Raw genomic sequence first — 72,089 nt, 5'->3', positions numbered from 1 at the left:
GGTTAATTTATATAGAGCAAGCCTGGATTTTTGTCATCCACGTAACCTGTATTAACCTTTTGAAAGTATTGGCAAATTGGTTGGTGGAATTCTTTGGTAATCAAATTTTTAGCTTACGCAAGGTTCAACCTTGTAATCTCTGCACTTCTTAAGCTCCTCGAAATTATGGAAAGATTTAAATGAAATTCCTTAGGTGATTTTAGTGAAATTTTTTATTAGAAACAGTTAAATAAAAATGCAAGTTAAAAATCAAATTGATAGATTAAGTGATCTCATTATATAAATAAAGTGTGTAAAATTTGAAAAAAATTTGATATATATTTTTGGATAGACATTTTAAAAAAAATATTGATAAAATTTTTATTGTTAAATAAATATCAATCAAATTTAAATTATAAATAACCTTTTTAATTTTTTTTTTTACATATTATTGATATCTACATTAAACTCTATTAATATATTGGTTTCGATTTGTTATTAAATCATTTAAAAAAAATTCCATAAATTTTTCTAAAAAATTTCATATAAAATTTGTCGATCCGAATAAAGCTAAGTTCACTTATCAAAGGTTGGCTTAAAAGTCCAAAATTGAGGCATCGTACTAAATTCGTAAGAAGCATGTTACTTTAACAAAGTTTTCATAATCGAATAACAGGATGATTGTATCTCTAGATTGGAGATTACCTTTCAAACATTAATGTGAGAAATTGTTTTTATGATTTATGATTGAGAAATTTAAATACAAATATGGACCGACAAATTAATGTAACTAATGTCTAAAATTATCTTTAAATTGATGTTTTGAAAATCAAAATAATTTTTTTTTGTATATAAAAAATTAAAGATTTAAAAGAAATTAAAAAAAAAATTTACAAGTATTGAGTGTTAGATATCAATTTTATTAAAAATCATTTAAAAAAATAATGAATCAATATGACATCTTAGTTTGTTAAATTTAAATTAGGAGAGCTGAAAATTATGGCAGTTAAGTAGTTATACTTAAAGAAAAATAAATCAAGCAAACATAGAGATATTTTATTACTGAACATTTTTTAATTAATTTTTATTTGATTAGATTTATTCGTAAAATTTGATAACCTTAACCCTTTTTAAATGGGTCAACTTTGGAATTATACATTAAAAAAAAAAACATATCTAAACTTCAAATTACAATACCTGTAATCACTTCTTATATTCTCATGTAAGGGTCTCTTTTGTAATATATATATATATATATATATATATATATATATATCATCTATCATTTATATATAAAAGTATTAACTCTAAAAATATTAAAAGTAAATGACATAATACCTTTATGAATTTTAAGAAATAACAAATTTACTTTTAAATTTATAGTATTTTTATTTATTTAATAAAGATTATTTGTCATTAAATATATAACTTTTATTAGTTAGTTATATAAATTTAAATCTAAAAGTGTTAAAAATGAATAACATAAATACCTTTATAAATTTTAAAAAATAACAAATTTATATTTCATTTTCTAGCATTATTTATTTATTTATTTAGTAATTATTATTTGTCATTAAATATATAGCTTTTTATTCGTTAGTTATTTAAATTTAAATCAATTAAAAATTTACAAATAAAAATTATATCAAATTAAACTACATTAAAAATTTATTTGTCGGATATGGTGGATCTGTTGTCCAAAATTAGCTCAAATTTACTCTCATCTTTATTTAAATTTTTTTTTTGTTAAATTTCATAAGTAATAATTCAATCAAATTCATACAAAATATTTTTCTCATCCTATGGCTGTGGCATACTATGAGTTCATGCTATTGAACAAAACATAGACAAAGTCTTTTCTTTGTTTCTCAATTACTAATTGTTTTAGTCTAAATTATTAGATCATAATGTGTATGCCCTCAAAACATTTAACTTTATCTTAAATAAATTAAAGCATATAATTTTTTATTTTCAAGATACAATCTAATTTACTCTTTATATTCTTTAATGGTACATATCATGAGTCCTTAAATATATTTATATTTTTTATTTATTTATTTAGATTAATTAAAATTAAAGTTCATATAAAATTATAAATTAAATTATAAAAAATTGTTAAAAAAGAGTAATACACGTATTGTGGTAAGTTTATTTGTTTGATTTTTTTTATTTTTATGATAAATATACATTTATTTGTTTAATGATTACAATGGTTGATTATAATATTTATAATCACTCTATGCAATTACAACTTAACCTTACAATGCCTAAATGAATTTTTACTTTATGAACATAATCTCATGTACCCTTGAATGTTACTAAACTTAGTTTGTATTTTATCTTCTATAGATTGATTCTATACTACACAAAAATTAATTTCAGTCTATCCTTATTTTTTTATATTTAATTTCAAATATTTAGTGCTTAAGATATTTTTATGAAACAAAAGACAATATTGTTAAGAAACATTAATCTTGAAGAAAAGAAATTATTTAATATACTGTTAGTTGAGTTTTTTTATCTCCACAAGTGAGTTAAGAAATTAACACATCATTCACTTTTTTTTTGAAATAGCCTTTTTTACTATACTCTAAAGCTTAAAGGGTATATATCACGCTACTAACTTTCTGATGCCTTAAAGATTCTTGAATATTTATTTTCGAAAAGATTCAACTTTTTGGATATCTATTTTTGATAAGCCTTGAGTCTTCTCAAAAATGAATATGCAAGAAGCTTTGAGTCTTCTCGGATATCTATCTTCAATAAGCTCAATTTTGCTTTTAATAATTGAAAACCTTAATCATGCGCTTATGAACCAATTTACTTGATCATGTGTACAAATTGAACTGAAATGAATGTTCTCAACATGTATGACATAAACTTATTCTTTTTCTTGAGCCTCCAAAAAACTAAGAATACCATTTTCTGGTTTTGTATGGGTAAAAATATGTTCTTGGTCTTCTAGTCTTAAGAGAAAAACACCTTTATGCCTATGCATGCTTGAAAATTAACATATCTTTTCCATTCGCACGTATGACCAAGTAAGAATGGGCACATCGATGACTCATATGTGTGCATACATCTTAGTCCGAGCTTGAACACCCTATAGAACATTGACTCTAACAATGTCATCAACAAATTAACATATTTGACAATAAAAACTTTTAATATTTCGATCACCAAGATACTGGTGGCCTAAAGATTAAAGATCCTTATTATCAAGATTAAGCCATACCTCAGAGAAATCATTAAAGACGTTTGGAGATTCTAGCACATCAAATTTATTTATTTTAAAATTAAATGTATTTATTTTATTTAAATTTAAATTAAATGTTATTAAAGGTTTATAACTAAATATATATTTAAACAAAATTTTATATATTTTCAAAAATAGATTTTTGAGAATGAAATATAATTATTAAAAAATATAATTCTCGAAAATTGATTTTCAAGAATTATATTGCATTCTAGAAAATTCATTTCTGAGAATTATATTGCTTTCTCAGAATTGGATTACCAAGAATACAATATAACTCTCAAAAATCTATTTCTGATGTTTACGAAGGTGGTTTTAAGGTGTGTAAGCTATTGAAAATATTTTTATCATTTACTAAAGATTAGAATTGGTATTTGCTATATGGTTATTTTTGGAAGAAAATTTTAAGGATGTATAGAGAAAATTTTAGAAAGTATTTAGAAGGCCTTTTTAGAGAAAGATTTAGTTTCTTTTACTTCCCAAATTTACTCTTCAAGTTACTTTTAGGGGGCATTTGGTTTGTGAAATCGTAGATTTCATGAGATAATATGATCTCCTAGAAATGCGATACCTAGGGTTTTCTTCCATTTTCAAGGCATCCCGTATTCAGATTCACTTGTTTGATTAAGAAGAATCCACATATATTAAATCCTAGATAATTACTACAATATCCTTGGAATAATTACTATAATATCTGATTTTTATGAGGGGAACGCCTTTAATAATCACCTTCAATAATTTCCTCCCATTTTTATGAAGGGATTATTCAAGGTGTTTTTGATAAAAAAATGCCTTCAATAATCATTTTCAATTTTATAGAGGGGATTATTAATGGTGTTTTGGCCAAAAACGCCTTCAATATTTCCTTTTCATTTTTATGAAAGGATGATTTAAGGTGTTTTTTACCAAAAACACCTTGAATAATCCTCTTCAGTTTTTTAGAAGGGAATATTAAAGGTGTTTTTTTTTTTTTTTGCTAAAAACACATTCATTAATTATCTCATAAAAATGGGAGGTGATTATTGATGGCGTTTTTAGCTAAAAATCCTTCAATAATCCTCTCCCCTTTTTTTTGGATTATTCAAGGTATTTTTGATCAGAAAATATCTTAAATATTTTCTTACAAAAAATTGAATGAGGTTATTCAAGGCATTTCTAGCCAAAAACACTTTCAATAATCCCCTTCAATATTTTTACTAAGGGATTATTCAAGGAGTTTTTGACCAATAACGCCTTGAATAACCTCATTCATTTTTTTATAAAGGAATATTCAAGGCATTTTTGCCTAGAAAATACCTTGAATAATCCTTTACAAAAAATTGATTGGGGTTATTGAAGGCGTTGTTGGTTAAAAACACCTTAAATATTCCCTTACAAAAAATTGAATAGGGTTATTCAAGGTATTTCTGGCCAAAAACACCTTAAATAATCCCCTCTCAATTATTTTATGGATTATTTGAGACGTTTTTTGCCAGAAAATGTCTTGAATATTTCTTTACAAAAAATTGAATTAGGTTATTTAAGGCATTTCTAGCCAAAAATATCTTTAATAATCCCTTCAATTTTTTAACTAGGGGATTTTTCAAGGCATGTTTTGACAAAAAATGCCTTCAATAATCCATTCCAATTTTTTTGGGCATTATTCAAGGCATTGTTACCTAGAAAATGCCTTGAATAATCCTCCCCATTTTTTTTAGGATTATTCAAAGCGTATTTAGCTAAAAATGCTATGAATAATTCCCTTCAAATTTTTTTATAGGATTATTCAAGATATTTTTACATTTTTACCCAGCAAACACCTTGAATAATCCCTTACAATAAATTTAATGGGATTACTCAAGGTATTTTTTTTGGGTAAAATGCCTTGAGTGATCATTTTTAAAATTCATTCTCCTTTTTTGAACTTTGAAAACCTAAACAGCTAATACAATGAACGATAAACCCAAAGCTGCATTGCAACCAACCCTTAAACCATCAACCCATTTAGTTTGCATTTTGGTTTCTTTAACTCTCTCGTTGCTATCAACCATCAATAACTCAATGTTGTCACACCTTTTTTTATACCGATATGTGCATATTTTATCTTTGTGATGTATTATTTATATTCTTTAATATAGGTATGTTGTGTATTTGCTCCTTACTATATATATATATATAAATTTTTCTTTGCTTTTTATTCATTCAACCATCAATTTAGTCGCCCAACCTCCTTTCATTGCATGTATGATGTTTCTTTGTAGTTTGGCTTAAATATTGTGGTTTGCTGAATGGTATTGTGAAAATTTTGTGTATATTTTTTACTCATCATTTGTTTTGCATGAAACTTTTATTTAAGGTAGGATTCACAGTATGGCTTGTACTCATAAAATATTATTGGTTTAAGGATGTTTTACGTATATTGGTTTAGTAATTGTAGTATGATATTGGTTGTATTTTATTACTGTGTGAAATTTAGAGAGATAGTTTAGTGTATTTCGTATAATTATGATCAAAATCATAGGTATTATGAAATCTGAAGAACATATGTCTCCTACTACTGAACATGAAAAAGACACACTTGTAGTGAAAAAAAGAAAAGCAAGGGAATGAAATAAATAAATTCAAGCGACCGACACAAAAATTCACTTCGACTTCAATCAAAGTAGGCAGCCTGTATATAATGGAGCTACCAAGTTGGCTAATCACATTAGGGCGGTCATCCATGATAGCATTTCTATTACATACCATAATTGGTGATGAGTTTCTGATAATCCAAAAGATCGTACATGAGAGTCTATTGTGGTATGTTTATTCAAGTATTTCATAAAATTTGTTAAATGATCATTTAATTAAAAGTCAATGTATTCATAGTAATTGCTTTAAATTTACTAAGAACGGTTTGACGTCCCAAATGAGCATAAAAAGCTTGTGTTGTAATTGGTTGGGAAAGTATTTAGAGACTTTAAAAGAAGATTGACAACCTAATATTTTACCATTTGTTGATAATAGTGATATGTTAGCTGATCCTCTTCCTTCATATATAGATGTTATTAGTTATTAAGAATGGACCCATTTTGTTTGAGATTGACTATCAAAAGAATTCTTGGTATGCATACCCATTATGTTAATTGTTTATAAGATTTTATGTAATATATTCAATATCTTAATATATGATTTACCTTATTTCTTTCTTTTCTAGAAAATCAAAAAACAACAAAAGAACATTTGGACCAAATAAGTATATCACCATCGGACATCGAGAAAGAGTTATGTAAATGTCAAGTATGATCTTATAATTATTCACACACTTGTTTTATACTCATAAATGAATATTTATGAACATTCATTTAATAGATTTTGATTCTTATATACCAACCCTTTTATTTGGAATCATCTAGCTCTGCCACCGAAGTTTCTAAATAAGATGTGTGCAAATAAGGATATATGCGGAAAGATAGATCGTTTGCAAATAAAGTAACCAAAAAAAATGGCTAAAAAGATTGTATGTATAACTATTCATTTTATCACGTATAATTGGCTTTGAGCTATATGTCTGACTATATACTTGTATAAATTTGTTGTCATGCCTCATCTTATTATTGTCTTTCAGGATGATTTTGCTACTAAATTTAAATTCGGTGAACTACTAATCGGTTATGGTGAAGATTTTTTGTCTTTAGCATTATGAGTGAAAGAAAGATATGGTCAAGTTCATGGGGTTGGTAGATTTATGTTGCCATCAAAGTTCTTCAGTAATCAACCCAAAACTCCTTAAATGACAAATGCACAATATAAAGCAATCATTCAGCAATAATAGCAAAGATTTGATGACCAAGAGCAACAATTGAATAATCAACAGCAACAACTCATAGCTTTGGAGGTGATGTTGGTGTAATGCAGCCAATATGCCTGGAGAGAACTCGAATAGCAACATCCAGCAAAGCCAAGCTTCTATTTCAATTCAGCTAGCAAATTTTTCCTCTGGTATCAGCTATGGAGTATAATTTTATTTATTCACTTAATATTTATTTGTATATTATATTTATTGATTTGGTTTTAATACTTATATTTCATTATATATTATAGCAAAATGTTGGGACTCAAAGGATGACCCTTGCTAAAGTTGCCATTGATGCATTATCTAATTATGCTTTTGATCATTTATCTGGAGGAAACATCATTACCATTGAGTTCAAGGATGGATTATTTGATCATCCATCAGTTTCTTACATTCGGGGGGCCTGAGATTGAGGCATTTTGTACCCTTGATAAAATATTAGCTTTTGATATTGTTGGCTATATGAGGTTAGCTTACAAATTTAAATATACAAAGTCAATATCTATTAATCTATATTAGGGTATATTACTTGCTAGTAATGTTCATTATTATCTTGTAGCTTCCTTTACAGAAATCAAGGTAAGACAAATGACCCATAGATTCAGATTTGTTAACTCGAATCTGATTAGTGAGCATAGTGGCATTGCCATTATTTTTGGTCATCATATGGGTCAATGCAAGCAAAAATGGGCCGACTGTTTTTTAGAGCTTTTATAATACTACGTAAGTTATATTCATACAACTTCAATAAGCCAACCTTACATGAATCTAAGATGATACCTAATTTGAGTATATCATTTTTATTATTTTATAGTCGTCATTGGCAACTTATTGTGATTAGTACCAATTCCTTTATGCCATACTTATTTAACTCCGTTCAACCAATGGTGAAGCTTAACCCTGATATTCATAATTTTATAAAGAGGTATTACATGTTATTATATTATATTGTGTTTCTTCATAATTACTTTTATTTTTGTATTAACAACTTTTTTTCTGTTCAATTTAGGGGAATGTCTACAGTTGATAAGAAAGTAAAGATAAAATGGGTGTCATTACTAGTAAATGTGAAATTTATTCTTTTATGCTGAGTTTGTTTAGATAAATGTTTCCTAAACTTACTAAATTTATTTTTCAAGTACTTCGTCAACCAGGATATACTAAATGTGGATATTATGTCCTTCGTTTTATGAAGGAGATAGTTTTATATGATTTTATGATCACACCATGCAAGGTTAGTATTAAGTCCATACAATACTAATATCTTCCAATAAAAAAAGTTAAATTATGTTATCGTTTATTAACATTTACTTTTGATTTTTTTTTTATAGTGGGAGTGTAAATGAAGCTTCATAAAAGTCAAACTTGATGATGTCCATAAAGAGTGGTTTGATTATGTATTATCGTTCGCTATACCTTGAGGTTGGAGAATGTTGATTAGGTGTAAATATATGCATTATATTATTTATAATGTTTTTAACATGTCATGTTGAATGAATAATTTTTAATTTTTGATTGAGGTATTGGTTTAATATTATTGGTATATCTTTGTTTATATCAATTCGTAGCTTATACGAATAGACATATATTGAGTATGATTATTTAAAAAATTTATTTTTATATGGTAGCGCTATCAATTATAAATCCGGATGTGTGGCGTAATATTGAAATACTACAATGTTCAGAATTTAAATTTCAAAATGTAATTCATAGTATTACAAATATGTATTTGATTCACACAAGTATAAATCTGATATAAATAAACCCATGTTTAATAATGAAGTAGTGATTTGCATATTTACAACCTTCTATTTCTTGCCTTAATTAAATAAAAAGGTTTTGCAAAATTATACAACAAATTTGTAAACAACATGTAGTGTGATCTACATGTGTCCAAGAAAAGGAAAGTCAAATGATAGGCGATATGTATTACATTTGTTTAATTGCTTTCTAATGTAATTACTTTTAAATGCAGTTGGCATCGTAAAGGAAAACTCAACTTTGTGATTTTCTTTCATCATATACTCACCAACGGCTAGTATTTCATCAGGTGTGAATTTGTTGAGTTGCATTATTTCATTGAAAGTGACTTTTTTCTATTTGTATGCACTACTTCTAACTTAAAGTAAACTAAAATGTCCTCTATAACATTCACAGGCCAATCATATAAAGCATCAATATTGCCAATCTGATGCACCAACCCAACTACTACTCCATCATTGCTCCTAGCATGCTTTTTACCTAACAACGTCATCCTAACGTTGCTCTGAGCAGCAGATACAATGTCATCTTCATCATCTCCTCTCTCATCATTTCTTTCAACATTGATATCAAACTCAGGAGAGTAGTAAGCATCTTCATTAGCATTTAATGATTCAATTGCATTAGCTGCCATTTTAGCTTGTTGACTAGTTAGTTGCTCTATCAGATCTGAATATAAATCATTAAAAAATGGGAAAGATTTGTTCCATAACCCTCTAGCATGTGGGTGTGATTGGCAAAGTTCAAAAAAAGATGAATCGAATAAAAACCATTGAAAAAAAAACGTAAAAAAGATATATAAGCCATAATATCATCTAAAAAAACTTACCCAAACCCACTCATCAAATATTTTCTCAGCTATGATACATTTTTCTTGATCATTCCACCCAAATTCATTAGAAATTTTCATATAACAAATTGCATGATATTGTCTCTTAAGCAGCTTAACCTTGGATTCAATGTGGGGGTTGGCTTTAAGTTATGAAGTAAGAATAACTTGCTCTAGCATTTGTTCAATATAACCTAGATATCTTACATGAATGTCCCATTATCCATTTTTCATCAAGGATCATCAGTCAAAAAATGTAGGCATTGAACTAAATACGAATCCTCTTCTCTAGTTTATGAATGGTTACCAAAGCCAAAACTATCCAATCATCTTTTGGATACACATCAAATAGATTGCAATGGATTGTTACGCAATGAAAACATTTCAATTCCTAATCACATGGTTAGACATTTTGAAACAATATCAATATAGTAAATTAAAAACAATCAAAAGAACAAAATAAATGAATATACATGGAAAAAAAAATGTGTTCTCCAAATTGTACTATTCATTGGACAATATCAACCATCTGGTACATAAAATAAAAATCATTTGGGCAAACAAATAATAAAATACAAAACATAACTATAATGTTATTATCCCCTAGATTGCAACTAATGGGTGAACATATCATTAGCCAGATTATCTCTAAACTGATCCGATAATCAGATGGCTCAACATGCGTAATCAAATGTGATGATCAGATTCATCTAGTTGAGAAATATTTCATTTGGCAACATCCTTTTCAATATAATAAAAAACAATCTTAGACCTAATAAAATTACGAAGAAAGTAACAAGCAAAAATGATTCTACACTATGTCTTAATTGAATAAAATAACTTTTCCTTTAAAATTGCCCATTTAGCTTTCAAAATAACAAAACATCTCTCGATACAATTTCTTGCTTAAGAGTGTTTCGTGTTGAAGTATCCTGTGGGGTCATTAGTTAGAGTCCTATCCTCCAATCACAAATCGTTGACCTTTATAAGGTGCCAAGAATCATTTCCCATTTGTATATCTGGCATCATACAAATAGTAATTACCTATGAAAACAATGAACAACATTACTAATATGGAAATATGCAACGTCGTTGTTAACATTACATGAACATAATACAAATAATATCTTGTAAGATCTTCAACCCATTCTTATATGTAATGGCATCCCTTAACATTTTACCATCTGCTGCAGAACCTTTCGATCCAAGTAGAACATATTGAATTGCATATTTAGGGTGCAAACACCAAGGAAATTAGTAGTAATTTCATTTTTCCTTATCTTGTATCTAGGCCAATCAATTGCGTCAACATTGACTTTAATGTATGTCTCATCTAAGGCACTCAAACAACCCTTGAACCATTTTCATCCATTATCTATTGAATTTTTTAGTATGGGTTGGGGTTTTTAAACAATAGCGTATGCAATCTTAATATAAAATTCAACACAGAATGAAATTGTCTACTAATTGTCTCTTCAAATATGGATATTTGATACTTAATAATCCTATTTTTTTGTATGATGGGTAATAATGTATAAGAAGATAATTACTAGTTCTTCTATTTTAAGCAAATGACATAATTTTGCAAAAGCTCTCCTGTCCATCCTAATATGATCTGCACACTGTATATCGCTCTAAAAAACCATTGCGTTTAACTCTTTAATATGTAAGTTATCATAAGATGTTCCACCATAAAATAGTCTACGTTGCTTTCTTACATTAATATTTAATAAAGTTACTACAACAAAGTCTTAATTTGGTTCAATTACATCATAAGCAATGTAGTTAATTGCATTTTCCTTAGTGAAAAACCAGCCATAACTATTTAGAATAAAGAATTTTGTTAAAGTTGAAAACACAATGGAAAGCAAATCTTAGCATATAGTGGATGGAATCCCCCCACATCATCAAATAAAATATAAATCACAAACAAAATATTGAAATATTGGAAGGAGCTAAAATAATTTAACCACAAAACATATTGGCCAAAAATTTGAGGGGATTATTCAAGGCATTTTTGGCCAAAAATTTGAGGGGATTATTCAAGGTGTTTCTGGGCAAAAATACCTCGAATAATCTCCAAAAAAAAATGGCAATGGATTATTGAAGGCATTTTTGGCAAAAAATACCTTGAATAATCCCTTACAAAAAAATTTAATGGAGCTTATTCAATGCATTTTTGACAAAAAATACCTTCAATAATCTCATAAAAAATTTTTGGTGATTATTTAAAGCGTTTTTTGTTAGAAACGCATTGAATTCAAATTTTTTGTAAGGGATTATTAAAGGCATTTTTCATGCCAAATGCCATATATAAATCAAATTTTTACCAGAATAAACCTACAACTAACTTGCATACATTTTTAGATATGCTTTTCAAAATGATAATGGCTATTTCATAATTTTTTAGTCAGGTCAAATTTGAAAATAACGTTATTTTTTCCTTCGGAATCTTAAAATACCACAGGGAGAGGTAGATTTTTTATTCTGCAACTTTGGATACTGTTGGGAATATGTTAGATTTCCCCAAAATCAAATTACCTTGAACCAAACCTTGGAATCAAATACCCAATAGTAAGATTTCAAGGAAAAATGTGTGGATTCTCTCGAACCAAATACCCTTTTATTACATTGCATACGTGTACAACAAATTAGGTTTGGAGACAGTTTTAATATTAAGTTTTAGATTATAGATGAGGAAAGCTTTTAGTGAATAGATTCTTTTTATCAATTGTTTGAATCATTCTTACTCCTATATTTATAGGGAACTTAGTCAATGTGTTAATTTGTTTAACCGATTTCTCTATTTATTGAATTTATATCTTTTAAAACTCAATATGTATCATTTTTAATTTTTTAGAAGTGAAAGAACACTTTATGAAAAGGTTGGAATTCATTTGAAATGAAAGTAACATTTATAACTAAAAATTATCAAATATGAACTATAGCATTTGAATGCTCTTGGAGGCATTCAAATCCCCATTTATAATTTTGTTTTAAGTCATTTTTTTTTATCATAAAATTCAACTGCCTAATCGAAAGCATTCGAATGCTTTAGTATAAAAGCATGTCAAAAGACTTTTCAAATATGACATTCGAATCCCTTTAATCAAACATTCGAATCTTTTAGTATAAAAACATTTCATAAGTTAATTTTTATTTTCATAAAAACATTTCATAAGTTAATTTTTATTTTCAACTGATTCTTTCATGTTTTAATTCTAAACTTTCATATTTCTGCCGTTGAGACAGTATTAGTTGAGGTGCCTACTCTCTCTATTTTGGAAGTTAATAATTAATGTTTATTATCATGAAATGAAAAAGGAAAGCTACATAAGATCAATTGATGAAATGGCTAATTTGATCATTAAACAGTTTGATCTGTCAAGTGCTCAGAAATAACCAAGAAAATCCGATTCTACCATAATTAAGGATTTCTTTCTTGACAAAACAATGAAAAAAATCACCTTAAATAGCTTTGTCTTCCAGTGTTCAGCACAAAAATTGTTGTAATCCATCACTTTACAAACCATGGTAAGAAATGAAAACTCCAAATTTCAACTGAGGCCACTTTAATCTAACTCTTAATTTACTGATGGAAAATCCTCTTTTTTTTTCGTTCAGGATCCATCATCAATTGCATATGTTATTTGCCTGGTCTCACTGATCACAATTTTTGTTACTGCAAAAGCACAGCGAAATGTGTTCAACGTTCTAAGTTATGGAGCTGCTGGCAATGGCCTTATTGATGATTCCTTGGTAAAATTTTCTACTTTTCAGCCTGTGAAATCTTAAATTTGCAGATATGTATCAGTTGTTCCACATTATTAGTACTGATTACTACTAATTTTCTAATTTTTTCGGACGCAGGCGTTCATGAAGGCATGGAAGGACACATGTAGTGCTGCAGCAGGCACTCCTACCTTGATTATTCCCAAAGGAAAAATATTTTTGGTGCATCAGATTATATTCACAGGCCCCTGCAAGTCTAATAAAATAAATGTAAAAGTACGATGAAATTAACAAAATTAAGAATCTGAAGCTTATCTAGTTGGTTCATAGTTCATACAGCTATCATTATGAGGCAATCAGCATGTGTAGAGTTCAATTTTCAATACCTGCAATCCCTTGCATGTCATCCGTCTATAGCTTCCTTTATATCAAAAAATTAATAAAATTAATAGCACTCCAAAAGCTTTCCTACTTCCTAGTAATACATCAGTAAATTGGCATGTGAGATATAATCAAAGTTGGATCATAACTCATGAGAATAGATAATATGATCTTCAATTCTCCAGGATTCGTATTCTTCCGCAATCTAAATTTCTGTTGCAGCTATCAGGAACTATTATCGCACCCAATGGTCCTGATCAGTGGAAGGCAGCCGATCTGTCAACATGGTTAGCATTTCAGGGTGTAAACGGTCTAACTATTGATGGACTTGGGATGATAGATGGACGTGGCAAAGGCTGGTGGGATCGCTCATGCAAATTTCATCGTGGTCAGCAGGTATACTGCAACATCAAAATCGCAGAAAACACAACCAAACTTAAACTTGTGAAGTTCCATACTTCCAGTCATTTTAATTCCTTTTCTTTTTTCCTGCTTTTTCCTGATTCCATTTCTGACCGTTGAACTTCTCTGCAGGGATGTATCACACTAGCACCAACGGTAAGTACGTTGAGAGGATTAGGTCCAGGCAAAACTCGAATCCAGAATTTATTACTACAACTCTAGCTGTCATTATCTGCCTAGTTATTGTAGAGAAGGCAGGTTAGTATATTACTATATTATGCTTTGCTGCAGGTACTTAAATTTGAGAATTGCAACAATATTCACATGAGCAACATTAAGTTTCACAACAGCCCCCAAACACACATACTGATCTTGGGATGCCAAAATGTTGATTTTGGATTCTTGACCATACAAGATCCTGGAACAAGCCCCAACACTGACGGAATACACATTCAGGTTGCTCGTAATGTGTCCATTCACAATTCACAATTTTCTGATGGTGAGTTGATTGCTTTATGTAAATGCTTTTGATTTAAGGTTTTGCATTTGAGAACAGCAAAGGAAAAGAATTACTACAGAGAATTCACCACATTCTACAATGGAAAAATGGCATACATGGTGTTTCAAACTCCATGTAGGACACTGTCTGTTGGTATCCGAAGCGCCTCTAGGACTTTTCTCTATTGATAGATTGGAATCGAATTCCCTGGTGTTTACTTTATAAATGTCTTTGACAAACATCAAGCTAAGTAGTAATTGAATGAGTGCATGACTGTCAAGTTGATGATTAACGGCTTCATTGTTCATGAACAGGTGATGATTGTATCTCCATTGGTGATAGGACTTCTGACATCTCCATCACTGACATTAGTTGTGGCCCTGGTCATGGTGTGAGGTAAGCAAATTTTTTATTCAGTCTTTAACGTCACTGGGGATTAAATCGATCATTGGAACAAGCCCAACACTCCTAATTTTAATGCCTAACAGCATTGGAAGCCTAGGCAGGGGCGGAGCGGACGTTCAAGTAAATAATATTAATGTGAGGCGAGTAAACTTCCGAGGGACAACTAATGGGGTACGAATCAAGACATGGCAGGTATGAAATTTGTAAAATAAAAAAAGAAAAGAACAAAACCTGTTGACCAACGAATATCTTGAGTTAAATTTGTATTTGTTTTGCAGGGAGGCAGAGGTATAGTTCGAAACGTATCTTTCTCAAACATAAACTTCCAGGCAGTGGCAAATCCAATCATCATTGATCAGTTCTACTGTGATATTCCAAATTCGTGTAGGAAATCGGTAAGACACATACAGAAGCCTTTAGAACAACTAAAAGCATTACAATTTACATGAACGGAGCTTGTTTTATTGTTTGAATTTATACTTTGAATTTTGACAGAACACTGCAGTTCATATTAGCGGTGTACGATTCTCTCAATTGTTTGGGACATCAAAGACAAAAGTGGGTATCAATCTCAATTGCAGCAGTAATATTCCTTGCACCGGCATTACATTAGAGGACATTCATTTGGCATCGGCAACTTCAGACAGCCAATTGATTTCTAGCTGCAACAACGCCTTTGGACTGAATAGAGGAATTATAGATCCCAAATCCTGCCTCCGGAAAATAATTTGAGAGACAATATGATTGTACATACAAATTTCCTTCTAAAAACAAAAGCAGAAATAAAATGTCAAAATTCAATTTTATTAAATAAAATAATGGATACAAATTTCTATATGATCTTTTTTATGGAAGAAAATAATCTTCTGATTCGATCTTATCAAAAACAGAAACGATAATATCTAATGAAATGATTGGCAAATCTTCAAACCAACGTTTTGTGATAGAAAACAAGCTTGTGATTTTTGTGAACAAAAGCTTGATCACGAACTGGCAAAAATAAGCAGATCTTTAAAGAAATGACCAAAGCCTTATGATTTCTTGGCTGGTTATTGAATTTCAGACAGCTTGAGCAATCTTCAAAGATGACCAGCAAATCTTGAATGTGTGAGAATAAGGCTAGAGTGTTTCTTCTTTGCATTGATCTCCAGATGAGTTAGAAGAACTCTCTGTTCATAATGCTAGGTGTGATATAATGTGAGAGAGTTCTAAAATTAACTTAATCATTTTGATTTTTTCTGTAATAATTTTAAATTAATTAAAGATAATGAAGATGACTCATAGAATTTAATTAGGTGATATATGAGTCCTTAATTTTGATTAGTCTAACTTATGTTTTTATCCTGATATACCAAGTAATTTTAATAAATATTCAACCAATTTATTTAACTAATTAAATATTTACTTTAATTGACTTAAATATTTTTATCAAATTTTCAATGTCTATGATGGTTAATTTATATATAGCAAGCCCGGATTTTTGTCATCCATGTAACCTGTATTAACCTTTTGAAGTATTGGAAAATTGATTGGTGGAGTTCTTAGGTAATTAAATTTTTAGCTTACGCAAGGTTCAACCTTGTAATCTCTGCACTTCTTACGCTCCTCGAAATTATGGAAAGATTTAAATGAAATTCCTTAGGTGATTATAGTGAAATTTTTTATTAGAAACAATTAAATAAAAATTCAAATTAAAAATCAAATTGATAGATTAAGTGATCTCATTATATAAATTAAGTGTGTAAAATTTGAAAAAAATTTCATATATATTTTTGGATAGACATTTTAAAAAAAATATTGATAAAATTTTTAGTGTTAAATAAATATCAATCAAATTTAAATTATAAATAATTTTTTTTAATTTTTTTTTACATATTATTGATATCCACATTAAAATCTATTAATTTATTGGTTTTGATTTGTTATTAAATCATTTTTAAAAAAAAAATTCCATAAATTTTTCTAAAAAAATTTCATATAAATTTTGTCAATCCGAATAAAGCTAAGTTCACTTATCAAAGGTTGGCTTAAAAGTCCAAAATTGAGGCATCCTGCTAAATTCGTAAGAAGCACGTTACTTTAACAAAGTTTCATAATCGAATAACAGGATGATTGTATCTCTAGATTGGAGATTACCTTTCAAACATTAATGTGAGAAATTGTTTTTATGATTTTTGATTGAGAAATTTAAATACAAATATGGACCGACAAATTAATGTAACTAATGTCTAAAATTATTTTTAAATTGATGTCTTGAAAATCAAAATAATTTTCTTTTTGGTACATAAAAAGTCAAGATTTAAGAGAAATTGAAAAAATATTAACAAGTATTGAGAAGTAAATATCAATTTTATTAAAAATCATTTAAAAAAACAATGAATTATTTTGAAAAGGGTGAAAATGAAGTGGCCCATACATCAGGTTTAGAAAAACCTTTAGGGACCGTGGGCTTTTGACTCGATATGACACTTTCACCCGCAATTTTCAATTCGTTACTTTCTTAATGAAGCTTAGATTGTTAATTTTAAATTATGAGAGCTGAAAATTATGGAAGTTAAGCAGTTATACTTAAAGAAATATAAGTCAAAAAAACATAGAGATGTCTTATTACTGAACATTGTTTAATTAATTCTTATTTGATTAGATTTATTCATAAAATTTGATACCTTAACCCCTTTTAAATGGGTAAAGTTTGAAATTATACATTAAAGAAAAAAAAACAAAATTTCTAAGTACAAATAAAAATTATATATAATTGAATTTAGAATTTAGCTCAATTGATTCATTTAAAAGGTAGTATCAAGCAGATCTGAATTTCAAATCACAATACATACATCCACTTCTCATATTTTCAAGTTAGAGTCCCGTTTGCAAATATATATATATATATATATATATATAATTTAATCAACTATTATATTACATACAAGAAATTAATAAATTAAATCAAATAAACTAACAAATAAATCAGCATATAGGTGAACAAATTTAATATAAAATTGGATTAAATATATATATATGATAAGATTTGAATTTAAGATAATTTTTAAAATCTTTTCCTCATCACTAAGATAAAGTCTCATTAGGTACACTTTTTTTGTACACATGATATTAGATTATACTCTTATTTCATAAATATCTCATGTATCTATCTTAAAATTCGAACTCAGAATATCTTTATTGAAGTCTTAAACTTCAACTATTGGGTGTCTCAATTTGGAATTAATTTTAGAATAATACTTAATCATAGTCATGAATTCCTCCCCCACCCACCCCACAAAAGAGAGAGATAGCCTTGGCATCCATGGGAGCTGGATGTAATACACTTAGCTCATGATAGAAGTAGAGACTTCTTAATTAATCTCGGTTTGATTGGTACATTCTTAAGTATGCCATGTGTTTTCCATCTGGTTAGCCCTACCCTAATGCTCACGTTGAATCTTCTTGAAGCATGCCCGAGATCCAATAAATTGTTCTTGGACCTTGGGTATTTCTTAAGCTTAATTACATGCATTCCAGCATCAATTGCATACATTAAGCAGGAAGGAACTTGCATAACAAGTTAGTTAATTGTTAAAATTAAGCAAAGGAATTTGATTTAATTAAATCATTGTCAAAGTGCTTTAATCAATCTCTATACGTTGTTATTAATTATATATACACAATCAAGGTTTAGAACTTGAAGTTTTTACATACTACATTCTCATATTATTGTCTCCTATAATACCCAGAATGGTGAGATGCCTCGAAGTAACATATATTCTCCATTAATGAGCTTTTAAGGGGTCTTGCTTTTCTATACTAATTTTGAGAAAGAATGTTTGATGCAGGCACTTTTCACCATTTTTACAATTCTGTGCATAGTCACTCCAGTATTGAGCAGTGCAACAAATTCTTTTAATGTGATGAATTATGGAGCAGTCGGAGACGGAATAACTGATGATTCTACTGTAAATTCCGTCAACTGGTCTATCCTTTTCTTTGTTATTATTAGTGTTAATTATTAGTTGTTAAATTATGTTACGGTTATGTCTTCAAAGAAATTGCTAATGTCTTTTCATTAAGGGGTTCAATATTCCAACAACGTACAGGATATTTTCCTCTACATGATTAATTCAAAAATAAAGTTCACAAATTAAATCGCGCTTTAACTTTTGTGGGCAATTTTATAGGCCTTTTCGAAAGCATGGACAGCTGCCTGCAAAGCTCCATCAAGAAATCCAGGCCTCATTATACCAGCAAAGAAGACATTCTTACTGAAGCCTGTGACTTTCAGCGGTCCCTGCAAGTCCTCCTCTATATACGTCTTGGTAAACAGAATCAATATATTGATAATATTGACTGATATGTATGTATTCACTGGATAGGTAAGGGATTGCAGGTATTGAGATTTGAATTTTATACTTGTTGGATATCACCTCTTAAGGATCACTGCATGATCTATTTAAGTATTAAGCTTCGGGTTAGCCAAAACGATTTTACATGTACTTATTAATCAGAATCTATATAAGTAGCCAGCCGCCTAGTCTGGCCGTAAGCAGCTTAGATCAGTTGCTAGGAAGAAGATCATTATTTGAAAATTTAGAAATTTACCACGGGCAGTAGATGTTTCGTTCTTAACTTACATGCTCCGATTATATTCTACTTCTTGATTTTAGTAGAGAGTATAGATAAGGTTCACCTGAAAAGTTGTAACCGAATGATTACCATTTACCATAGATATCAGGAAACATTGTTGCACCCAATTCCAAATTGGCATGGAAAGGTTATCACATTAATAGGTGGCTTACCTTCACAAATGTAAACGGGCTTATGATCATTGGATCGGGAACAATCGATGGTCGAGGGTCTGCTTGGTGGCCACAGCCTTGTCTGTATAAGGTACCAAAGGTAGGTGAATATTTCTTGCTTCCTGTTGTCTGTAATATTTTATTGTTGAATTTATTTCTTGGGCAAAGTCTTATATATGTATACTCGTTCAGGGTGTAACATGCAAAGGACCAACTGTATGTAGAAACTTTCTCTTCTTTGATTGTTGATTTTTTAAATTCCAATTTTATGGGGATTACTATAATCACTTGCTTATGTGTGTTTTGTTGACAGGCACTGACATTTGACAAGTGCAATCACCTGGTGCTCAAGGGATTGAGACATATCAATAGCCAAAGAAACCATATTGCCATATCCAACTGCAAAGATGCTACCATCTCTAACCTGCATATAAGTGCCCCAAGCACAAGCCCCAACACTGACGGTATTGATATTTCCGATTCGAGCAACATTCAGATCAGCAACTCTTCCATAGGCACCGGTAATTTGGTTATGATCTTTAACTTCTCTTTCTTCAAATTATCGGATAACCAGTGTGGATCACTATGTATAATGGTGGCAGGGGATGATTGCATTGCTGTTAGCTCGGGTTCGGCCAACATAAATATTACCGGCATAACATGCGGGCCTGGGCATGGCATCAGGTCAGTAGACAACATTTAACCAATAACAGAAATAAGCCTTTTTTCATAAGTCCCGATTTGCATTGACGCAAAAACTGGGACTCTTGATTTATAAATTTAGATTCTTCAAGATGTAAACTGTTTTGTTTGAAAAAGAAAGCACAATTTGCAGCATTGGAGCATTGGGTGTTCACGGAGAGAATGACACAGTAGAGGAAGTGCATGTGCGGAATTGTACCTTCAAAGGAACCATGACAGGAGTTAGAATCAAGACATGGCAGGTTTTTTCCTTTCTAATGCAAGTAACCAACTTCATCTACAAGTAGGTGTCTTTTGATTCTATATATGTCGTGTAGGGAGGCGTTGGATATGCAAGGAAGATCTCATTCGAGAAAATTAGGCTTATCCAAGCTGATAGCCCTATTATCATCGACCAGTACTATTGCCCCAGTGGAGTGAATTGTAAAAACGGGGTGGGTAAATTCGAATCAAAATCGAAATAAAAATCTGTGACTCTGACTTTATTTTATTTTCCTTATAATAGCCATATTTGATATATATTAGATTAATGGGGATATGAATCAGATGCTATAAATATAAAATTTTAAATCATATCATTTTTATATTTTTTTTATCATATTCGTATTATCACATCATCTTTTAAATTGTTAAAACGTGCTCAATTATTCGTACCTAACCTTGTTCAAAATGCAGTCATTTACCTGGAAATTTTAACAATTCGTGCCCATGTTCTTACATGTTTAATAAGAAGAGGAGTGGTGTGGCGGCTGCTACCAAAGAAATATCTCATAATTATTCTATTCTGCTTACATTAATGATGCTATTGCACCCATATATATATGCTGAAATTGTTTTCTTCCTAACTTTGTAGACATCGGCAATCAAGATCAGCGACGTATCATACAGCTCGATTGTTGGAACATCAACCACAGACAAGGTGATCAATTTGAGCTGTGATCAAAATGTTGGTTGTAGCAACATTCAGCTTCATAATGTTTATATAGAGTCCACAGTTCCAGGGAAGAAGGCCTACTCCTACTGCTTCAACGCACACGGCAAATACACCCATACGAGACCTGTTGTGAATTGCCTGCTGCCTTGATTAGGCCTTAGAGCCTTGTAGTTATAATAATAATTTCCATGGATTTAAACATTTGATTCGCAATTATTCAAAAAACAACATTTGATTCAGAATTAATTTACATGCATGCATAAAAAAAAATTGTTGATGTGCTTCTTTTACTTTTTAAAACCGAGTAGATTAATGCACGGGACCTTACTGTTTATAAAATCTGAGCCTTTTCCTTCTAAACCCTCAACTAATAATTAATATACACACAAGTGTGAATCAGTTGGCATGAAATTTTTTATTTTTGTTGACATGATTACGAATTTAAATAAATTTATGCATGTAATTTTTTTTTTACAATCAAATAAATATAAAGGATAAAAAAGTTAAAGATAAATTAAAAAATTACTAAAAATAATAAATATAACATAAATGAGAACTTACTAAAATTATTAAAAATATCAAATTAATATATTTTAAATATGAAACTAGTACAATTTATATATATTTACGTTACTTATAAAATTTTTTATAATTTATAATATGATTTAAAATAAATTATATATTTTAAATTATTATGGATATACATATCAATGTATCATTTAGAATAAATTATATAATCTCTTATAATTATACATGAGTATAAACTATCATGTTACTTAGAATAAAGTATATAAAACAACTCATTAATTTGTATATATACGTTACGTTATGTTATAATTATATTATTAATTTTTTAACATGTAATTTAAAATAAATTATATAATGATTTACAATTATACTTAAATCCAAAATAATAAGCTATTAAATAATGATGTACAATTATACTAAAATGATTATTTATATTTTAGTTATATTATTAAAATAAAAATAATTGCATATTAAATGTGTATCATAAATAAATATTTAAAATAATTTTTATATGATTATATTAAAAATGTAATTGTGTATTATAACTAAAAGTTTAAAATAGTTATATTTATATTAAGTTAAAATAAATATAAAAAACTACAAAATGTGTCAAATGAAACAAACATGTTTGTCATATCTAACATATATATATTCATATGACACGGTTTAATTAAATATATTTTTTATATCTTACAAACATTAAAATATATGTCGACATTACTAAATATATAACAAAATTTTTTAAGACTCATATAGTTTTTTTTTTTCATATTATTTTAATATCATATCATCATGTAATATTTAAAATTATCAAGTCTAATAAAAAATTACATATTTTTTCATTTATATAAAAATTAATTTTAATTTAAAATATACAGATTATGATATTAAAACTAATTCGAATTCAATCAAATAATTTATTTATATTTAATTCAATTTAATTATAAAAATTAATAAATTAAATTTGAAATAATCCAAACTCAAATAAAAAAACGTCAAACTTAAAACATTCAAAATAAAATAATCCATAATTGAAACGACCGAATTTAAAATGACTTAGAACTTAAAACAATCCAAACCTGAAAAACTCGAACTTAAAATTGACCTGAATTTTTAAAATTCGAAATGACTCGAATTGCATTGACTTACTCAAATTCAGCTTGGCCCGTCCAATAAACAGTTCTAGCCTTTCATGATGGCATGCACAGGGTGAGGTCGTTTTGCCCAAAAAAAAAGTTGTACAAGCAGGAAAAACACCAAACTTTTTAACCAACTCTACCCACCTAGCAAAACTCGTTCCTTGCCACCCAAATCCTCGTCATTTCCTCTGTCTTTCTTTCCCTTTCTGGGGAAGCATAATAGCATCCCCACCACCCTTTCCAACGTTGGCGTTGACAGCCCTTTCGTCGTCTCTTCCTCACGACCATGGGGAAGGGGCTGCCGCCACAATCACCATCCTCTGATATCGAGGCAGGAACGAACAACTACAAGCCACATCATAGGAGGCGACCACCTCCTCCACCAAAGTTTTCACCCCCAGCTCCGGAACCATGGTTTGCGTGGCTCCTGCCTCTCGTATTTGTGGCTAACATTGTGATGTTTGTTGTCACTATGTACATCAATGATTGTCCAGCGACAACCGGGCCAGAGAACTGTCTATTCTATGATTATCTAGGGAGGTTTTCTTTTCAGTCTTTTAAGGATAACCCTCTTCTAGGCCCTTCATTAATCACGTATGAATTTCCTTCTCTCTTATTTTTTGTGTTGTCTAGTTAATCCTGGTGCTCACCCTTTTATTTCTTAATTAATCAATGAATTAACATTGTTCTTAAAATTTTTTGATTGATTCTTTCTTGCTTTCTTCTGCCAATTATCGAAGATCAGAATGTTCATGAAAGCAATGCTGCTTTAATAAAATTTGAGATAAATCCAATATCTCTTCCCATTAGGCATTTTTTCCTGTACCACTGGAGGCTAAAAATTGAAGCAGATTTAAGTTCCAGTGGCCACAATGCAATAATTAATTTGCACTCCAATTTATTGATAACTAAGCATAATTATAATTGTCAGCAACATTAAGATATAGTGCCTCACTTGATCAATGATCAATTGTATATTCATTTAGTTAACTTTTACGTACCGTTTTACATAACTTGCAAAGTTGTTTCTATTTATCATTGTACAATGCACAGATAACCAGAGTAATGTCCTGATTCATGAGAGTATGTTCTGCTCTGGCACCAAACCAGGATTTATACCCTGCTTTATGCTAGATATTCCTATGATCTTCAAATGTTTTGGAATATTAACCATATGTTGTCAAAACTTCAATACAAAATTAGGTTGTTCAAAGAGGTTGCTGGTGTTGAACCAAGGGATTAGCACAGTCGGTTCATGTTACGTTTAAGAGGTGTCATTAGCAAATTCAAAGTTCAAATCGCAGCACCTGCACAACCCTTTCCCCTGTCCCTTGGACCTCTTTTGTACCAAAAAATAAGGTTACTAGGTTTATGGTCTATCATTTTGTATTCTTGCTGTATGGAAAATGACCTTTTTAAAATCATTCCCAGAAGAAATGTCATCAGTGGAAAGATAGATTTAAAATTCAAAAGACATGTATGCTTTGGTTAATACCAAAGAAACTCCAAGGATAGAATGCTGAAATAGATTCAGCTGGTGATAATCTATATATCCAGCAGTCAACCAGAGTTCTATTATGTTATTTAACGTCCAACATATAACTTTGGTTTTCACAGGCTAAAGGAACTAGGAGCCCTTGATTGGAAACTAGTGGTAGAGAGCAACCAAGCTTGGCGCCTTATATCCTGCATATGGCTTCATGCTGGAGTCATCCATTTACTAGCTAATATGATGAGCCTTTTATTCATAGGAATCCGAATGGAGCAAGAATTTGGATTCTGTAAGAACTGAATCAGTAAATGCAACAACTGACCTTTAATAAGGTAACTAATTCTCAGTTACTTTAACATTGCAGTGAGAATTGGACTCTTATATATGCTTTCTGGCTTTGGTGGGAGTTTGAGGTCTGCTGTAACTCCTGGTCGGAGACAAACCATATCTGTCGGTGCATCAGGTGCACTTTTCGGGCTGTTGGGAGCCATGCTTTCAGAGCTCATTACAAACTGGACAAACTATACAAACAAGGTAAAAACTGTATGCTGTACAAGATTTTAACTTGTCTAATAAAATCAGAATGCTCTCAGACTATGATAAGCTAACAGAATAACAGCAGTTTAATTTCAGAGTAGAGAGTTCTAACTCTTTTCTATCCAGTGTCAATCTCTGTCGACCATGTTGTTGATTATTTCCCTGAATCTAGCTGTCGGATTTCTCCCTCATGTGGACAATTCAGCTCATATAGGAGGATTTATCTCTGGATTTCTTGCCGGATTTATACTTCTAATGCGCCCTCAGTTTGGATATGTAAGCCACAAGCACATTCCACCTGGATATGAGATAAAACGTAAAATTCCAAGGCACAAATGCTACCAGTATCTGTTATTGGTTATTGCCTTAGTCCTTTTGCTTGTCGGGTAAATAACTAAAAGATCTATTGAAGATTTTGACATTGAAACTAATCCAACTTCAGCTAACTTTCTGGCATTTTGACAGATATGCAATTGGCTTATCTAGGCTATTTGAAGGTCAGACTTTATAAAAGCAAACCTCTCAAGACCATTTTTGTATCAGCTCAATTGCCTCTTTTCCAGGCAGCACAATATGATACCAGAAACTCTCATTTCATCTGTTTTTATGTACAATGTGAATGTGAACAAAACATTCTATTCTTGGGCACATTTTGACGAGAGTCAAAAGGGAGGAGTTTGATGACTCTTCTTTGTAACGTAAAGAACCACAATTAGATTACAATGATGCATCATTTACTCATTGTTCGCTGTTTAATTAATTCTAATGGAAAGATTGTTGTACATATTGAATTAGAGATCAGGAACTTCCTTTTATATTCTTTGCACAGAAAGGAGGAAAAATTGCATTCAAAATCCTTCTCCACAGTACATTTCTTGCAAAACAAAAGTGCACAAGTGGAAAACTCCGTTGCCCAGCGGCTAAAATGAAGCCAATCATCCTAATTAGAAATTGGGCTATAAACGTTACCTATGCTTTTCGACAAGAACAACACTAGAAATATCATCAGGAGCTCTTCCAGACTTCCTCGGTAGCTTCTTCCCTGCTTCACTCTGAATTGTCTCCAACTTAATTCTCTTATCAACATTGAAAAAAACAAGAATAAAGCAATTGATATGAGCTGAAATGGAGTAGGCCGTGGGGACCATCCTAACCATAGAAACCCATTTTAGTAGTCATAGAGTCGTCAACAGTCTTGCAAGGAGCCAACCAAAATTTGTTATTTTGTAGCGAGTAAATAGCTGAGGAATTGCGGTTGTAATGAATATAAAATGGTGAACATGATAGAGATGCAAGGGAATGAATTTTAGAACAGAATTCTTAAATTCTAGACTCTCTCTCTCTTCTTTCTTTATTCTCTCTATTTTCTCTGTCTTCTCTCTTTTTCTTTGTTCTTCTTCTTTCTTGCAGAAACTTCATCACTGCATTTCTTATTTCTGTTGGTTGATCAGTAGAGCTTGATTGTAGTAGATAAGGTCAGTAACAACAATCCTCCAAAATTAGTTAATTAAGAAACCATACTAGCAAAAATGTCAAAATAAAAAAATGCAAAAAAAAAAAAAAAAAAGTCCAAACGAAACAACAATTCTTAATATGGATTTCGTTTTCCTTTGAAATTTTATTTATTAAGCGTCACAATCAACATTATCGATTAATTTGATGCCTTAATTGTTGAAGATCACCGTAGTTCTGATATCACTTATTAAGTAAAAGATTTCAATCCAATCAGTCATCCAAACTAGAATAATCAATTAATCACACAAAAAGTAATAATTTAATATGATTCGATTCAATTGATTTATATCCACGGATAAAAAATAAAATCTATTAATTATAAAAAATTACAAATCTATAATCAAATCATATCAACCACTCAACAATTAATACCATAGACACTCTTAATCTCTTTTAATCTTATAAAATATTTTTAATCAAAACAAACACATATTCATGTGCACTCATTCATCATACTTATGTGAACTCTCTCAGTCTCTTTTAATCTACTCACAAACATTTAAACATACACACTCATAAGATATAAATCTTCATATTTAAATATACACACTTATAAGATATACTCATAAGATATAAATCTTTAATAGTCTTATGAGATGTTTATCCTATAAAAATCTACAACTCTTTTATATTTTTTTTATACCTAATCTTGTAAAGATTTCATCCATTTATAAGCATATATACTTATCTATTAAAAATCTCCTTTTTTTTTAATTTTTCTTTTGCAAGTCAAACTTAATCATTAAAAATTCATTTTCTTTTAATTTTTTTTTGTAAATATTTGTTTTCATCAATTAATATTTAACGAATCTCAAATAAATCTCTTATGAAATTTGCGTTACTGTTTTAAAAATTTATTACAAAAGTTACAAACTCCAGACCAACTAAAACAAAAATTTAAAAAAATTCAAGTGAACAATCCGAACTTAAACTAAATGGTAAAAATTCTTTAAAATAAAAAGAGCCGTTGACATCAAACAACATGATAGGCTTCGTGTCTTGGTTGAAAAAGCTAAAAGTGGCTTTGACCCAGTTCACATTATTAGGCCAACGAGGGGATAGATAGCAAAACAGGTCCAATGGTTTCTGAATTTCGCATAAGGTGAGAAGGTTAATCATGCTCATTGTAAACACCAATTTGTATTATTATTATTATTATATATTTTTTATTTTTCTTTCTTTATTTTTCTTTCTTCTTCTTTCCTTATCTAGTTCAGTTGGACAAAAAAATATGAATGCATTAAATGCACCCTCCCCAAAAGTCCAAAATCCCAGCCACCGTCACCATCAACAGTCGCCTGCACCTTACCTAACTTGATAGCGTGGATTTCGGGTTGAAAATATGAGATTTGAATCCTAGAAAGCTCTATAAATAGAGCTCATTATCTGCACAAAAAAGAAAGAGGATCGAAAAAAACCTGCCAAAAAATTTCAAAATAAAAAAAAGCTTTCTATAAAAAAAAAAGGGGAACAAAAACTATAGTCCTCAAGGTAAGGGAACTTAGCGCCAGTATTTAAAAAAAAAAAACACAAACACAAAAAAAAAATTCAGCCAAACCTTCCAGGCCAGATCTGTATCGTTTGGAGCCTATTTTCTTAAAATTAGGCTTAGATCTGGACTCCGGAGGCTAGAAGGAGTATTTAGTGAATTTTGAAAGTTTTTCAATCACTAACGATAGTGGCCGATGACCAGTGGCAGCAGCGATGACGACAAATGAGTTCAAAAATTTTTTTATGTTTTATATAAATCACCATAACCAAAACGACGTTGTTTTCAATGAAAACCAAAATGACGTCGTTTTAGCCCCTGAGGATCCGTGCGTCAACCCGTGACTTGACCCAAAGTTCACGTACCCGATTCAATGACCCACTTCTTTTTCAACCTTTAACTGGTCCAGCTGAACTGATCCAGATCGAACCGGACCATCCCGAAATCGCTAACGCTAAATCGACCTAACCAAACTAAACCACTAGACCAGACCGCGCTTTGACTAGACCATTAACCGGTCCGGTTCAAATAAAAAAAAATTTTTAATTTTTTTACATATTATTTTTGTAATTTTAAATTTTATTATTAATATTTATGCATTAAAAATGTTTAAATTTACCAGAATAAAATTTTGTTGTTTTATAATAATAATTAACAAAAGTAAATGATGATATATAATAAAAATTTTTGATAATTTTGTTAATTTTAGAATAAACCTTATAAAATAATAAAAATATAAGAAAAAGAATTTTTTATCCAATGATAAAATTCAAAGGTACTCCAAGTAGTGATATCCATAAAATCTCTAAATGAAAAGATTTTTTTTAAATACTACCAGTGTATTGGAATATTTATAAAAAAAATTTTAACACAATAAAAATTTTTCTTTTTACTAATAAATTAATAATAATAATAATAATATAAATGAAAAAAAGGAAATTTTATCCAATGATGAGATTCTAAAAGTATTTCGAGTCGTAATGCTTTACGAAATCCCTAGGTGGGAAGATTTCTTTAAATATTATCAATGTATTAGAATATTTATAGAAAAACTTCAATATAATAAAAATTTCTTTTTTTCTTCAAAAATTTAAATAAAAAGAAATCAAATAAAACAATCAATAAATTTTCTAAAAAAGAGAATAAAATACATGCATCAACATATCAGCATTTTGCATTGCATGCTTAATAAAGTTTTTGCCAAAAGTAAATTCGAGCCTCCAAGGATAGTATTCTAAGGTATTCCGAAAGCAATGCCTAAGAAATCTCTAGGTGAAAATGAGTTCTTCTAATGTTACCAACATATTGGAATATTTTAAGAATTATTTCAATAAAAGTGTTCTAATTTATTTTTCTCAAATAAAATTTGAACAATAAATATGGAACAATAATAAAAGAAAAAATCAAAATTTCAATAAACAAAAGAAACCAAGGAAATTATTTTTCAAACATCGAAAATAAGACTATTTTTATCAAAATCAACAAATAACACGTAATTAATCAGTATCATTTTAAACAAGTATTGTAAGGGTGCTAATCTTTTCTCACATATAATTGACTCCTAAACCCAAACTATTGCACAGACCCTAAAATTATCTTTTTAATAATTTTAATTAATTTTAAGATTTCATTAAAAGGTTATGTTTTAATAAGTGGCCAATCGCATCTAGCCAAAAAAGATTGGTGGTGACTCCATTATTTTTTATTTTATTTTCAAATTCGTCGGACAAACATAAATCGTTACGATAGCTTGGCGACTCCACTAGGGATATTTATTTTTTGAGAGTCAAGCTAAAATTAACTACGTATTATCTCCTCAATTTTGCTTTAAATAGTCTTAATCGGTATTTAGTTTTAAGTTTCTAGATTTTGATTCCTTTAAAAAAAATCAAAAATAAAAAAACAAATCGAAAATGAAAAAAAAATTTTCACATGCATTTCTTTTACTATGCCTTTATGCTTTATTTTTTTATATGTATTATTATTAATAAATTAGAAAACATATGCACACACAATGACATGATATATCTCATACATGAGCTCTATACCTGGGCTTTATCCCTTATAGGAGAAAGTAAAGTACTTATGCCCTCGTAAGGTGATAACCTCTGCAATGGCAAGCGAAATACTTTCACTCAAATTAAACCATTTCTATTCATAGCCTATAATGGGTGAGGATCAGAGTGCCTTACTAGTCCAGAATGGATGACAGTGAGAAACAATTTAGGAACTTTTAGAAATGTATCAACCCGAACCAAGCATATAATAAGCCATAAGAAGCTAACCTTAGGTAGAGTTTCACCCATTTTTTTTTAGAAAACTATGTCACACCCCTCGTGAGTGCCAACACAGCCAAGGCCTGAGCACCAACACAAAAAGGCCAAACCCTCAGCACCAGGCCACAAGAATGAGTTCCTACCAAAGTTACCTGAGGTTGAGCTAATGGACCTTGTGCCAGAAGATTCTAGAAAGCTCCAGAATGGTGGTGTGGGCAGTGGACATGAAAAGGCTCTAGATGAGCATCACTCAAGCCAAAGGGGCAGGCAAGAAACCTTTTGGAAGGGACAAATGCGCAAGTGGGCATAAATACTGTAGCACCCAGACAGAAAAGCTTCAGGAAGGCCATGGGCATAGGCATTCTGCCATGAGAGCCTAGAAGCCTTCTGGAACTAGTGCACCACAAAAGTGCCTAAAACCAGTCCTTTTCTAGAGATTGCCTAACAAACCAAGTATGTGTCCAGAAGCCTTGGAACCCTTTAGAATGAAAATGATAGCCACACATAGGCCATGGGGGTTTATGTATAAATAGGGGTACCCCTTCCCTTTAGGAACATAGTGTATGAGAATTAGTGATCTTGTAAGCCACCTAAGATACTCAAGCACATTTGTATAAAGCTATGTTTGTTTTTAACAATAAAGAATCTTATATTCTTTTCCCAAGTGCCTTCTTTGTATGCATACTCACTTAACTTTATTTAAGGCTAACTTAGGCAAACTTGAACATAAGTTTCCAATCCTAAGGTCGCACGATTGCTAGGCTCAAGACTAAAGCACATGACAGTTGGTATCAAAGTTAGGTTTGATGCACTTTCAATCTAAGGCAATGTCTACTTTAGAAATGAGTCATCAGCACGCTAAGAGGCAAGAGGCTCACAAGACTCACGCTACTAAAAAGGGCAAGAAAAGTGACATAATGTTAACCTTTGATGCTCATTTGGCCAAGATGGAGTTGGCCATGGCTAAAATGTAGGACAAGCATGAAAACCAAATAGAAGAGTTGGTCTCAATGGGAAAGGAGATCATGAAAAGTTAAAGCAAACTCTATCCAAAGACATCGAAAGCCTTACCCATAAGAATTTCACCCTAGAGGCTTTGGTAGAGGCCATGAAGGAGGAAATGAAACGGCTCAAAAGGAAGCTCTTCGCGTGCGAGTCAACCATAAGGGGTAGTGCACTGGTAGTGGTTCTTAGGACGAGGGTGAAGGTTCTCAAGCTAAAAAAGTTTAAGGGAACACGGTCTGCAAAGGATGTAGATAATTTTTTATGAGGCATGGAGTAATATTTTCGTGTAATGTGCATTGAGGAAAATACTGTTAAGATAAGCACCGTATTTATGTATCTTAAGGATATTGCTCTCCTATGGTGGCATCGTAGGTCAAAAGAGGTTAGGCATGAAAGTGCTACCATTAAAACACGGGAAGAGTTCCAAAGGGAGTTTAGGCATCAGTTTTACCTATAGTATACTGCAGAGGAGGCACGTGCTAAACTATGCGACTCAACCAACGTGGAAAGGTATGAGAATATGTTAGAGAGTTCTCCGTACTCATACTCTAAATTCCCAACATTAGGGAGAAAGAGGCACTTTTCACATTCTTGGACAGTCTCAAGCTATGGGCCAAGCAAGAACTAAGAAGGATCAGTGTTTAAGATCTCACTCGAATCATGACTGTCGTTAAATTCTTAGTGGAATTCAGGAAATAAGAAAAGTTTGAGTCTTTCAAGCCCAAAGACAAGGGCAAAGGTGGAGGAGACAAGGATAAGAGTAGAGGTGACAAGCCTTCAACCTAAAAGTGGAAGTCCACCAAGAAATGGGACAAGAAGAAGGCCAAGTGGTCAAAGAATAAAACCTATGACCTATTTTCTATATGATGGTCCACACTGAGCCAGGGACTATCCTAATAGAGCTAAGCTTATGCCATTGTTAAGGGACACGATGAGCAACCCGAGAGAGAGGGAATGAAGCTTAGCTTGATCATGCTAAGTTTTACCTTAACAAAGAATATGAATAAGAGAAAGGGACTCATGTTTGTCAAGATCTCAGTAGTGGGCAAGCATTTGAATGCCCTAGTAAACACAGGTGTGTTGAACCTTTTCATGTTTGAAAGAATGGCCAAGAGACTTGGGCTCAAGGTCAAGAAAGAAGTTGGATGGATTAAGACCATCAACTCTAAAAAAGTTTCAATTATAGGCATGGCATAAAGAGTTAAGTTACGATTGAAACGTGGAAAAGTAAGGAATCCATAATTGTAATCCCTCTCGATGACTATGACTTTGTTATCAATTTGGATTTTCTTGAAAGGATAAACACACTCTTTGTTTTCTTTACCAACTGCATTTGCATTTTGGATCAATAGTGCTAATGTATTGTTCTGATGAAATGTGAGCAAGGGACAAGAACCAAGACATTATCTACCATCTAACTCGCCAAGGGCATACGCAAGAAAGAGCCTATTTTTTTAGTGGCACTAAACGGGTATGAGCCTTAAAGACCGAAAGACAACACCCCCTTGGTGGTGCTAGAGGTATTAGAATCCTTCAAGAATGTCATGTTTATCGATTTGCTCAAAAGGTTACCACCCAAAAAAGAGGTAAACCACAACATAAAGCTGATGCCCAATGCTAGGCCACCAGCCTAAGCCCCATACAAGATGTCATCCCTAGAACTACAGGAACTAAGGAGACAACTCCAAGAACTTCTAGATATAGGGTTTATCAGGCCCTCTAAAGCTCTATATGGTGTGCCAATTATGTTTCAGTGAAAGTATGATGGGTCTTTATGAATGTGCATTGACTATAGGGCACTAAACAAGCTCATAATAAAGAACAAATATCCCATTTCTCTTATTATCAACTTATTCGACCAATTAGAAGGAGCATGATGGATCACCAAGTTGGATCTAAGGTCAGGATACTATCAAGTAAAGATAGCTGAAGAGGATAAATCGAAGATAGCATGTGTAACTCACTATAGGGCATACAAATTCCTAATCATGCCTTTCGGTCTCACGAATGTGCCCATAACATTTTGCACCCTAATAAACAAAGAACTATAACCCTTCCTTGATCGATTTGTTATGGTATACCTTGATGACATTATTGTCAATAGCCAAACGCTCAAAGAGAATGTGGAGCACCTACGATAAGTATTCCAAGTACTAAGAGAGAATGAACTTTACGTAAAGAAGGAGAAATGTAATTCACCTAGCACAAGATCTCATTCTTAGGCCATATTGTAAGGAATGGCTAGATCCAAATAAATGGTGACAAAATCAGGGCCATCCAAGAATGAGAACCACCAACCAAGATCTTAAAGTTACGATCATTGCTTGGCTTGGTAAATTATTATTGACACTTTGTAAAGGGGTACTCAGCCATTACAGCACCTGTAACTGAGATGCTCAAAAGGAAAGAGTTTAGGAATGGCATCCCGAAAGCCGAGAGGCTTTTAACCACCTGAAGCTAACAGTCACCAAGGAGCCAGTCTTAGCTCTTCCTGACTACACCAAGCCATTTGAGTTACACACTGATGCCTCTAACTTTGCCATTAGTGGTGTATTAATGCAAGACCAACACCTTATTGGCTTTAAGAGTAAAAAATTCAATGATGCAGAGCGTCGATATACCGTCTAAGAGAAAGAAATGATAGATGTGGTGCATTGTTTACGCACATAGAGGTATTACTTGTTAGGAACAAGTTTGTGGTTATGACTGACAATGTGGTGACTAGTTACTTTCAAAGTCAAAAAAAGCTTACTCCCAAATAAGCACATTAGCATGAATTTCTAGCCGAGTTTGATTTCATTATATAGTACAAGCCAGAAAGGGCCAATGTTATGGCTAATGCACTTAGTCGTAAGGTTGAACTAGCAGCAATTAGTAGGCCAAAAGAACCCTGGGTGGCATGCATCAAAAAAGGATTAACCCAAGACCCCACAGTCAAAACAATGATCGAGTATATAAAACAAGGAAAGACTAGACAGTTTTGGCTCAAAGATGATATGCTCCACACTAAAAGGAATCGACTCTTCATCCCATAATTTGGTAAGCTACGAAAAAAAGTCATGAAAGAGTCTCATGACTCAATATGGGTAAGCCATCCAGGTATGCATCCCACTGTAGCTCTTGTTGAAGACTGATACTACTGGCCTTAGATGAAAGATGATATGAAGGCTTATGTCAAAACTTACCTTGTGTACCAACAAGATAAGATAAAGCAAACGTCACCAGTTAACCTTTTAGAACCACTGTCGATCCCTGAACACCTATGAGAAAGTATTTCCATGGATTTTATAGTTGGTCTACCCAAGGTAGATAGGTATGGTAGCATTTTGTAGTGGTGGATCGATTCTTCAAATATAAAACCTTCATTCCAGCAACCAAGGAATGCCTAACGAAGAAAGTGACTCGATTGTTCCTCAAGAATATGGTCAAGTATTGGGGCATTCCTTAATCCGTCATTAGTAATCGAGATGGGTAGTTTATAGACAAGTTCTAGAGTGAACTATTCAAGCTCCTAGGATCAAACTTGAAGTTCTCCACTAGTGTACACCCTCAAACGGATGGGCAAACCAAGAGGGTGAATACTTTATTAAAAGTTTATCTTCGGCACTATGTTAGTACCTCACAATAAGATTAGCCCAAGTTGCTGGATGTAGCTCAATTCTTCTATAACCTTCAGCGGGGCGAGGCTACACATCAAAGTCCATTTGAGATCATGATCGAACGACAACCATGTACATCGAGTGTGATTGTCACAGGGTACACGGGATAAATGCTAACAACTTACAAGTTCGCTAAAGCATGGCAATAACAAATCGATTTAGTTTGAATCTATCTACACAAGGCAACAAAATGATCAAAGAAATAAGCTGATAAAAAATGGTGAGATGTCTAATATCAAATAGGAAACTTAGTATTGGTCAAGCTATACTTGGTGATGCAAAATCAAAGATTGCACAAAAGAATTACCCATTGGTACGAAGGTGATTTCAAGGTTCTTAAACGAGTAAGTAAGGTTGCATATAAGCTTGAGCTTCCTTCAAGGCTCAAGGTACATCTAGTCTTTTATGTAAGTATGCTCAAACCATAACATAAAGAATTGAATGATCCCACTTGAAGACAATAAAAAAAAGCACTAGTAGGCATCAAAGCCTCTTATGATTGGGAAGTTGAATGCATCCTAGCCGACCACGTGATGCCACAAAAGCAGCACATACCCAAGCATGAATACTTGGTAAAATAGAAAGACTAGCTAGATAGTGAAACAAACTGAGAGCCGATTGAGGTATTATGGCAATTTCAAGATTAAATCAATAGGTTCCATGAAGTGTACGTGATGAAGACATCGAAAAAACAAGTGAGGGAGAATGTCACACCTCGCGTGAGTGCCAGCACAGCCAAGGCCTAAGTACCAGCTCAATGAGGCTAGACTTTGACATTAGGCCGCAAGGATAAGTTCCTACCAGAGTTGCCTAAGGTTGAGCCAATGGACCTTATGCTAAAATATTCTAGAGAGCTCCAAAATGGTGGGCAGTGAATATGAGAAGGCTCTAAATGAACATCACCCAAACCAAAGGGGTGGGTAAGAAACCTTTTGGAAGGGATAAGTGCGCAAGTGGGCATAAATACTGTAGCACTAGATAAAAAGCTTAAAAAAGGCCCTGGGCATGAGCACTCTACCAGGAGAGCCTGAAAGCCTTCTAGAACTAATGCACCATAGAAGTGCCTAGAACTAGTCCCCTTCTAGAGACTGCCCAACCGACCTAGTATGTGTCTAAAAGCCTTACAACCCTCTAGAATGGAAATGATAGCCACATATAGGCCATAGGGGTTTATGTATAAATAAGGGTACCCCTTCCCCTTAGAAACATGATGTATGAGAATTAGTGATCTTATAAACCACCCAAGATACTCAAGCATATTTATGTAAAGCCACGTTTGTTTTCAGTAATAAAGAATCTTATATTATTTTTTTAAGTACCTTCTTTGTGTGCATACCTACTTAACTTTGTTTAAGGTTGACTTAGGCATACTTGAACATAAGCTTCCAAGCCTAAAGCTGTACGATTGCTAGGCTCAATACCAAAGTATGTAGGAATAAAAGTTGTGTGAAATAAAAAACACAAACAAAAATGAAAACAAAATAAAACAAACAAAAATAAAAATCACAAAAAAAACTTTTCAATCTCAAACCACATTCTTACGCTAACTTAAATTTGTTTTCTTTTTGCTTTTCACATTAAGCATATCATATAGTCTTGCATCGAGGTATTTACTCTAGGATATCTTTCTCCTAAGAAGTCTTCATGGATTCTGTAAAACTATAGATTTGCTCATCCTCTATCAATATCTCATGTGAGTTATATAATGAAGTATATGTTTGGTCAAAGGAAGCCTAACAAAAAAATAAAGATTGCTTACCTACTAGTTATGTGTTAAAGTTACCCGAGAAAGTGTATTTGTATCTCGCACAAAATGATTTAAAAGACTTAGCCGCCATCTGGGGTCAGTTAAATGAAGAAATAAAAGAAAGTTTTTGCAAGAAGTATGGGTAAATTGCATCTCTCATTTTATTAGTGATTGATGAACTGTTGGTTAGGGCAGCTATACAGTTTTAGGATCCATTCTATAAATGTTTCACTTTTAATTAAGAGTATTTGGTGCCAACTATTAAGGAGTATTTGGTTTTGCTTGGGATAAACTACAGTGTCCAGATAAAATATTTACCGAAAGCCAAAATCAAGTTATCGTAAAAAGTTGGCCAAGCTTATAGAGATAAAAGTAAACACCATAGATTTTTTGCAAAGCCTAAAGGTGAACATCTCGGTATCCGTTGGGATTTTCTCTGAGATTTTATTCAAGAGCATTTAAATGATGATCAAGTCATGGCTATGTTTGTTCTATCATTGTATGGCATGATAATCTTCTTGAAGACTTTGGGTTATATTGAGATAACTGTGGTGAATTTTTTCAAGCAAATTGAAATCCAAGTAATTAATCATGTACCAATAGTCTTAGTAGAAACCATCCGATCATTGAATTTTTATCGATAAAATGGAAAAGGATGATTTATAGGATGTGCACCATTATTATATGTATGGGTCAGAAGTCATTTCAAGTGTGGGAAAAGTGTATTCTCAAAATCGTATCTTCAGTACAAGGCATCAATCGAAGAGTTCTATAAAAGTCAATGGCCGACATTGAAGACCAAGAAATAGTGGTTTATATTCTTGCGAAGGCTTATCGAGGATGAAATTGAATGGATGACGCCTTGGATGCCTACTGTGCCCTTATTGTATTGTGGAAAAAATGAGCCATTGATACCGCTGTTAGGGCTATGGGGTGTTATGAGTTACACTCTATTGATGGTGCTTAAGTAATTTGGTGCAAAGTAGTTTGTTCCTGCCATTCATGACCTAGTCTAAGTAGAATTCACTTACAAGAAATCGAATCCACCAAAAACCTCAGAGGAACTAATCCAAGCATGGAAGAAAACATAAAAAATGAGATTAGGACCTCTCATCAATAAAGTCACTCATAATTATCATATTTGAAAAGCAAGGCAGCCTAAAGACATAGTACTATCTCTTGATGATAGCTCACACCAATAAGCTAATCTTTTGATAAAAGTGCAATTATCAGAAGTTGAGCTTGTTAAGAAAGAATTAGAAGCTGAGAAAGAAGAAATAAGGAGAAAAAATTTAAAACTTTACGAGAGGGTGGGACAGTTGAAATATGAAGTAGAAATACAATAAAGCAAATTGAAAAATATCATAAAAGAAGAGATATGGCTAACAATGATTTGAAAGATCTACACCAAGAAAATAAGAGATTGTGAGTTCAATTCAAAACTGAAAAATCACCAAGTTTTACATTGGTCGACAACATGAAATGGATGAGCTTCGAGAAAAAATGAACCAATTGAAGGGTCAAGCTCAAGAAAAGCAAGAAGAGGCCACCAGAATTTCTTAAGAATGTCAGAATTGGAAGAGGTTATACTCTACAGCTTTAACAAGATTGGTGGAATGCCAAAAAGAGAAGGAAATGTTGAAAGCATTACTCACAAAAGAGAAAAGAAAACACCTTGAAGTACTGAACAAAAAAGAATCACTTCACCAGATAATCCAAGGTTTGAAGTTACAACTACAAGACCATAAACACCATATTTCGAAAATAATAGATGAGTGGCATAGAAAGAAAAAAGATTGGATCTTCACATGTGATTTAGAAAGAGATGCCAGCATGAAATGAAAAGCAGAAAGCTTAGAGAGACAACAATACATAGAGCATATAACCAGTCAAGTTTTCAAAGTAGTAAAAAAAGTATGAGAGATGATTGAAAAATAGAAACGTTAAGAAGAAAGGTCAATCTCATAAGAGAATATAGACAACACCTAGTGAACTTTCTAGATGAGGTAAAAGACCATTATGAATAAATCAAACGCTTTTATGGATATAATTCTAGGATGACAAATCTTATGTAATAAAAGTTATATGGAATCAATGAAAAATTTTTAGTGTTGAATTTGTCCAAGAGCAAATATTTCTCACTTGCATTCATGCATCATCTGCACCATTTTTTTTAAAACAAAAATATAAAATATAAAATAAAATTTTTGACATATGACATTTTGATTTTTTTAAAAAAAAATTTATGGTAATAAAGATTCAAGAATAACTCTTCCACCAAAAATTTTGACTCAACCTACTCGTCATTCTTACAATATTAGGACTCAAACAAAAATCATGGAACAAAAATAAACCAGTCGATTTGAGAGAATCAAAAAAGCTCAAGAAGAATTAAAAGGGGATCTTAGTATAATAATGGATATGCTCAAGAAACTTGATAAGAGAAAAGTAGTGGAAGGAAATCTCAGCTTTTAAGAGCAATCATCAGATATGGTAGATCCTGTTTATCCTTCAGGGTTTGAGCCACGATCGACCCAACCTTCTCAAGAAACTAGAACATAAAGTCCTACTCCCGGTGGATATTTCAATCCTTATCCAGGAATGACATCAACACTTATTCCAAGACAATTTCAAAATTTTATTATTCCTGTTATGATGGAAAAACCATCAAGCCAATCTTGGTTCTTGATTTGGATGATCCCAAGAAGAAAGAAAAGCTAGGGATAAAGACACTCGAAAAAGTAAAAAATACCAGTGCCTAACAGAAAATGATAGTATTAGAAGAAAGACTTAGGGTCGTAGAGAGAATGAATTTTTATGGCTTCACGAATGCAACCGAGCTATGTTTGGTCCTAGACGTGATCATTTCACCTAAATTTAAGGTCCTTAAATTTAAAAAATATGATGGCACAAAATGCTCGATGACCCATATCACCATGTATTATCGTAAGATGACAACACATGCTAGTGATGAGAAGCTGTTAATTCACGTATTTCAAGATAACCTTACGAGATCTACAGCTAGATGGTATGTCCAATTAGATAGGACTCGTATTTATTCTTGGAATGAGCTCACTAGGGCATTCCTTACATAATACCGACATGTTATGGATCTAGTTCTAAATCATCTATCTCTATAGAGTATCAAAAAAAAGGTAATAAAAAATTTTAAAGAGTATACATAAAGATAGAGAGATGTGGCTGCACAAGTTCAACCTTCTCTCATCGAGAAAGAGACAACTACCTTATTTGTGAACACTCTAAAAGTATCATACTATGAGAGATTGATAGACAATGCAATCAAGAACTTTATAGATATGGTGATATCATGTGAGATTATTAAAAATGCTATAAAGAATAGCAAGCTCGATGTAAGAGAAACAAGTAATGCAAAGAGAGGTGTAGCACCAAAAAAGAAAGAAAATGAAACCTAAGCGGTGAATTATGTGGGATAATAGTTTAGATATTTCATTCCATACCTCACTTCAGTGTACCAAACCCATTATCCTCCCATAAATAATGTTACTTCTATCTCTTATCCATATCAACCATATTAGCCACTATAACCACCAGTTCATCCATCTTTTCGGACACCCACCTATTCTTATAATCATTCTGCTACACTTACAAGACCAAAATGAAGACCTAGTCCAAATAATGGTCTGAGAGCTTTAAAAAATACCCAAGAAAAATCTACTTTTGACCAATTCATATGACATATATGGATTTATACCTCTAACTTGTTGAGAAACATTTACTTGCTCCTGTATTGTTAAACCCTTGAAACCTTCACTTTTCAAATGGTATGACCCCAATGCGCATTATGATTATCACTATGGGAACCTAGGTCATTCCATTAAGAACTGTACTATTTTAAAGCTTAAAATGCAAGGGTTAATTAATAAAGGGGTGTTAAACTTTGAGACCAGCCAACAAGGGACTTCAAATGTAAATCTTCTACCAAACCATACTAGGCCATCAATAAATGCTTTGATTGATAAGTAAGCAAACTATGTGAAAAAAAAAGATAGAAGAGGTCAAAACTCTGATGGTTAAGGTGTTTGAAACCTTAGTCAAAGCTAGCATGTTAAAATCAATAGAGCCTCAAAATTACTCCAGAAAAGTTAATTCAATTGAGAGATGTGACTATCATAAAGGTGTTTTAGGGCACTCTATCGAAAGTTATGACCAATTTCGTCAAGAATTGTAAGAGATAATGGATATGGGTCAAATAGAGTTTTATGAAAAAAAAAAAGATTTGGTGAAAGCTGAAGTGTCTACCATTGATTCAAAGAATAAGTTTGTGCATAGACCCGTAACTACTTATTATGATGAAAAGCTGACACTAAGGCTATAAAACTCATCTTTCAACCAATAGTGACAATTAAAATTTATGGTCATTTTTCATATCAGAATGATAAAGCAATACCATGAAAGATAATTGTGATATTATGATTAATCCAGATACTGTAAATATAATGGGTGTAAGAGGTATGACCCGAAGCGGAATATGTTATACTCTAGAAACTTTAGAGAAAGCCAAAAAAGAGAAAGTAAATGTGAGAGAAGAAGAGAAAAGCTAGAATAATCTTGTTGTAATCTTAGATAAAGAATGTCAGAAGTCAGTCTCTAAGAGTGAAGCTTATGAATTTTTAAAGCTAATAAAACATAACGAGTATAGCATAGTAGAACAATTGAACAATATGCCAGCTAGAATTTCATTATTGTCATTATTGCTAAGCTTAGAGTCATACCATAATGCTTTACTAAAAGTGCTCAATCAAGCATATGTGTCTCATAATGTATCTATTGAGTACGTGGAATAACTTATTGGTAATTTGATGATTTCAAACTATATTTCTTTCAGTAATGAAAAAATTTCTCTTAAAGGTCAAGAAAGTACCAAAGCTCTTTACATTACTGTAAAATGTAAAAGTCATATAATGGCTAAGGTTTTGATCGATAACGGCTCATCTATTAATGTTATGCCCATGACTACTTTGGCAAAACTACCTGTGGATGAATCTTACATAAAGCCTAGTCATATGATAGTTCGAGCCTTTGATGAAACCCAAAGAGAAGTGCTAAGAGATATAAAAATACCATTACAGATTAGCCTATGCACTTTCAACATGAAATTCTAAGTTATGGATATATCTCTCTCATACAATTACTTATTGGGTAGGTCGTAGATTCATATGACGGGTGTTGCTCCATCCTCATTGCATTAAAAAGTTAAATTCATTATTGATGAAAAATTAACATGTGTGGTAGGAGAAAAAGATTTACCGATCACTTAATTGGTAAATACTCCTTATGTAGAGTAGCAAATGAAGTTATGAAATGCTTATATAGATCTTTCAAGATTGCTAACATAACGTATGAGGCTGAAAGATCTAAATTATATTCGTCACACCTGTCTACGACTACTAAAATGGTCGTTAAGCAATTTACTGAAATGAGATGGCAACCTAAAACTAGACTAGGGAAGAACTTACAATGAATCATAGAGCCACTAGTAGTATATGACAAGAAAGATAAATTTAACTTAGGATATAAGCCAACAAGAAGAGACAAAATGAAAGTGGTGAATGAGAAAAAAGATAAGAGAATGGCTAATCTTGAGGGATATGAGCCAAAGTCAGAGCTTACGATCGTTTCATATCTCTATGATTCTTTTCTTTCGGAAGGATATATTTACCCAGATTTGCTTGGAGCCCTAAGTGTAAGATTCATGAAAGAGTTTTCAGAGTTGGTCATTCAAATGGTGGATGACAAAAAAAAAGAGTCAAGATGAAGAGCTATTCGTGCACCCTTGTCATTTAGATTTTCAGCTAAATAACTGAAAAGTCATAGAGCTGCTTGTTGTCTTTAAAACTTTTAAAAAATAATATATTATAGAACTCTAAATCCCTAATTACTTTCTGTGAGCATTAAGTGATCTTTTGTGTGTCTTTATGTTTGTTGTTTTAATAAAAGACTCAAAAGATGCATCTGTACTTCTTTTATTCACTTTCATGTTCATGATTCAAATCATTTTACCTTAATAATTTTTTTGCCATTTCATCTTTGAGTGCCAATATTCTCTTCATTTTACCCTTTACAAGGTCTTAAATAATGAACATGAAGATAATCATAGCAACAATCTTAAATTTGATTTTGAAATTTTAATTCATGTTAACAAACTTGATAATGAGAAAGATTCAGATAATTACACACTGCCTCCTGATTTGTTAAAATTAATAGAACATGAAGATAAGCCAATTAAACCCCACCAAAAAATTATCGAATTAATGAATTTGGGAGATGATGAAAATAAAAGAGGTTAAAATTTGTATATCTCTTTTACCAGTTAAAAGGCAAAAGCGAAAAGAGTTACTCTGAGAATATGTAAATGTGTTTGCATGGTCCTACCAGGATATGCCAAGACTTAGCACTAATATTATAGAGCACAAGTTATCTTTGAAACCAGAATGTAAGCCAGTACAGCAAAAACTAAGGCACATGAAGCCAGAGATATTGCTAAAAATTAAAGAAAAAATGAAGAAGCAATTTGATACTAGATTTTTGAATGTGGTAAAATATCCTAAATGGATAGCTAACATAATGCCAGTTTTTTCTGTGTCGATTATCGAGACCTGAATAGGACGAGTCCCAAAGATAACTTTTTTCTGTCCTATATTAATACTTTAGTGGATAATACTGCTAGACACTCCATATTTTCCTTTATGGATGTCTTCTCAGTCTATAATTATATCAAAATAGCTTAAGATGATATGGGAAAAATCACATTTGTGACCATGTAGGGGATATTTTGTTACAAAGTCATACCTCTTGGGTTAAAAAATAATGGTGCTACTTATCAAAGAGCAATGGTGACTCTCTTTTATTATATGATACATAAAGAAATAGAAGTGTATGTGGATGATATGATTACAAAATCTCATGAAAGAGATAATTATGTAGTCAATATCAAAAAGTTGTTTACAAGTTAAGAAGATTCAACTGAAGTTGAATCTTGTTAAATGTACATTCAATGCTAAATCAGGAAAATTATTAGGCTTTGTGGTCAATGAAAGAAAAATTAAAGTAGACCCGGATAAGATACAAGCCATCCAAAATTTATCTCCTCTTCGTGCCCAAAAAAAATACAAGATTTCCTAAAGAGATTGAACTATATTACTTGTTTTATCTCTCAATTCACTTATAAGTGAGATCCTATTTTCAAGCTTCTTAAAAAATATGATCTAGGAGAATGGAATGACGAATGCCAAGAAGCTTTTGATAAGATCATAAAATACTTGTCAAATTCACCTATGTTGGTACCACCAATCTTGGGAAAACCTTTGATTTTGTACTTAATAGTGCATAAAATTCAATGAAATGTGTGTTGGGGCAAATAGATGAAACTAACAGGAAAAAATGAGTAATTTACTACTTGAGCAAAAAATTCACTGATTACAAGTCCAAGTATTCACCATTAGAGAAGATGTATTATGCATTGGCTTGGACAGCTCGAAGGCTCCGATAATACATGCTTTATCACACTACTTAGCTTATAGCAAAGTTAGATCCTATTAAGTATATCTTCGAAAAACCTTCATTGATGGGGAGAATAGCGCCTTGGCAAGTTATGCTTTCAGAATATGATATTGTTTATGTGATTTAAAAGGCTATTAAAAGAAATGCAATAGTCGAGTTTCTTGTCAATCATGTAATCGAAGATTATGAGCCAATGAAACTAGATTTTCCTGATGATGATGTGATGGCCATTGAAGAAAATGAACCTATTAAGAGGTCTTAGAGAATGTATTTTGATGGAGCTGTTAAGGCTTTGGGTCATAGTATTAGGGCAATTTTAATATCTCCCGATGAACATTATTATCCCATCACAGCCAAGTTAAATTTCAATTGCACAAACAATGTGGCTGAATATGAGGCCTATTTTATGGGTCTACAAGTAGCGATTGAAAAGAAAATCAAAGTGTTGGATGTGTTTGGAGATTCAACTCTAGTCATCTATCAGTTACGAAGAGAATGGGAGACAAAAAGTTCTAAATTGATCCAGTATCATAAATACATCTCTGAGTTGGTCTAACAATTCAAAAAAGTTTAGTTTGAACATTTGCCTAGAGAGGAGAATCAAATTGTTGATGCATTGGCTATTATAGCTACAATGATTAAAATAAACACAAATACTAAAATCTAACCTATCAAGCTGGATGTGAAGGATGAACCAGCACATTGTTCAGGTGTCGAAAAAGAAATTTATAGGAAGCCATGGTATCATGACCTTATGCAATATATCAAAAGCCAGTAATATCCAGAACATGCAATAAAAAATGATAAAAGGACTATAAAAGGGTTGGCTATGAGTTTTTTTCTTGATAAAGATGTCTTTTATAAAAAGAGTCAAGATCAAGTGCTCTTAATGTGTGTGAGTGCAGCTGAAGCGAAGAGGATTATTAAAGAAGTGCATGATGAAGTTTGTGGGGTACATACAAATGGTCATATGATGGCTAGACAAATTATGAGGGCTGACTATTATTGATTGATGATAAAAAGTGACTGTATTGATTATGCCAAAAGATTTCATAAGTGCCAGATTTATGCTGACAAGATTCACACCCCTCTAACAGCTTTGCATGTTTTGGCACCTTCATGGTCATTCTTTATATGGGGCATAGATGTCATCAGTCTCATTACTCCAAAAGCTTCAAATAGGAATAGATTTATCTTTACGATGATTGATTACTTTACGAAGTAGGTAGAAGCTGCATCATACGCTAGCGTGACCTAATCTGTGGTATGCAAGTTCATAAACAATGAGATAATATTCAGATATAGGTTTCCAAAAATGATTATTTTTTATAATGCCAAAAACTTGAATAGCAAGATGATGAATGAAGTGTGCACTCAATTCAAGATCCATCATCATAATTCGATACCATATCGTCCAAAGATGAATAAGTAGTAGAGGCTGCAAACAAGAATATCAAAAGAATCTTGGAGAAAATGACTGATACTTACAAAGAATGGCATGAGAAGTTACCTTTTACTTTGCATGCTTATAAAATATCAGGTCGAACATCTACTGGGGCCACCTCATTCTCTTTGGTATATAAAATAGAAGCTATGCTACCGATCAAAGTAAAAATTCTCTCATTGAGAGTCTTGGTAGAGGTAGAGTTAGATAAAGCAAAATGGGTTCGAAATCACTACGAACAATTGAACCTTATTGAAGAGAAAAGACTTACAGCATTTTGTCATGGTCAATTATATCAAAAAAAGATGATAAAAGCACATGATAAGAAAATACATCCCTATCACTTTAAGAAAAGAGAATTAGTGTTGAAAAGGATCATTCCAAATCAATATGACAATCGAGAAAAATGGACACCAAATTGAGAGGGCCAATACGTGGTGAAAAAAGCCTTTTCTAATAGGGCATTGATTTTGACAAAGATAGATGGAGGTGATTTACCTACTTTGATAAATTTAGATGCTGTAAAAAAATATTTTGCTTAAAAAAATAAAAAGTAAAAAAAAATGACATATCTAAGCTGAAAACCATGAAAAAGACGGCTTGGATATAAAGGAAAAGCATCATCAAGAGAATATCTCATAACACAAAGGCAAGTGTAGTTTCATGAACTCTGAAGAATCAAGGAAGTCATCTGATTTAGTTTTAAAAAAAGAATATGAGAATATTTTGTTCATGATTATCTTATGATCATTATTTGGGCACCTTTGTTTCGACTCAAACACTTTTGTTACCATGCACTTATTTTCAATTTAATGAAATATGCTATCTTTCCTTTGGAAATAACACCTATTGATATTTTTGTTCATCTTACAAATGAGTAGGAGAAATGTGTGATTGCATTTTGTTTGTCTTGAACTTAAAATGATGAAAAGAAAAACAAACACAAAAGATCTCAACATTAATTTTTAAAAGTTGACAAAAGCAAATGAAAAAGGATGAGAAAAGCATGACAAGACATTGATGTTGTAGACTTTTGAAGAAGAAAAATATTGTTAAGGAAGAATACAATGGTCAGATGTTAAGAACAGATTGGTTATATGGCAATTATTGAGAATTCTGATAAAAAAAGTAAAAAAGTAAGAGATTTCGAGAACTTTTTTACTACAATGAATAATTTTGATTGCATTACATGCATTGCATTTAGAGCACTCACACATGTATCCATGAGTAATTATAATAAGGATAAAGACTTTTCATTTCCTAATAAAAATAAGATTTTGATATTCGGATGAAGATAATAATCAAACAAAAGGTTTCAAAAGAGAGAAATTTACTTGTTCAAAGATGAGAACCCGGTTTCAAGAACATATAGATTTTAAAGTTGTTGAGCCTCTGCTTAGAAGAGCTTTTTTAAGATGGATTTTTAAAGTTGTTGAGCCTCTGCTTAAAGAAGCGTTTTCAAGATAAATTTTAAAGTCATTGAGCCTCTGTTTAAAGGAGCTTTTTCAAGATAAATTTTAAAGTTGCTAAGCCTCTGTTTAGATGAGTTTTTTCAAGATAAATTTTAAAGTTGTTGAGCCTCTGCTTAGGGGAGTCTCTTTAAATTTTAAAAAGTTGTTGAACCTCTACTTAAAGGAGTCTCTTTAAATTTTTAAAAGTTGTTGAGCCTCTACTTAAAGGAGTCTCTTTAAATTTTCAGAAGTCGTTGAATCTTTGCTTAGAGGAGCCTCTTTAAATTTTTAAAAGTTATTAAGCTTTTGCTTAGAGGAACTTTTTAAATTTTCAAAAATGTTATTGAATCTCTATTTAAAATAGCCTTTTAAATTTTTTTTAAAAAAAAGGGACAATTTTATGCCCAACATTTCTTTTCTGAATAAAGTGGTTGTTTGTTTGTCTTTGCCTTATTCCTGATTCTCAGAAATAAATAAAGAGGGGTAGCTGTAAACACCATTTTGTATTATTATTAGTATTATTTTTTTATTTTTTATTTTTTTCTTTCTTTTTTCCTTCTTCTTCTTTCTTTTTCTTTTTTTATCAGGTTTAGTTGGACCAAAAAATATGAGTGCATTAAATGTACCCTCCTTGAAAGTCTAAAATCCCAACCACCATCACCACCGAAAATCGTCTGACACCCTGCGTAACTTGGCAGTGTGAATTTTGGCTTGAAAATCTGGGATTTGAATCCCAAAAAGCTCTATAAATAGAGCTCATTGCCTGCACAAAAAAGAGAGAAGATAAAAGAAAATTATCAAAAAATTTTAGAATAAAAAAAAGCTTGTTGTCAAAAAAAAAGGGAACCAAAAACCATAGCCCCCAAAGTAGGGGAACTTAGCACCAGTGTTTAAAAAAAAAAATAACACATAAAAAAAAATTTTGGCCAAACTTTTTAGGCCAGATCTGCTCCGTTTAGAGCCTATTTTCGTAAAACTAGGCTCAGATCTAGACTCTGGAGGTTGGGAGGAATAGTGGGTCGATTTTGAAAGTTTTTTGGTCACTGACAATGGCGGTTGGTGACCAGTGGCACTGGTGGTGACAACAAGTGGTCGACTCCATTAGGTTTTTGTCTGAAAGAGGAAATGAAAGAGTGTTTTTTTTTTTAAGAAAGGGAGAAATGAGTTAAAAAAAATTTGATCTTTTATATAAACTGTCATAACCAAAAAGACGCTGTTTCAATAAAAACTAAAACGACGTTGTTTTAGCCCTTGAAGATCCGTATGTCAACCTGGGGTCAGGTGCACACCTGACCCGTGACTCGCTTCTCTTCAGCCTCTGACCGATCCAGTTGAACTGACCTAGATTGAACCAGATTGTCCTTGAATCGCTGATGGTGAATTGACCTAACTAGATCGAACCATCGGACCAGATCGCATGTTGATCGGACCGTTGATCAGTCCGGTTCAGGTAAAAAAAAATTTTTTGAATTTTTTAAATTTTTTAAAATATTATTTTTGTGATTTTAAATTTTATTATTAATGTTTATGCATGTAAAAATGTTTAAATTTACTAGAATAAAATTTTGTTGTTTTATAATAATAATTAATATAAGTAAATGATGAAATATATAATAAAAATTTTTGATAATTTTGTTAATTTTAGAATAAACTTTATAAAATAATAAAAATATAAGAAAAAAATTTTTTATCCGAAGATGAGATTCAAAGATACTCTGAATAGTGATACTCACGAAATCTCTAGGTGAAAAGATATTTTTAAATACTACTAGTGTATTATAGTATTTATAAAAAAATTTTAACACAATACAAGTTTTTCTTTTTACTACTAAATTAAAAATAATAATAATATAAATTTAAAAAGAAAATTTTATCAAATAATGAGATTTTAAAAGTATTTCGAGTAGTAATACTTTACGAAATCCCTAAGTAAGAAGATTTCTTTAAATATTACCAATGTATTAAAATATTTATAGAAAAACTTCAATATAATAAAAATTTCTATTCTTTTTCAAAAATTTAAATAAAAAAGAAATCAAATAAAACAATCAATAAAATTAACAAAAAAAGAATAAAATACATGCATCAACATATTAACATTTTGCATTGCATGCTTAATAAAGTTTTTTATGAAAAGTAAATTCGAGCCTCCAAAGATGGGATTATAAGGTATTCCGAGAAACGATGCCTAAAAAATCTCTAGGTGAAAAGGAGTTCTTCTAATGTTACCAACGTACTTGAATATTTTAAGAATTATTTCAATAAAAGAGTTCTAATTTATTTTTCTCAAATAAAATTTGAATAATAAATATGGAACAATAATAAAAAAAAATCAAAATTTCAATAAACAGAGGAAACCAAGGAAATTATTTTTCAAATACCGAAAATAAGATTATTTTTATCAAAATTAATAGATAACACGTAATTAATTGGTACCATTTTAAACGGGCATTATGGGGGTGTTGATTTTTTTTTACACGTAACCAATTTCTGAACCTAGATTGTTACGTAAATCTTAAAATTATTATTTTTAATAAATTTTAATTAATTTTAAGATTTTATTAAAAAAATATGTTTCAATAGATTATCAATCGTATTTAATTAAAAAAATTTGTTGACGACTTTATTATTTATTATTTTATTTTTAAATTCATCGTATGAATACAAAATCGACGAGGAGATAGAATAGCAAAACAAATTTAACGGTTTTTAAATTTTGCACAAGGTGAGAAGGTTAATCGTGCGCATCCACCGGAAAGAGGAAGCGCCATGGAAGACAGCTGTAGTTGAAAGCTTTTATTTTTTTGTTAAAAAAAATTTTATATTTGACTGTCACTAAATGAGAGACATCATTTCATTAATGAATCTAATAATTTTATTTTCACTTGAGTAAATTTTTTTTAAAAAAATTAAATTTTTATTTACATATTTATTTATTAATATATTAATATTATGTAATTTATTAATAATATATAAACTTTATATATTAATAATATATCACATATAAACATATAAAAAAAAATCAGCCGAGTGCACTCTCTTCGATAAGTAAAAAAATGTATTTTTTATGAAAGAAATAACCAACGGTACAAAAAACTTTTCTTTTATTTCAGGGTTAAACATAAAAAAAAATTTATATTATATATTTTTTATCAATTCAATATTTGAAAGATAAAATTTTTATTTCATCAAATATTTTAGTACAATTAATTTATGTAATATTAATATCTAATAAAATTATTATATGTCACATTAATGTATAATTATTGCTATATTATTTTATTTTTTACTTATTTATTTTGTAATTTTTATTATTTTTAAAAAATTAAATTAAATTATTTATTTTTGAAAATTTTTATTCGTCTTTATCTTATTCCTGATTCTCAGAAATAGGTAAAGAGGGGTAGCTGTAAACACCATTTTGTATTGTTATTAGTATTATTATTATTTTCTATTATTTTTCTTCTTTTTTTCTTTTTTTTTTCCTTCTTCTTTTTTCCTTATCAGGTTTAGTTGGACAAAAAAATATGAGTGCATTAAATGCACCCTCCTCAAAAGTCCAAAATCTCAGCCACCGTCACCACCGACAAGCGTCTAACACCTTGCCTAACTTGACAGCATGAATTTTGGCTTGAAAATCTGAGATTGGAATCCCAAAAAACTCTATAAATAAAGCTCATTGCCTGCACAAAAAAAGAGAAAGAATAAAAAAAAAACTATCAAAAAATTTGAAAATAAAAAAAAAGCTTTTTGTAAAATAAAAAAAAAGGAAACTAAAAACCATAGTCCCCATGGTAGGGGAACCTAGCACCAATGTTTTAAAAAAATAACACTTAAAAAAAAATTTTGACCAAACTTTTTAGGCCAGATCTGCTCCGTTTGGAGCCTATTTTCGTAAAATTAGGCTCAGATCTAGACTCTAAAGGCTGGGAGGATTAGTGGGTCAATTTTGAAAGTTTTTTGGTCATCGGTGACAGTGGCTGGTGACCAGTGGCATCGACGGTGACAATGAGTGGTCGACCTCATGGGTTTTTGTCTGAAAGAGGAGATGAGAGAGTGTTTTTTTTTTTGTGAAGAAATGGAGAAATGAGTTAAAAAAAATTGGTCTTTTATATAAACTATCATAACCAAAACGACGATGTTTCAATAAAAACCAAAACGACATTGTTTTAGTCTTTGAGGATCCGCATGTCAACCTGGGGTCCACGCACCTGACCCGGTGACCCACTTTTCCTTTAGCCTCTGACCGATTCAGTTAAACTAACCTAGATTGAACTAGATTGTCCCTGAACTGCTAACGTTGAACCGACCTAACTAGATCGAATCGTCGGACCAGACTGCGTGTTGACCGGACCGTTGATCAGTCTGGTTCAGGTAAAAAATTTTTTTTTGAATTTTTTAAAATATTATTTTTGTGATTTTAGATTTTATTATTAATATTTATGCATGTAAAAATATTTAAATTTACTAAAATAAATTTTTGTTGTTTTATAATAATGATTAACAGAAGTAAATGATGAAATATATAATAAAATTTTTTGATAATTTTGTTAATTTTAGAATAAACTTTATAAAATAATAAAAATATAAGAAAAGAAAAATTTTATTTGATGATGAGATTCAAAGATACTCCAAAAAGTGAGACCCACGAAATCTCTAAGTGAGAAGATTTTTTTAAATACTACCAATGCATTGGAGTATTTATAAAAAATTTTCAACACAATACAAAATTTTCTTTTTACTAATAAATTAAAAAAATAATAATATAAATGTAAAAAAAAATTTTATCAAATAATGAGATTCTAAAAATATTCTGAGTAGTAATGCTTTACGAAATCCTTAGGTAAGAAGATTTCTTTAAATATTACCAGTATATTGGAATATTTATAAAAAAACTTCAATATAATAAAAATTCCTTTTTTTCTTCAAAAATTTAAATAAAAAAGAAATCAAATAAAAAAATCAATAAAATTAACAAAAAAGAATAAAATACATGCATCAATATATCCACATTTTGCATTGCATGCTTAATAAAGTTTTTATGAAAAGTAAATTCGAACCTCTGAAGATGAGATTATAAGGTATTCCGAGAAGCGATGCCTAAGAAACCTCTAGGTGAAAAGGAGTTATTCTAATGTTATCAACGTACTAAAATATTTTAAGAATTATTTCAATAAAAAGGGTTCTAATTTATTTTTCTCAAATAAAATTTGAATAATAAATATGGAACAATAATAAAAGAAAAAATCAAAATTTCAATAAACAGAGGAAACCAAGGAAATCATTTTTCAAATACCGAAAATAAGATTATTTTTATTAAAATCAATAGATAACACGTAATTAATTGGTATTATTTTAAACGGACATTATGTGGATGCTAATCTTTTTTTACACATAACCAATTTCTAAATCTAGATTGTTACGTAAATCTTAAAATTATTTTTTTAATAAATTTTAATTAATTTTAAGATTTTATTAAAAATATATGTTTTAATAAATGATCAATTGTATTTAATTTAAAAAGATTGATGACGACTCTATTATTTTTTATTTTATTTTTAAATTCATCGGATGAATACAAAATTGACGAGGGGACAAAATAGCAAAACAAATTTAATGGTTTATGAATTTCACATAAGGTGAGAAGGTTAATCGTGCGCACCCACCGGAAAAAGGAAGCGCCATGGAAGACAGCTGTAGTTGAAAGCTTATGTTTTTTGGTTAAAAAAAATTTATATTTGACTGTCACTAAACGAGAGATATCATTTCATTAATGAATTCGATAATTTTATTTTCACTTGAGTAAATTTTTTTAAAAAATTTAAATTTTTATTTACATATTTATTTTAAAAATTAATATTTATTTATTAATATACTAATATTGTCTAATTTATTAATAATATATAAAATTTATATATTAATAATATATCACATATAAACATAAAAAAAAAAATCAGCCGAGTGCACTCTCTCCGACAAGTAAAAAAATGTATTTTTTATGAAAGAAATAACCAACGATACAAAAAACTTTTCTTTTATTTCAGGGTTAAACATAAAAAAAATTTATATTATATATTTTTTATCAATTTAATATCTAAAAGATAAAATTTTTATTTTTGATATTTAAATTTTTATTTCATCAAATATTTTAGTACAATTAATTTATGTAATATTAATATCTAATAAAATTATTATATGTCACATTAATGTATAATTATTGCTATATTATTTATTTTTTACTTTTTTTTTCAATTTTTATTATTTTTAAAAAATTAAATTAAATTATTTATTTTTGAAAATTTTTTAATGTGATGGATTATAATTAAATATTTATAACATGTAACATAATTTTATTAAATATTTATATAACATTAATTATTTAATTAATAATAATAATATCAAATATCAAAATACTTCGAAACAAAAATTAAAATAACAAAATAAAAAATTTATATTCTTACGTATCAAACTGATAGGAGCGGAATAGCGTTAGGGCTATAAGACATTTAACCTTTATTTTAATAGTAAATAAAAATAAAATATTGCTTTTTTGATTTGCCATTTGGAGAAAAGAAAAGAAAATGTAACCGGTGAGGTGAGGAGTTGGGTGGTAGGGGGACTAGGGGTTTGACTGTTTGCGCCTTCTTATTTGTACCTTCCTGCAAAGGAGGAAGAAGAGAACCAAAGCTGAGGGACAAAAGAAAGAGAAAGGGATCGAAGAGAGAAACATGAGTTGGATCGGAGACACTGTAGACTCCATCAAATCAATTCAGATCCGCCAGCTTCTCACCCAGGGCGTAAGTCTTGGTTCGTATGTAAATGGCTTCTCTGTTGTATTTTGCCAGGAATGTTACAAATCCCCTTGCCTTTTCAGTCTAACAAATCTATTTCAGCCTTGTTGAGTATGAAATTGTTTTACACTATTTAGAATTGAAAAACATTATTATTTTTTGTTTCAGAGAGATCCGGAGTGTAGTGTTTTGTTTTGAGTGGAGTGGTTTGTTTGGTGGGTCATTGGGGTTGTCTAGAAATTTACTTGAAGTTGACTCCTATTGACTTTCAATTGCAAGAACCAAAAAAAAGTTTTTTTCTTCCTGTTAGTGTTAACTCATCTTGATCCCAATTGTATTGAATTTGGATGATTTTGATAATAAGTTGAGATTTTGATAAAATCATAAATACCGTTTAATTCGTTTATTGAGATCAAAGCTGAAATAAACTCTGCGAAAGTGTATGATATTATGCATGTCTATTGAGCTTTCTTTGGATTTTTCTTAGAAACTTTAAATTTCAAGATTGTTGTAGGAGCATGTTAGGCATGTGCTGGATATTCCAATATACAAATTTGTTTTGAAAAGTTGTTGTCATCAATTATTCCCCCGGGGAAAGTTTGATCTTATAGAATGCTTTCTATTTCAGGTATGATTGTTACATCAGCCCTCATAATATGGAAGGCCTTGATGTGTATCACTGGCAGTGAATCTCCTGTTGTCGTAGTTCTTTCTGAAAGTATGGAACCTGGCTTCAAGAGGGTAAGTCAACTTATGAAGAATTTGCTTAAATGATTTTGGTGTGTCTAGCAATCTTGAGTGTATCCTAATACCGTTGTGTACTGTTCTTCTTCTGCAACCAAATGTATGTGAATGGCCCTCCAAAATATTTGAGAATAGAATATTGGAAGCCTTGTTTGTGCTCATCTGGAACCGACCTCCTCGTTTTATACTAAGGTTGATTGTAGACACCTAAGTTTTCTTGTAGACACCTAAGTTTTCTTAAGCAGGTTCTAGTCAATCGCGATGCTTTAAAAGTTAGGACCTAGGTCTTAACTAAGATTTTTAGGATCTTTTGAATATTTCAAGATATTTGAATAAGTTGATTTTTAGGGGGATGCAAGAAAAACAACAAAAAGTCTAAGGGAAAAAGTCAAAAGTGTTAACTTGGTTAAACTTGTCCAAAATTTGTCGATTTTGGTTGAAAGAGGGTCAAATTTGGAGCATTTTGGTTGAATCAAACCAAGTCATTGGGTTCCTAAAGACTCTAAAACCAATTTTGAGTTTTAAGCAAAAATGACCAAAATACCCTTGATGATGCCTTAAATCCAAGTTGGTCAAGATTGTTCAAGATTACTTGGAACTGAACAATTTTTATCAAAGCATAATTTGTAGAGAGAAAATCCGCAAAAAAAAAAAAAAAAAAGGATTGAGTGGATTTGACCAAAATACCCCTCGATTAAATTTGATCATACTTGTTCAAGCTCATGTTAACCTTTATAATTTGTGATTGATTAGGACTATAGAGGTTCATTAGTAATAAAATTATAATTTGAATTTTTAAAAGTCCTGATTGCACCTCAAATAAGATGAAATTACAAAAATACCTTTTAGGGGTATTTTCGCAATTTGGTCTTTTTGGAGTGAATTTTTTGTGAAAAACTTTAGATTATGTTAAAATATTATGTTATGAGTTTTGATGCATTAAAAATCTTGAGTGCACCTAAAAAAAGGTGGGTATTTTCGTAATTTCATCTTTTGCGTCGATTTTTTACGAAAAGTTTTAGATTATGATTAAATATTTTTTATGAATTATAGTGCAAAAAAATCATAAAAATCATTACTGAAGCATAGGGTTTAAGGAAATTCATAAAATTCATAAAAAAGGCCTTTAATCACAAACAAGTGTAAATTTGTTTTTCTTACTAAAACAGTTGCAATAATAGCTAAGTTGTGTGCTAATTTTTTAGAGCCATTAAATTTAAAAGGTACAATGATGCTATGACCTATATTGCAACTCTTGGACACCAAATTTGTAAGAAAAAGTCAAAATAATAATAACCATTAGATGCATCTTGATCCAATAGTTGAAAAGGGTGGCTCTTTAAATAGTAAAATATAGGGCTGTGATATGGGATCTACTCTTCTTTTCCAGCCTAAAAAAATCCACCATTAGAAAAGCTCTTGAAGAGAAAATTCCCTTGTAGAAAAAACCTCCATTTAAGTACATTTCTCACCATTTTCATTCATTTTCATCTGCATTTCATGTAGTTTTTTTTATCTTTCTAGATTCTCTTTATAAGTTCATCTTTGATCTGTTTTTATTATTTTACCTATTTCATGGTAGTGTTTGGAGGATAAAAATATCATAAAAACAACAAGGGAGCTTTCGCCATGGGTTCTCCCATGTTGGCCAAACCTTTCTTTCTCTTTTTTTAAAAAATATTTTTCATGCTTTAATATAATATATATGTGTTTTTTATGATTTAAAATTGTTTTGTTTTAATTTTGATTCTGTGTTTGGTTATTTTTTTCTTGAATAAAAATTTTAATTTACATTTTCTAATTTGTAAAGTGTTTGATGAAAGTTTTATATTGAATAAGTAAATATGTTTGATTGTTTGAAGCTGGAATGATGTAAGTGTTGAATTTGGTCGGACGATTATAAAGAAAATCAAGGAAATCACTTTTGACTATATGTCTTGTTATATAAATCATGTCATATATGTTCTTGATAAAATGCTTGAATGAGTTTACTAAGTTAGAACGCTTGTGTTTATGATGTTTTAAAATTGTTTGGATGTATAAAATTCAAGGATGGTTTTAGTTAAGTTTTTGCTAAAATAGATACAGAAATTCCATGCATTTAGCATTATCATTCATTTAAAAATCTTAAACTTTAAACCCTAAACTCCAAAACTTAAAACCCTAAAACCTAAACCAAAAACAAACCCTAAACTTTAAATCTAACCCTAAACCCAAACCTTAAACCAAACCTATACTCTAAATCTAATCCTAAACCCTAAATTGTAATTTTAAAACCCAAAGTCCGAAACCCGCTCATGCATTTGCGTTTTTACTTACACCATAATTATATATATGCATTATCATTAACATATCATTTTATTATGTCCATACACTTATACTCGGTAGCTTATATGTTCATCATCATCCATATGATATATGTTACCGCATTCTATCCATTTTATTTTATGATTCATCTTGTTGCATTCATAGTTTAAAAAATGAAAAAAAATGTTTCAAAAATGAATAAGATAATATTTCTAATAAAGATGATTTTTGAGACCTGACCTATATATAAGGGGTTTCTCAATAATTGTCTTTATAAAGAATATAAGGGGTTGGACTTTGAGTTTTAGGATTATGATTTAGGGTTTAGGATTAGTTTAGATTTTAAGGTTTGGTTTAAGGTTTGGGTTTAGAATTAGGTTTAGAGTTCAGGGTTTGGTTTAGGGTTTAGGGTTTGGTTTAGAGTTTGGGTTTAGGATTCCTTTCTTTTTCCAAACATTTTTTCGAATGCGCTTTTTTGATGTAGAAGTACGTTTTTTTGGAACTGCCATTCAAAAAAAAGGTTATTTAGTGCTATAGTTGGATGTCAAAGACATCTATTTTTAAAACAAATGATCGGTGTCTTTATGTCATTATTTATCTATTCTTATAGATTTTCTAGATTAATAGATTTTCTAGGGTTTAGGGTTTGGTTTAGAGTTTGGGTTTAGGATTAGGTTTAGAGTTCAGGTTTAGGATTAGGTTTAGAGTTTAGGGCTTCGTCTAGGGTTTGGTTTAGGGTTTAGGATTTGGTTTAGAGTTTGGGTACCGTTTAGACTTTAGGGCTTGGTGTAGAGTTTAGGTAGGGTCTAGAGTTTGGTTTAGGTTTTTAAATGAATGATAATGCTGAAATTTGCTAGCATGATGCATGATTAGACCAAAATCTCAAATACTGAAAAAAAAAAATGCTATGTAGTCATTTTGCGAAACACTTGAAAAACTAAAAATAACTTTTAATTTTATTTATCCAAACAACTTTAAAACATTATAAACACAAGCTTTTTTATTTTGTAAACTCATTCAAGTATCTTACATACAACATATATGTCATGATTTCCTTGATTTTTATAATCTTTCCATCATATTCAACAATTATATCATTCAGGCATCAGACAACCAAACATCTTCATTTATTCAACATATTGCAAACTAGAAAATGCAAACTAAAATTTTTATTCATGAAAAAAAACCAACCAAACACAATCAAAATTAAAAAAAAAAAAAATGACAACTTTAAATCATAAAAAACACATGTATATTATATTAAAGCATGAAAAATATTTTTAAAAAAAATGAGAGAGGAAGGTTTGGCCAACATGGGAGAACCCATGGCCAAAGCTCCCTTTTCATGATATTTTGTTGTTTATTTGATTTTTTTTATTCTTCAACCACTAACATGGAATGGGTAAGATGAGAAAGACAGATCAAAGATGAACTTATGAACATAATCTAGAAAGGTAAAAAGAACTACATGAAATGAAGATGGAAATGCATGAAAATGGTGAGAAATGTACTCAAATAGAGGTTTTTTCTACAAGGAACTTTCCTTTTCAAAAGCTTCTCTAATGGTGGATTTTTGGTGGCTGGAAAAGATGAGGAGATCCTAGAATGTAGCCCTATATTTTTCTATTTAAAGAAGCTCCCTCTCAACTATCGGATCAAGATGCATCCAATGGTTGTTATCATTTTATCTTTTTCTTACAAACTTGGTACTCAAGACTTGCAATATAGGCCATAGCATCATTGTAGCTTTAAATCTAGCCGCTCTAAAAAATTACAGCATACAATTTGGCTACTAGTGCAGCCATCTTTGTGAGAAAAGACAAATTTACCCTAATTTGTGATTAAGACCTTTTTTCATGAATATCCTTAAACCCTATGCTTCACTAAGGATTTTCATGATTTTTTTACACTGTAATTCATAAAAAAAATTTAATTATGATCTAAAGCTTTTCGTAAAAAGTGGACTCCAAAAGGCCAAATTATGAAAATGCCTTTAAAGAGCATTTTTATAATTTCACCTCATTTGAGGTGCCATCAGGATTTTTAAGAATCCAAATCATAATTTTATTCCTAATGAGCCTTTATGGTCCTAGTCAATCACAAACTATAAAGGTTGATCTAGACTTGATCAAGTGTGACCAAATTTGATCAAGGGGCATTTTGGGCAAATGTATTCAAAATTCTGTTTCTTTTAAACGGAATTTCTTTCTAAAGATTGTGCTTTGACAAAAATTGTCCAATTCCAAGTAATCTTGGCTGATCTTGACTAATTTTGACTTGAGGCGTTATCAGGGGTATTTTGGTTATTTTTTTCATTTTTGCTCAAAACTCAAAATTTGTTTTAGAGCCTTTAGGAGCTCAATGACGTTGTTTGATTCCACTAAAATGCCAAAATTTGACCCTCTTTCAACCAAAATCAATTAATTTCAGACAAGTTTATCTAAGTTAACTTTAAGTTGGCTTTTGATTTTTTACCTTGACTTTTTGTTGTTTTTCTTGCATCTCTCTAAAAATCAACTTATTCAAAAATCTTGAAATATTCGAAAGATCTTAAAAAATCTTGGTCAAGACATAAGTCCTAACTTTTAGAGCATCGCAATTGACTAGAATGTGCATGGACAAAATTAGGTGTCTACATTGATATGCTATTCTTCTATGTGCTAGGATTGTTTATTTTCAGAGCTATTTTTTCCTTTGAAATTATGCTACTGAGAGTTTGCATCCATACAATTTTTCTTTATAAGACCATTCGGTCAGATGGAAACATGTCCTTCAGATTAGCATCTCTGGTATTCCCCTATCTTCTCTTTTGGAGAAGTTAAGATTATACCCAGTTATTTTAGAAAGAAACATAAGATTTTTTGAAAATGAAGATTTTATGGCTTTGAAATTCTAACCTTTACAAATAAAGGACAAAGAGATTGTTGACTCCGCCACCTTACACCTTATATATTTATTATTTTTTCTAGAATATATTCTGAGCTAAGTATGTTATGTACCTTAAAGCTTTGAGTAATAACATGCATCACTTATGTTTGCTTACAGCTATTTTTCATTGAAATCCATATCAGTTTTTGCCTTTCCTTGCATGCTGTCCTTATCATGGCAATGTCTATCCACTCCTGTTTTTATCTTACCTTAAATTAGGGCAAGCAAGAGTATACTTGGTTGGTGGCAACTGCAGTCTGCTAGTTATTGTTAGCAATCTGCCAATAAACATTCGATTTGATTTGATATGAGTTGCTTTGGACGTGTAATAAGATCACAATGAAAGTTATTTTGTTATACAATCGCTTCCATGAGCATACTTGACATGTTTGATGATTTTTGTTCGTTTGGATTCTGTGTCTTAATTAATGAGGATTATATCATTTGCAGGGGGATATTTTGTTCCTGCACATGAGTAAAGAACCTATCCGTGCAGGGGAGATTGTTGTTTTTAATGTTGATGTAAGTGCCTTTGTTTTTGTATGTTTGTATTTTTGATTGTTGGTGCGGCTTTTTTTGCCTTCATTCTCTTTTGCTAATTCATTCCTCAAACTATGAATTTCTCAGGGCCGTGAAATCCCTATTGTCCATCGTGTAATTAAGGTAAGAATTCTAATAAATTAATCCTCATGTTTTATTGATCTTGGAGTATGGTGTATGTATTATGACTGAAAAAGTGATTTTCAAGTGATTTTGAAGCACTGAAGTTACCATCTACATCTGGGGATTCATGCATACCGGCAACTGATATTTTCACTTGCCATTGAATGGGAGCACCAAATCGTAATTTGATAATTTGATATCTGCTTTCGTGCATTTTGTGCTTACAAGCATATGTTTCCATGGAAGAGTTAGTTTGTGGGGAACATATATTTGCTCAAGCAACTGCTTCATGATTGATAAATTGATTAGTCATAGATACTAGATGACTGATTTTTGTTGCAAATGACATGGTCTGAGGATAATGATTTCGGAAGCTAATTTGCATAGATAAAACTTAAAGGGCACAGAGAATGAGAAAGCATTGGCAACCAAGCTTCTATCTGCTTTCTAGGGGCAGCTGTTAATGAGTGTCCGAATTGTCAGGAGGGCTGTCTTAGAAAGATAATAATAATTTGAGATCACTTATTCTATATGCAAGTATCAAATTGCAGTAACTGGAATACTCACTGAAAACATGGTGATTGTATCATAATATTGCAGCAGCACATGCAAATCTGAACTCATTGATTTTTGTTGAACTTTTTTTTGTTTTTTCTGTATCTTTTTCGGTTTCTTTGTTTTTTTTCTTTGGGATTCATATGTTTCTGATGTATTTGTGAGGTAAATTGTTTGTATTCTTGTTTCCTTCATGAATTATACTATTTTTTCCCCAACTTTGTTATGTATTATCATCAAGATGCAATCACTCCTAAAATTACATTTCTATTTTGTGGAATTATGATTTGTCAAAATTTTTATGGTGTGAGATTTTGCTTGCTGTTATAGCTTGCCACAATTATGTTTCAAAATATTACTCGGGGCTAATGCTTCCTTGTGGATCTTTGCATCGGAGCTAGCTGGTCAATATAATGTCCATTCTTGACTTCCATGACCTAGTGTTTCTTGGAACTTTTGTTTTCTTAAAACTGTTTTATGCCTGACAAAGCTTCTACACCATCTTTATTTTGAAACTATATGAGAAAAGAACTCTATTTTGTTATTTTAGCAGATTGATCAATGAACATGGTCCTGGCATCTGATGAATTCTGATATTTTATATTATTGTAGGTCCATGAAAGACAAGATACTGGAGAAGTTGATGTCCTCACCAAAGGTAGCAGCTTATTTTAATAAACATTAAATTTGTTAAATTGTCAGAATTGCATTGTTTGGTATTTAAATGTTCTTCTCTTATCTGTGCATTTTCAGGAGACAACAATCCTGGGGATGACAGGCTTTTATATGCTCAAGGTCAGCATTGGCTTCAACGGCAGCATATCATGGGCAGAGCTGTGGGGTAAAGCCTGTAGCATTTCAACCTTTCTTTTTGTGTACAACGAGTTGCCAGATGATTGGTGATTCTGTGTTGCCATCTTCAAAATTCATAGCATGTCTGAAGAATTCACACACACACACTCATACACATGCTTTTTATGGACATAGGGCATTTTGGGGCAAAGGTTTGTGAATTACTAGTATTACTTTTCTTTACAATTTGAATCAGTAGTGTTTCTATGTGCAATACCACCCTCTAAATTGGATACTAGGAGGTCAATTTTAGTGTTAGGAGAGGAATTGTGGATTCTAGAGGAGAATTTGCTCCTCCTTAAGGAAATGGCTTTCTTTTGGGGGCAAGGTAAAAATGGGCAATGGAGTTTGATTTCTCTCAAGTGTCTGGATTGGAAAGCATGTTAGCTACTAGTGATAAATGTCAGTCCATGAACATGATGTTTTATTCTCTGGGAAAGACTTGATCCAAGTTTCAGATATTAGTATGTGTCAATTGGCCTTTTCATCCTTAATGGTGTTGGTGTTGTTGTGACTTTATATAGGCTTTTGGGAGTTATGGGAAAGATCTTGCTAGCCTGAGGGTTTTTGTACTGCACAATTAGATAATCTCATATGCTTCAAGCAGTGTACCGTTTTCTCAAAAAAAAAAAAAAAATGAAACTTCTAATTGCTTACTTTAATTGCAGGTTCTTGCCCTATGTTGGTTGGGTGACTATAATCATGACTGAAAAGCCAATTATCAAGGTTCGTTTTCTATATGACATGGTTTTGCTTAAACCAGAAAGCTATTTTCCTTGTGTGCTAAAGAACATTTTTTGAGTCATGACTATGACTACAATTATATGAGGTTTACTTGTAACTTGGGGATTTTCCCTTTTGCATTCTGCATCTTTGCATTACTGTTGCACCACGAACAAAAAACAGTTACCCCTTTCATTCAAATTGCCTTGGTCTCACTCTTATTTATATCAGACATTGTGGCGGAGGGGTGGCTGGGTTAAATATCCATTGTTTATGATTTTGGAACATTTTCAAAGATACCAAAATTACTAACATGCGGGGACATTAATGATCATCTCATAGAATATCTTTTTCTTCATAAAAACTTTATATTGTTTGTTCATTGCAGTATATTCTCATCGGGGCATTGGGGTTGCTTGTTATAACTTCCAAAGACTGACAGCTGATGCAAATTTAAGGCCTGGTCAAACTCCAAGGGGATCCTTCTACAATTGCCAACTGCATCTACTCTCTCTTTTGTGTTGGTCATTCCTGGCTTTTGTATACTGAGAACAGAATACTTTGTTATGATTTGATAATTTAAGGCAGAAAGAATGACAGGGAAGCAGGCATCAGCAACTCTGGTTTTAGTTTCTATTTATATATGGTGTTTTTAGCTATGGCTCCCATGTTTCTGACTGAATTAAAGATTGATCTGAAAACTTGGGGGCAGAAAAAAAGGCTGTATCATAGATCCATGCATGATCTTTGGACATTCTTTGATGAATGCTCCAAGGTGAATGGGAAAAATATTGCTATCGTCCAACTTGAAAACTGGGAAGCACAACCTTCTACTGAATGATCAGTTTGACAAAACATTCTTGGATCCATGAATTGGAGAGCCATTTGGTGCAGCAATTTGTATATCTAATACCGTTTGGGTATATATGAAAGTCACTTTTAATTTCTATAAGAAAAATATTTTTTGAATAATTTAATAATAATAAAAAAGTAGAATATGAAATATTTTAATATGCATATTATTAACTAATATACGTTTTATTTAATAATAAAATAAAATATTAATTAATTATTTCTATACATTGGTTGAGGAAATTTTAAACTCGACAAACAAAATTAAGAAATTCACATGAGTTAATTTATTGATTAATTAATTTATAATATTCATAAATATATCGAAGATAATTTTTGATTAAGGATAATTTTTCATCGTGTATTTATTTTTCTTTAAAAAAAATTAATCATATGCTAAAAGCTGGCCAACAAAATCTAATTTATTGGTGAAGTTTTAAATTTTGTTTGTTTCAGGCCCATGTTTAGCCACGGCTCTGGATTCAGATCCTTTAAACCAATGCGCCCATAAACAGCCTCCCCCGGAGTTTACTCTCAAGGACTAAAACAAAATCGTTTCCCCAACCAAAACGGCAAAATCTAAACCCCATAAACCCTTCCTCGAAGCCTACAACAACAACCACCATAACCAGCGGAGAGCAATGATGAGCTTTCTTTCAGATCCCTTCTAATTTTTTCGGTAAACATTTGTTCGTGCTCTTGACTTTTGATCAAAGGATTTTTTTTTTTCATCTTGATGTAATTAGCGCCTGTTAATCTGTGTTTCTGGGTGTTCTTGTTTCTGGGTTCTTCATTTTATTCAAGATAGTGTATTTGATTCTATTATCAATATCTGGGTATTATTTTTGAGGATTTTTTTGATGATGGTGCCTTGAATAAAGGGTTTTGATACCTGGGTATGATTCTATTTGATGAAAGTCCTTATAGAGTTATTGTTCATTGGCCGGGTTCATGTTTCTGGGATTCTCCTTGTTGTTAAATGGATGAACAAGATTTTGATACATTGGTGTCATATGGATGAGAAGATATCAGAACATGTTATCTCTGCGACCAATTCGCAGATTTTATCGTGCTGCTTCTGCTCCTGCTGCCATTGCATCAACAACTGATACTTGTGCAGCTTTCTCAAAGCAACCACCAAAGACAATACCTTTACAAGAAAGTGCCCTTTCCAAGCTTAAAGATGAAAGAGACCCTGATAAGCTATTTGCTTTATTCAAGGCTAATGCCCACAATAAACTTGTCATTGAAAATAGGTTTGCTTTTGAAGATACAGTTTCTCGTTTAGCTGGAGCTCGCCGATTTGATCTAATTGAGCATTTACTTGAGCACCAGAAAACTCTTCCACAGGGTAGACGTGAAGGCTTCATTATGAGGATTATAATGTTGTATGGTAACGCTGGGATGATAAAGCATGCTATTGATACTTTTTATGATATGCATTTGTATGGATGTAAAAGAACTGTTAAATCCTTCAATGCTGCACTTAAGGTTTTGATTCAAACTCATGATTTAAGAGCTATCGAGGCATTTCTCTCCGATGTTCCACCAAAATTTGATGTTGAATTGGATACATATACAATCAATATAGTTATCAAGGCATTTTGCGAAATGGATTTTCTGGATAGAGCATATTTGGTCATGGTACAGATGGAAAAGTTGGGGATAAAGCCAGATGTCATTACGTACACAACACTTATATCAGCTTCCTATCAGAAAAATCGGTGTGAGATTGGCAACGGGTTGTGGAATCTTATGGTGTTTAAGGGGTGCAGACCTAATCTTGCAACTTTTAATGTTAGGATCCAGTATTTGATTAATAGGAGGCAAGCATGGCAAGCTAATGATGTGATGCGTTTGATGCAGAAAATTGGGATAGACCCTGATGAGGTTACTTACAATTTGGTAATCAAAGGTTTTTGCCAGGCTGGTTATTTTGAAATGGCTAAAAGGGTTTATTCTGCTCTAGAATGTCGTAGTGAGTATAAGCCTAATGCTAAGATTCATCAGACGATGATTCATTATCTCTGCAAGGGAGGGGATTATAATTTGGCCTATACAATGTGTAAAGGATGCATGAGAAAGAATTGGTTTCCAAATGTGGATACTATTTATTCACTGCTTCAAGGCCTAATGAAAAATGGGCAACTGGGTAAGGCTAAGATGATAATGATATTGGTTAGGAATCGGATACCACCTTTTTCCTCCGCTCAATTGGATTCTTTGCAATCAGTTTTGTCGAAGACTTAAATTAAAATGACAGATTGAAAAAGGACCACTTTGATTAATGTAAAACCACTGCTTAAAGGAAGCTGATATTTCTTTTGCTCCAAGCAGTTTTAGTTTCACAAAACTAATTGGAGATTGATTTTTATGGTTAACATCAAAGTGAAGGCAGATTTCATTTTTCTTGAATTAATTTGTTGTGCCACCTCTATATGTCCATGATGAAAGAGAAATCTATTGGATAGCAGAAATCCAAATTCTTGTAAGTCATCATGCAATTACTCTGTCTCTCTGTCTCTCTATTGATATATGTTGTTCTTTGCATATGGAGCTCCTTTGATTGCAACTTCTATTTTCTTTTTGTACAATGAAAGATGCTTGTTAAACTGTTTTGCAATCGCAATTCCTCTTGTCTATCCATGAAGCATGCGAATGGTATTTGATGGTCCATAAACATGAATTGTTATCTTTGTTTCTTAGAGCTATGCTTTTGAACATTGTCAACACAGCATTGGCAATTCATTATGTTAGGTTTTAAATTTTATGAACCATAATTTTTGTATTCTGTGCCTGCTAATGCATGTTTTCATATGTCATTTTTCATATTGGTTCTTAATGGGCTAAAAATATTCTGTTCTGTATATGATAAATTACCTGAGCAAAATTCCAAGTTTTGATGTGTTGATGCTTGGATTCTGAGGCCTATGACTTTACCAAATGTTTCAGCTTGAATGATGAATAGAATGGCCACGGAAAGATGGAAAACTCTTTCTAATTAAATACTGATTGGACGCTAAATCAGTGAGTTTCCCATATTTTATCATTTTGGGTTAAGTGGCCGGTTCTGCTTGGTTAAGTGGTATCACTCTTTTCTAAAGAAAGATGCATAACAGAGCAACTAAGATTTAATTATATTTCTCGTGGAAGTTTTTTATGATGCCACTAGACACGACATTTTTTTTTTTAATTTTAAGATCATTGGTACCTTTTGTATTGTGCAGGATTGGAAGGTGCACTTGGAGGCATTCTCTAATGATGTTTTCTGTTGGCCGTTGAAGGAGTTTGGTTCGCAGATTCTTAGATTCCGGAAAAAAAATAATTCAAAGAAAAAGTGATATTGAAGAAGAATGTGTGGTTCTTGAGTTTTGTTGACTTAGATGATATAAGATTTTTGTATGTGGTTCACAATAATGTAAAATTACCTAATAAAGTTTTTTATTATATTGTTTTTGATAATAAATGAATAACATGTGACATTCATAATATTGATACTTGAATAATACGTGGAATGTGAATAACACATTTTCATTAAAACTAAATAATTTTTAAAATTTTCAACAAATATAATTTTATAATTTTAATTATTATCTTAACATTATTATCCTTTTATAGAGAAAATATGCAGATTGACTTTCGTGATAAGGTCAATATGAGGGTTGGAAGGGGGTGATAAATTTTTCTTTGGCTCTTGGGAAAAATTTTGTATAATAATATTAAATAAACATATTTTAAATTTTATATATAATAATATTAAATAAAAATATTTTATATTTATATTTTATTATTTTGAACAAAGATTATGTTTTTTACTTTAGAAAAGATGTTTTTTCAACAATATTATATTTTTATCTTAGAAACGTTGTCTTTATTAAATTTTAAAATATATATTTTTTATGTTTTTAATAAAAATTATTTTTTTTATTTTAAAAACGTCGTTTTTTTTCAACAAAGTTATGTTTTATTTTAAAAATTTATGTCTTTATTGAATTTTGAAAACTATGTATTTCATATTTTCAACAAAGATTGTATTTTTTATTTTAGAAAAGTTATATTTGTTGAATTTTAAAAAAATATATTTTTTATATTTTTAATAAAAAATATTTTTTTATTGTAAAAACATCGGCTTTTCAATAAATGTTACATATTTTATCTATGAAATATTATTTTTGTTAAATTTTAAAAAATATTTTTTTTTATGTTTACACAGAGATTGTATTTTTATCTTAAAAATTTGCATTTTTAATAAAGATTATAGTTTTTATTTTAAAGCATCGTTTTTGTTAAATTTTGAAAAATAAAATCTTTTATATTTTTAATAAAATTCATGTTTTTTATTTTAAAAACGTTATTTTTATTAAACCTTTGAATTCTTAAAAAATTTTATGAAGAGTAGAGTTTTTTATTTCTCCTATTTTTTCACTTTTTGACATTGTTGAAAATCTTAAAAAAATTTTAATAATTAAATTTTCATAAATCATACCAAAATATCAAATTACAAAAAATAAAATTTTGAGAAAAAAATTACTTCGAATCAAATGCTCTTTAAATGATTAAAGAAATTGAGGTTGGTTTCTTCTATGAAGTGCATTTTAAGGCTCCAAGAAGGTTTTTAATTAGAAGAATTAGTAAAGGATTCAGCACCTGAATCTTCACTGAATGAGATTCTGGATGGGAAAACAACTGAGTTTCCTACAGCCCTACACTCTCTTCCCTTGAAACAGCAGCAAATCCAAAATTTTTTTGGGTGTTCATTTGTAATATATATAAAATTGTCGACAAATGTGTCAATCTTATCACGAAAAAAGTATTTATAAAAAAATTTGGGGATATTAGGTAAAAATTTCTCCTTCAAATTCTTTTATTTTCCAATTGGATGTCACTAAAAGGTAAATCTGCCCCTGCTGAAAAATTCGGTCCTTAGCCGAAAAAGAGAAGGCCGTAAGTGGTTTAGGCTTGAAACATTGCCACAATTGTTTTGCTTAATGTGCTTGGTAGTATTTTTCTGTGGTGGAGGAATTTTACAGCTTTTCTTAACCCTTTGTAGAGAGATTAGAGAGCAATCCCACTACTATGGCGGAGCAATCTTATTTTCGGTCAGCAATCATATATATATATATTTTTCAATATTTTCCTTATTTTATCTCTACTGTCATTATTTCTTTATTATAATTAGAATAAATTATAAGATGATTTAACCAACTTAGATTTTTTTTTTATTTCCATCATCTAACCATGAAATGTAACTAATTAATCACCAACTTTTGGATTTTCTTTTAAATTTCAGCCACTTTATCATTATTCTATAATAAAATATCAACATCAAGTACGATATCAATTGTCACATGGCATGATATATCATCTAAAAAACTTTGTAATTTAAATGAATTAGCATTAAAAAAATTTAAGAATCAATAGTTTAAAAAAAAAAAAAAGAAAATATGACGTGCGAAAACCATATGGTTGTTTTTTAATTTATTTATATATTATTTATTTTATAAAATAAATCATATATTATTAAGAAAAAATGAAACCCAACAAATTTTGTAGAAAAAAACACTTAACAAAGGCACCCATCAAGTCCGACGAGAACCCATAGAAAAAAAAATTCAACTGCTTACGTGTCTATGACCAGAATCTTTTTGGTTCTCGGTGATAATCCTAGTCAGCACGTGGTGTCTCCGTGTCACGGTAATCCTTCTTATAGGACACGTGGCTTGCATGAAGAGCTGCCATTGGCTCTTTAGTCTTTCACTCTATATATAAAGCCCAATTCTTTTGCTTCCCTAAGCGGAGTTTCGTGACTTTCTCTCCTTCATTTCTTCAGTTACAGAATCCCTTGTTTAATTTCTTTGGTTTGTCAAATAACAGATCTCTGGTTCTCACATCTATCTGTTTTTCTAAGTTATATTCTCTCTATTACAAATCTTCATCTAGCTTCCTTGGTGTGTTTGTCTTTCGAGGTGGCTCAAATATTTTTTTTTTCTTGGAAAAAAGAAGATGAAAGAAAGTGTGGAAAACCCTCTTCACCTGAAATCTTTGAACCACATCTCCCTTGTGTGCAGATCAGTTGAGGAATCCATGGATTTCTATCAGAATATTCTTGGGTTTGTTCCAATCAGGAGGCCTGAATCATTTGACTTTGATGGAGCATGGTAATGAAAAAAAAATGATCATCTTGTCAATCTTAATCTGTTTCAAGAAATTTCCGCTGAAAATATTATGCTGAAAAGTGCAAGAAATCTTGGGTTGATTTTCATTTTTTTCAGGTTATGATTATATTTGTGTGGATATTTTTGTTATACAGATTGTTTGGATATGGGATTGGGGTTCATCTTCTGCAATCCGAGAATCCAGATAACATGCCAAAGAAAAAGAAAATCAATCCCAAGGACAACCACATTTCCTTGCAGGTTAATTTATTAGAAGTATGCATGAAAATATGACAGCATACTCTATTTCACTTTAATTATTCTTGAAGTTTCAAAATTAGTGTCCAAAATTATGTTTTTTGTTTCATGAAAATTTTGTTTCAGTTTGAATACTCTGTATTGGCAGATAATCATAATAAATCATAAGAGATTTACCTATTTGTGATTTAGTAATGTGAATGTAACTGCTAAGGATTTCAATTCTGACAGCAGCAACTCAAATAAATCAAGATACCATGTTATCTTTCCAACTGTATGAACTAATTGAGCTCTTTGTAACTTTGTTTTTCAGAGTAATCATGGTGGAATATTAGTAGGGAAGAATTACATAATTAGCAACACTTGAATATATAGTTCATTGTATGCATGGCCGGGTCGTTTATTAATTTGTTTATGATGATCGAATTGACAAGAAGATGAATTAATTATAAATTGATAATTCCCTTGTTCAGGGTCGTTTATTAATTTGACATTTTTATTAGATCATATAGAATTTATATATATATATATATATATGTATGGACCCCTTTCTTTTCTTTTCTTTAATTGAATAAGAACTTTTGTTACTAATGAATGGAGTTACAATCAGCAGTGATAATGTTTCTAATACTCTCTGGGTATTCTTCTATCCATGTCACATCTTTTGCAATGCAAAGTGCATGCTGTGCTAAAACATGTGCAACCCTTCAAGTACTATGCTTGTAATTAAACCCTTTATCCTTAGCAAATTCAAGAGCTTTAGACTGCAGCAAAAACCTTAACTATAGCAGGATTTGACGTTATATGATCCTCTTTTCTTGTTGTGAATGATTTGGGGTATCATAATCTACTACTTTAATGCACAACTTGGAACTAGTTTTAATTCATATACATTGTCCACAATCATCCACAATTAGTTTGCTGGAAATCATGTTTATGACATTTTAAAGTTATTTACCTGTATCTGAAGTGAATGCATTTAATTTGTACGTTAGTAGTAATGCAAGTAGGGTTAGCATCGGGTCGGGTTCGGGGTGGGTTTTGCTTGCTTCGAACCCGACTCGACTTTATGCATTAATAAACCTGATCCTGACCTTACCCAAAAAGTTTTTTGTTTTTTCATACCCGAACCCGACCTGACTCGATACTATGTAAACTGTACCCAACCCGAAATTAATAAAATATTATTTTTTAAAATATAAAATATTATTTTTTAAATATAAATATTTAAAAATATCATTATATAAATATATATAATTAAAAAATTAAAAAATTAATTAAAAATAATTTTTTAATAATATCGGGTCGGTTATGCCTAAAACCCGAACCCGAACCCGACCCGTCCCAAATATTTCTTAATATTACTCGACCCGAAACCTGAAATTCAAAAATAAAAATTGACCTCATAGGGTCGGGTCGGGTCGGAACCCGTCGGGGTCGAGTTGAATTCCCATCCCTAAATGCAAGTATGGCTAAGTTTTACTTCGGTTTTGATAATAATCATCAGGGCTGATCTAAAGCTTGAAGGACATTCTGTTTTGAAGTGCTGTCATAACATATCAGTGCTTTCACAAAAACTTTATCACTAAATATAATTATTTAAAATCGAGAAAAAGATAGAAAGTCGCTATCAATTTTTTTTAAGGTGTGATTGATCATCTAAAAATTTTTATCTTTTTAATAAAACAATAAAATAGATTAAAGTTTATTATAAAAATAATTTGATCTACGAAATAGGATTGGGTTCGTAAGTCGGTTACGAGTGACGAAAGATTAATACACATATAACGCCTATAAATTGGTATCAATTAATCATGTGCTATCTATAGTTTTGGATGAAAATGGTTTTTTTTTTTATTTAAGATTTAATAAATCCCTTCATTTTAAAGAAAGACAATCAATTAAAAATCTTTATTTAGGAATATTGTGAAAATCTTTAGATTAAAATAA

At 30.9% G+C, this 72,089-nt stretch overlaps 5 protein-coding genes and 1 long non-coding RNA gene across 9 annotated transcripts; all 6 read left to right on the top strand.

Moving 5' to 3' along the window:
* Positions 1 to 13,730: 13,730 nt before the first annotated feature.
* LOC111278386 (polygalacturonase At1g48100-like) lies at positions 13,731 to 15,259 on the top strand. Its single transcript, XM_089765160.1, has 6 exons — positions 13,731 to 14,151; positions 14,290 to 14,313; positions 14,449 to 14,656; positions 14,714 to 14,809; positions 14,971 to 15,052; positions 15,145 to 15,259. Exons 1-6 carry the CDS (start codon positions 14,089 to 14,091, stop codon positions 15,257 to 15,259), a joined length of 588 nt encoding a protein of 195 aa, XP_089621286.1. The 5' UTR covers positions 13,731 to 14,088.
* A 3,573-nt stretch (positions 15,260 to 18,832) lies between these two features.
* LOC111278387 (putative polygalacturonase At3g15720) lies at positions 18,833 to 21,637 on the top strand. Its single transcript, XM_089765111.1, has 9 exons — positions 18,833 to 19,011; positions 19,234 to 19,371; positions 19,781 to 19,951; positions 20,044 to 20,067; positions 20,165 to 20,372; positions 20,454 to 20,535; positions 20,687 to 20,795; positions 20,871 to 20,987; positions 21,407 to 21,637. The coding sequence occupies exons 1-9, from the start codon at positions 18,886 to 18,888 to the stop codon at positions 21,635 to 21,637; spliced, it is 1,206 nt and encodes a 401-aa protein (XP_089621237.1). The 5' UTR covers positions 18,833 to 18,885.
* A 1,532-nt stretch (positions 21,638 to 23,169) lies between these two features.
* LOC111278606 (RHOMBOID-like protein 5) lies at positions 23,170 to 25,954 on the top strand. The gene is made up of 5 exons (XM_022865213.2): positions 23,170 to 23,748; positions 24,772 to 24,935; positions 25,011 to 25,180; positions 25,310 to 25,569; positions 25,649 to 25,954. Exons 1-5 carry the CDS (start codon positions 23,441 to 23,443, stop codon positions 25,692 to 25,694), a joined length of 948 nt encoding a protein of 315 aa, XP_022720948.1. The 5' UTR covers positions 23,170 to 23,440; the 3' UTR covers positions 25,695 to 25,954.
* A 27,883-nt stretch (positions 25,955 to 53,837) lies between these two features.
* LOC111278834 (uncharacterized) lies at positions 53,838 to 63,743 on the top strand. Of its 2 annotated transcripts, none has more exons than XM_022865498.2 (8): positions 53,838 to 54,118; positions 54,731 to 54,843; positions 60,532 to 60,603; positions 60,709 to 60,744; positions 61,912 to 61,957; positions 62,053 to 62,140; positions 62,820 to 62,877; positions 63,263 to 63,743. In XM_022865498.2, the coding sequence occupies exons 1-8, from the start codon at positions 54,040 to 54,042 to the stop codon at positions 63,311 to 63,313; spliced, it is 543 nt and encodes a 180-aa protein (XP_022721233.2). In that variant the 5' UTR covers positions 53,838 to 54,039; the 3' UTR covers positions 63,314 to 63,743. The 2 variants fall into 2 exon arrangements, with proteins under 2 accessions (XP_022721233.2, XP_089620686.1); XM_089764560.1 differs by having other exon boundaries at positions 53,856 to 54,108.
* A 409-nt stretch (positions 63,744 to 64,152) lies between these two features.
* LOC111278831 (pentatricopeptide repeat-containing protein At1g80150, mitochondrial-like) lies at positions 64,153 to 67,217 on the top strand. 3 transcript variants are annotated; one of them, XM_022865496.2, is made up of 3 exons: positions 64,155 to 66,214; positions 66,679 to 66,753; positions 66,954 to 67,217. In XM_022865496.2, exon 1 carries the CDS (start codon positions 64,744 to 64,746, stop codon positions 65,974 to 65,976), a length of 1,233 nt encoding a protein of 410 aa, XP_022721231.1. In that variant the 5' UTR covers positions 64,155 to 64,743; the 3' UTR covers positions 65,977 to 66,214; positions 66,679 to 66,753; positions 66,954 to 67,217. The 3 variants fall into 3 exon arrangements, with proteins under 3 accessions (XP_022721232.1, XP_022721231.1, XP_089620685.1); XM_022865497.2 differs by lacking the exon at positions 66,679 to 66,753 and having other exon boundaries at positions 64,153 to 66,214; XM_089764559.1 differs by having other exon boundaries at positions 66,679 to 67,051.
* Positions 67,218 to 69,525: 2,308 nt separating this feature from the next.
* LOC149516968 (uncharacterized) lies at positions 69,526 to 70,411 on the top strand. The gene is made up of 2 exons (XR_016344220.1): positions 69,526 to 69,884; positions 70,037 to 70,411. It is a non-coding gene; the product is annotated as an uncharacterized LOC149516968 (long non-coding RNA).
* The last annotated feature ends 1,678 nt before the right edge of the window (positions 70,412 to 72,089 follow it).

This window comes from Durio zibethinus, chromosome 8 (assembly GCF_047325235.1).
Source record: "Durio zibethinus cultivar Kanyao isolate XHJ-2024 chromosome 8, ASM4732523v1, whole genome shotgun sequence".
Classification (NCBI taxonomy): domain Eukaryota; kingdom Viridiplantae; phylum Streptophyta; class Magnoliopsida; order Malvales; family Malvaceae; genus Durio; species Durio zibethinus.
Note: the sequence above shows the minus strand (reverse complement) of the source record. Positions and strands in the feature narration are given on the sequence as shown.

What these genes read in the sequence shown, in the direction of transcription:
- LOC111278386 (XM_089765160.1), top strand. Translation starts at nt 14,089, where the DNA reads ATGATAGATGGACGTGGCAAAGGCTGGTGGGATCGCTCATGCAAATTT. An exon ending in CAATTCACAATTTTCTGATG is followed by an intron (nt 14,657 to 14,713) that starts GTGAGTTGATTG and finishes ATTTGAGAACAG; the next exon opens with CAAAGGAAAAGAATTACTAC. An exon ending in ATGTAGGACACTGTCTGTTG is followed by an intron (nt 14,810 to 14,970) that starts GTATCCGAAGCG and finishes GTTCATGAACAG; the next exon opens with GTGATGATTGTATCTCCATT.
- LOC111278387 (XM_089765111.1), top strand. Translation starts at nt 18,886, where the DNA reads ATGCAGGCACTTTTCACCATTTTTACAATTCTGTGCATAGTCACTCCA. An exon ending in GAATAACTGATGATTCTACT is followed by an intron (nt 19,012 to 19,233) that starts GTAAATTCCGTC and finishes GCAATTTTATAG; the next exon opens with GCCTTTTCGAAAGCATGGAC. An exon ending in GAGTGAATTGTAAAAACGGG is followed by an intron (nt 20,988 to 21,406) that starts GTGGGTAAATTC and finishes CTAACTTTGTAG; the next exon opens with ACATCGGCAATCAAGATCAG.
- LOC111278606 (XM_022865213.2), top strand. Translation starts at nt 23,441, where the DNA reads ATGGGGAAGGGGCTGCCGCCACAATCACCATCCTCTGATATCGAGGCA. An exon ending in CTAGGCCCTTCATTAATCAC is followed by an intron (nt 23,749 to 24,771) that starts GTATGAATTTCC and finishes TGGTTTTCACAG; the next exon opens with GCTAAAGGAACTAGGAGCCC. An exon ending in GGACAAACTATACAAACAAG is followed by an intron (nt 25,181 to 25,309) that starts GTAAAAACTGTA and finishes TTTTCTATCCAG; the next exon opens with TGTCAATCTCTGTCGACCAT.
- LOC111278834 (XM_022865498.2), top strand. Translation starts at nt 54,040, where the DNA reads ATGAGTTGGATCGGAGACACTGTAGACTCCATCAAATCAATTCAGATC. An exon ending in TTGTCCATCGTGTAATTAAG is followed by an intron (nt 60,745 to 61,911) that starts GTAAGAATTCTA and finishes ATATTATTGTAG; the next exon opens with GTCCATGAAAGACAAGATAC. An exon ending in AGTTGATGTCCTCACCAAAG is followed by an intron (nt 61,958 to 62,052) that starts GTAGCAGCTTAT and finishes GTGCATTTTCAG; the next exon opens with GAGACAACAATCCTGGGGAT.
- LOC111278831 (XM_022865497.2), top strand. Translation starts at nt 64,744, where the DNA reads ATGAGAAGATATCAGAACATGTTATCTCTGCGACCAATTCGCAGATTT.